Raw genomic sequence first — 64,009 nt, 5'->3', positions numbered from 1 at the left:
TATAACCTCTACAAAGGCATATCATGCACTCTTCGACATTGTTTACGTGAGGAATCCTAAAAGGGTGGAAGCTAATTTAATAGAAAGTCAAATACACCCTGTGGAAGTTGGTCCTATTAGCTGCTCTTTCCAATCAGTGGCATGCTACAGAGATTCTCCTGCCAACACCAGGGCTAACCTTTATCATATTTCACATCATGTTGTTATCATTCACCTCATTACACTTCCAATCAGACTTGCACAGCAATGCCAAACGGTGTGAATCCAATTTCTCATTCTCTTTCCTCCTCTTTCACCAAGTGATTATGTTTTTTTTTTTTTTTTTTTCCATTTGTCTCATTCTCATCCTTGATGCTTGTGTTCCTCCCTCTCGTCTTCTCTCTCGGCTGTCTCTCTAGAGCTGCTCTAATTAAACACACGGTCGGTGGTGGTACAGAGTCTTCCAGCCGAGCAGAGGAGAAAGGCTCTAATTCCAGCTCTCAGGATGGAACTCGAACACACAATGGCCTCGCCATCCTCGCTGCACCCCCATAGATTCTCCGCTGAAAGCCCTCTCCTCAGGCAGCTTTTTAATAGGCCTCCTCTAACTCAACACACACATACCAAATGTACATACAAGCACACATGCACAAGTACACGCAAACACACGTGCACCTATACGCCATCACACACGCACGCAGACACACACAACCCATTGACCCCCTGTGTGTGAGTCTGTCACTTGTGCCGCAGCTCACACTGCTTTGGGCTTTTTGAAGTGCTCCTAAGGCCAGACGACAGCCTTTTTACTTTCCACATCATGCAGAGGCGCAACTGCTAAACCAAGCCTACTACTCTGACTAGCCGGTATTGTAAGAGCAGTACTCAAGGGCAGACTGTCGGGGACTAAAGGTTCTTGGCCATTTTCCCCACATGATGTAGATTTTAAAAGCCCTTCATGCATGACGATTTACCATGAAAAAGTATTGTGAAAGCAGGTAGTTCCAACCGGGTGCAGTTGCCCTCTGCTGAAATTGGGTCTAGGTCTAATTTCTGTAAGAAAAGTTGATCTGAGGCTGGATTGTACACTGTTATTTTATACTTAGCAAAAATCATATTTGTAAATCAAATTCAGACACATATATTTGGATTAGTTATTCAAAACAAAGTTTATTAACACTTAACAACTAATCAACAATGAATGATTATTACTCCTTCATCATCCCAGCAAACATGTACTAATCCACAGCTGAATGCACTATTTACTCCTTGGAGTGACATTATTATTATTCAGATATTAAATATAACTTTGCTCTGCTATATTTAGACAGATGAAAATGACTGAAGAGCTTCATTTAGGTTATGTGTGGGTATGTGCTGCTGGTGATGGGGGTGGTGCTAAGCTGTATCCTGTGAGTCCTGGGTATTGGATCGATGTCGATGTGTTTTTGCCCTGAATGATAATTCTGCCTGTTGGAAAGACTAGGGCTTGTTGTGCAACATCTTGGCACTCGGCTCTTCCCTCCTTTCCGTGCCATCTTCTCCCCTCCGTCACTCTCTGTCCTCACTCCTCTTTTTCCTTCCAGCTATCCTCCTTCAATTCTTTGCTCTATCTGAGACTGGAGATGTGCCTTAACAACACAAAGAGACAGTGTTCAATCAGGATGCGAAGAGTGAGAAAGAGCTCATCTGCTCAGTGTGATGCCCATTATACATTGATCTGGACTCTGGGTGGAGGGCAGTGAGGGTGCATCTATGTTTGTACCTTTATAACAACAGGGGAAAGTTGCATTGGCCTCTGTGTGTAGATTTGATTTCCTTTTAGTGATAAACAATGTGGGTTGTGGGAATGACCGGAATAGAGGCGGAAAATTAGGCAGCTGATGCTGCAGCCTGCTTGTGAAACTTCTCTGTGCTGATGTGTATTGACTGTAAGCCCGTTGATCTGTAGGGAGAATTAATTTGCTCTGCCACTAAAGCAGGAGAGAGCTAACTTCATGTCGTTGGCCAACGTTAGATCCAAGCTATGTTCAATTATGAACAGCAACAGAGGCAGAGTGCAGTACTTAAACTGCCCTTCATATGATCCATGAGGTATTACACTTTATTATTTGTACAATGCATGACCTATCTCTAATTTATGTCCATCCACTTTCTAAGAGTTGGATATTGACTACACAACAGAGACAAGAAGGACAACTATTCACACGCACATTCACACCTATGGACAAAGAGGAAACCCACGCAGCCACGGGCACAACAAACTCTACACAGAAAGAACTCCTGCCAGCCGGCGGATTTGAACCCAGGACTGTCTGTGCCTTAATTTATGTCTAATTTTAAAATTCAGATCAGAACAGAAATGAAAAGGACCCTTTGTAATGTTGATGTTAAATACTGCTTTGCATGGTGTAAGCTTTTTATCATTATTACAGCATCCTGCTCTTTCAGCCAAAGTATTTGCCTGAGGGTAGGTCTACACTACTGTTTATGTGTGTTTGGATGTGTTTGTGCATCAGGGTCTTTCCCAGGCTCGGGGTTTTGCAGGTGATGCGGGTCCTTTTAGCTGTGATGTGTATGTACTTGTCACCCCTTGGGCACTGGATGGGTGTGTTGGGGTGTGTCTCAGGGTGCACGTCTGGGAAGATGTGATTTCCCAATGACAGAGCACCGTAATAGCAGGCTAGGCTTTAGTCATAAAGCAATTGGCATAATCCGCTGGTTTACCAACAAAGGTTCGAGAACACCCACATTGTAAAGGGCTTGAGTCAGACCTCAGAGAGGGTGGATAAAGACGGGGGAAAGAATTAGACAAGATAAAGAAAAAATAAGAAATTTAAAAAGAGAAATAAAGATGGTTATTTGCACCAAGCAAGAAATGATGGTCAGTTATCAGGTGGGTACTTTGTTGTCCACTGTCCCTAAATCCATAAAGTGAATACGTGATACCCTCGCAGCACGACAGAGACCCAGGTGTTTTAAAGTCTCAGCAAGTGAATGTGCGCTTGATATGCTTGCTGCAACTTGCCCAGCTCACCCGCCCCTTCTCTAAAACACACTTTTTACTCTCTCTCACGCACACACACACACACACAGCTTGGTGAGCAGATGAAATCTGACAGATAAGCACCTTTACTTGCAGGTGTTGGAGCAAGGTCTGTGCATCTTAAAGAACCACATTGGATAGATATTCATCTCACTCTCTCCTCCTGCTCTTAGCACTGTTCTATATCTGTGTCTCCTCTCTGAGACTGACCTTTATTGATAGGTTGATCCTATGCAAGGTAGTACTGAATGGCACAAGTCTAGATTCAATATCATGTCACTATCTTTTTTCAGACAACGCTAAGATGGTACTAGCTTCTCTGTGGATTCTATACAATTCACATCCACCTGCTGATTTCGTAGTAAATATTTCTACCTCTTATTCAAGTAATCTGTGAGTGGGCGTATTTACACATTTTCAGTGCCGACTTGTGTTAACAGCCACATTAATGCGTGTGTAAACATTAGGTTTGCATTAGGCTTACATCAGTTTTCTGGTGGCTTTCTTGGACAGTCACAGTGAATATAACAAATTATTTGGGCGCACCAGCTCGAGTGACTCTTAAGTTCTGAAAGTCTTGTTGGCGCAAACTAAGTGGCCGTCCACCAATCGCAGGGTTAGTGGTTTGATCCCCAGCTCCCGGTGTCAAAGTGTCCTTGGGCACACTGAACTGCAAATTGCTTACAGCTGCCTGGCAACACCGCCATCAGTGTATGTCTCTGTGTTTGGGAATGGCTGAATGAGAAGCAGCGTGAGACGCTTTGGAAACAGATTAGATAGATAAATGTGCAGACCATTTCCCATTTCGAGCTCAGCATACAGCTCATTGGGATAGCATCTTCCCAATTTTATCTGATGCTAAGTGTCCTGATGGATGTTTAAATCTCAAATACCATACAGGCCTTCATAATACCATGTGATGGTAGAAGATGAATCCTGAATAAAAGTCAGTGAGTGGTGCTGGGTTTTATGTACTCTCTGGTGAAAACAGGTAAGATAACACCTTTATCTGAACACACACAGACGATGATTGTTGATAAAGCAAGAACTAATTACATACTGATGTGATATCAATAAGATGTTTTTTTATTTTGCTCTGAATCAGGACCTTCAAATGATTCAGAAGAACTCATGTTTAATTAACCATGGCATACTGAATTCAGGTTAGATAAAATGCTACGGTTTCAACCCTAATTTTAAAAGTTTAAAAAGACCTGATTGAGATTTCATAGAGTCTGTGCCATTTGAAAAGGGATGCAGTCATCAAATACATTGTAGTACATGTAGATAGGTTGATAATGGACATGTCTCTTGTTTGGTTTACTACGATTTCATGTATCTTTCCTGACCGTCTTAGGGATCCTACCAGACGGTCCTATGTTTCTGAATGTTTTTATTGTCTCTTCAGTTTGTGAATAAAACTTGCAATAAAATCCATCACAGTCAATTTGAAGGTTGATTATATCATCAGGGTGGGATTTGATTTATGTCCCACCATGGAGATAGAGTGGTTGCTGCTGCCACCTCACAGTCAGAGCCTTTCCGTGGAGAGTTAGCAGGTTCTTTTTGTAATGCTCGGTGAAAACTACTGTGTTTGCAAGAGAACACGCAATAATACCATCTGTGTTATATTTTTGTCGCACTAATTTAGAGACTTCATAGCACAATATGATGATTATTTTTGTGGCATGATTATTTCCGTATATATTCCTCCCTAATAATTACGCCTCATGATAAAACACAGGTGGCGGTGCAGATGCAACTATAAAAGGTGGTTTTCTTGTTGTTGTTTTTTTTTTTTGAGGTTATCTGGCAATGCAGCAGCCATTCACTGCAGGGACATTTTAGCAGCCATTATATAATATACCAGTGAATTAAAATCTGTGTAGCCTAGTTCTCTCCCTTCTGCCGTCTCTCTCACTGTCTCTCTCTCTCTCTCTGTGGTGTCAATGCAGCTGATTGTAAAGCTTTGCTGAAACACAAACTCTTTGTATGTGCTGTGCCTTGTTCCCTTCATTAAGCTGTTTTGTTTATAGTTTATCCTACATCCAAACATCAATACCCACTCGTAAAAGCATAGGAAATACTAGTCCTTTCCTTTTTGAACTTCCATTGCTTATAATTCTACAATTCGTCCTTCCTTTTTTTCTTTCGCTTGCTTTTTAAGTCACTTTTCAAAGCTATGTGTGCCATTAACCAACTGTCAGTGTAAGAGTGCTTGGCACATGGATTAGATTTTGATGGCTTTTCCTGACTGTGGAGGCTGTACTCCAAAAGCGTCAAAACTTTTATTCAATCCAACTTGATGAAATTCCTGCTTCTTCCATGTCATTTAATTCCACTGTCAAATGAAGCATTAACCGGACACTGTCATATTTTAATGCATCAGAGAGAGAGAGAGAGAGCACACGTACTTGGCCAAAACCTACAAAGAAACCCTCTAAGCACCTTTCCATGACCGAGGCTTGTAAATGAAATTGCTGGTTTCACCTCTGGGCTTTTAAGAAAAGAGGACAGGAAGGAGCACAGATGGATGATTTTCAGTCTAATCACCATCCTTAAATGTCTAAAGAGAAGCTGCAGAGAAAGCCAAAAAGCAGAGAAATGTACCATATCACTCTGTTAGTATGTGCGCGGTGTGTGTGTGTGTGTGTGTGTGTTTCTGTTTCTGTCTGTACTTTCTGTTGCAAGTGTTGCAGTTTCAAAGCACATTTTAATCTGTGCTTTGAACTTAAGCAAATTACTTTCATCTTACGGCATCTAAATGAGTGACCTTGCTGTGTTCCACTTCCACTTAACTAAGAGATGTTTTTTTTTTTAACATCTGCTTCCTCTGTCCCTTGCGAAGTGGACACACACACAGACACACACGCACACACACACACACACACGCACACACAGACGTGTCTGTATGACAACAAGCACATGCTTTTTCGTGCAGGAACAGTCTGTGCTAGTAATGAGACTATGTGTGGCCAGGCAAACAGAGAAATGAATGGAACAGCTACAGATTCACTAGCTGTGTTTGATTTGCCCCGGCTAATTCAAAGAGACCATCTGATAAATTGAGAGGATGGGCTGTACATCACAACAGCGAGAGGCGCGTCTTTGCTGTTCCCCATTCCCAACCAAATCACACCCCGAGCCCCGTTATAACACCCAGAGGGGAGAATGTTTCCCTTGTTTGTGTGCGTGTGTGTGTGTGTGTGTGAGAGAGAGAGAGAGAGCCTAACAGAAAGAGAGCGCTGGGTTGCTAGGAGGTGTAAGTTTTCAGGAGGTCCTGCTGAAAGCAAATGAATGAGCACTTGTGTCAGCACTCTGACGGCAGTGATGAGCCCCACAGCCTCCTGGCTAGACATCCAAAGAGCTACATGACGTCTTTGAAAAAAAGCAGGAGTCACACTCACGGAGCACTCATGCACCTTTTTTTTTTTTCTTCTGTGCAGATCAGTGAGATGAAAAACCATTTCCTTTCATTTCCTAGATATTTACCTTTAAATGTCTCTGCGGTTGTTGACTTGTGCTTGATTTTTTTTTAAAGACAATGTTTTGACCATTTGTAGAGTGAAGAAAAAAAAGTGTGTGTGTGTGTGTGCGTGTAAAGCCACCACAACATCCTGTGTTTGGGATTTGAAGCATCTGTATACATCATACAGTGTGTACTTAGCATTTCATCTGCATTTGTGCGAACTTGAAAAGAATTCTTATCAGACACACATCTGACTGTACGTGCATGCTTATGCCTTTTTTTTTTTTGAAAGGGAATGAGTGCATGAGCGGCCATTCCTCAGAAAGCAATTTGTCAATTCTGCAAATGGCAAACACATGAACAGTGATTGTCCTTCATCCAACCATCACTGCCTTGTTCTTTGTTGTTGACAGTTAATCTTATCACAGCCCTATCTGTGCGGAACATTGTGAATGAATGTTTATGCTGCACACATCTAAATGTACGCAAGTGCTAATGTGTGTATATTCCTCCTCCTCATTGGTTGCTCGGATCTTATGCCCGAGTCGTTATTCCAGATGTTTGGTGTCTGCAGGAACATATTACTTTGGAAACTTTCCCACATGCTATCTGGTGTGGTCGACTCTGAGCTGGCCTCAAACTTCAAAACAATCCTGTTCTAAAAATAGTCCAAAGCTCTTAATCATTCTGCAGACTCTTAATGTCTCTGATAGTCAGCACACACAGCTCAGCTAGGACACATACAGCTTTACCAACACCCCTGTCATATTGTAAGAACCAAATATGTCTCATGGTTCTCATGTTGAATTCCCAAAGCACAAAGCATCAGGTTTTTAAAACTCTCTGTCTTGAAACACATGATGTAAAACAAATAACAGACTTATGAAAAAAACAGCTAAAGTCCTATATCCTTAACATGAAGAAACCAAAAAGACCCATTCTTTCTGTGCAGTACTGTTTTATTTCAACTCATGCCGTGTTAAAAAAAATCAACCCAAAAAAAAAAAAAAAAAAAATCATGAAGCAAAGACCATCATTATTATTTACACATTCACAGTACAGTACTTTACAATATATCTACACGCTCAAATAGATCTTATGCACAGCTGGCCTTGCATCGCCATGTTGCACAGTATTTAAATCAAAATGACATGACAAAATCTGGTTTATCTGCACATACACTGAGCTCAGACTGAAATATGAAGGCTTCAATTTAGATTGCAACAGAAAGACCCAGTTCGTATTGCAATGTACAAGGCAGTTGAGCAGTGTATGTTGAGTGTATGTTTGTGATGTCAGTGTGTATGTGTCAAGTAGAAAGTTGAGCCCAAATACTAGTGAGATGACAGGCAAAGTATCTTTACATACAATCATCACTTGTAAACAAAATGTGGCTTTGGGCTAAACAGGCATCTGACACTCAAATAAAATTGCAGATGTCACCCATTGTTAAGAAAAATGATCCCTCGGTTGTCCCTGCTGGCCAATAGAAACAATTCTGGTCACTGCAATTCTGGGCAATTACAGATTCTCTGTAACCGCCGCCCATGCCAACAAACGGCTATCATATGAACACTGTGCTAATACATTGGTTGTGGGAAGGATGTGCTACCTTGAGGCAACTGCTCCACAGTGCAAGGTCTAACCACCCTAGATCCCACTGTCAAGAAAATACATTCACTGCATGGCACCTCTATGTAACACCAATCTTTTCAACACTGACAGTAAAGAAGAAAAATTTGATTTAAATACCAAATGAATGTGTTTTACTGCCCTTTTGTATGACTACCATTCACATGCGGAATGTTTTTTAGTCAATTTGTTTTCCAAGACTTTGGTTTAGGTTAGGTAGTGATTTTCCAACACACCCACCTGCTGAATTTTAAATCACTCATATAAAAAAGTGTATATATTATATGACAATAACATACAGAGGACCAATTGACATTGCCAATGTTATATAGTGTAGTAGTTCATCTTGTGAATAAGGCACACAATGCACAGATTCAGGTTTACTTGCCTAAAAATATTTATAATCCTTATAGTATTTAAGTATATACAGGATCTTGTCATTCCCAGCATGACTCATTTGGACACATTGGTAAGTGTTGTGTTGATTGTACACTGGCCACTCACAGGGAAGCTGCACAGGGAACATGGGCTGCAGAACCAGTACATGAGATGAAAGAGGTGTTACATCCATGTATTGTTCAAGGGTCAGTTTAATATAGCTTTAATGGGATTAATGAAGAAGGAAAATTCCTAGTGTTCTTCCATTAGGGGACACAGAACAGAACAGATGTGTCCTAAAAACAAAGCTGTTGGTGCTGATTTAGTTTTATGTGTTTTATAATGAAACAGTAAAACTATATAAGGATAAGGAGTTTTTTTTTTGTTCATAATGCATTTGTAAAATGAGATGAGAAATGTTTTTTGTCTTAATACAATTGCTACATAAAGAGAGAAGTATATTGAACCATCAGTATAATGGAGGCAGTGGAGATTATAGGAGGTTTCAGTTTTGGAAAGAAGCATTTCTTCCCACAAATCAGTTTTAACAGTGTGTTTGGTTGCTGAAAACTAGACATCTTGGCCTGTGCCTGCAATACAATTCTCACACTCACACACATACATACACACACACACACACACACACAAACACAGATGTACCCACCAATATCAGGGGTTATCCTGGTCTAGTAGAGATAATAGAAGAAAATGCATCAAAGACAAAAAACAATAGCAGCATATGTACTAAGTAAAAAATCCCAGTGAGTTACAAAGTCCCTGTACCAGTATTCACTTAGCATCGACCACCTTAACCTCAGCCTAACCTAATTACCAGAAACACTACAGAGTGACACAAAAATATGGTCTATGCATGGTTGAGATGAATTCAGACCAAAGAATAGATAATAATGTTGAAAATCAAAGGCAGTGACTTAGGTCTTAGACAGGTTTTAAGGTGCATCCTCTGACATGTGGCTCTACTCTTGACTACTATGTGTGCTGTTTGTACACCCAGCTCATTTCTAGTCAACCAACGAAGACACACAAACACATTCATTCCCACTCTCTCTGTTCACTTGCTGCCTGATTCAGCTGTTTGCGGCCATATGTATCTTAAGCAACATGCACACTGTGACTATTGATTTTCCTCTCCTCTGCCGCCAGCCATCTTACTAGCAAAAGCATGGCTTACCCCTCCTTTCTGTTCAGTTCACATTAGTGGGAAGACAGTGCTCAAGGGCAGTGACAAATGAGACCATTCTTCAAGTATTCCACTGTTTTTGACCTGGTAACACACGTGCAGAAGCCATAGCGGCTTTTGCTGGTGTCCTAATCCTTGTACCTAATACGGGAATGGGTGACACCCAAGCACAGATACAATGGGGAGCAGCAGATTCAACACTCTCCACTGTTTATATCTTGTGGCTACCGTGACAAGGAAGGGAGATGGAGAAGAAAGGACCAAAAAAGCCCCAGGTGTATCTTTGGCCACATGTGTGATTTTCCCTTTTTAGTGTGAGTAATTGTGCATATCATTTAAAGTGGGAACACACCTCAAGTCAATACACAAACACACACTAGGCCCTACCCCATCTGTAGCCCCAAGCCCTGGGGGCTAAACGCTCTACAGTCAAGGCCAAGAGCTCACTCAGAAGTGTCCATGCTCTTTTAATAACTGTACTTATTGACTACTCGCATCTGTGGAGTCTGTGGTGAAAACCCATTGGGTTTAGGGGGCACATCTGGCTTTAGCGATGGGGTCCGTTTAAGCCCTGTGCGAGGGAGTGAGCCATGCCCACTGTAGCTGCTCTGTCGGGATCCAGAGGATGGGTGGGCTGAATGCATTCCTGCCCCCATCACTCCACCATGGGAGTCAAGTCTAGAGGGGGGTGTTGGGGGAATGTAACCCCCTCTGTTCATACTGTGTTGGCGAGACACAGACACCCCCATCGTTACCCCATTTGGTGAGGTGGATAAGGACTGCCTGTGAGAGGCACTCCGGTGGAGTTGGTACCCCCCTCTTTGCCTCTCAAGGGTGCCCCCCATGCTCAGGCTACCTGTTGGTGTGGTGGGAGTGGTGGGCATTGGCACATCAACCCTCTTGGTGGGGCTGTGCCTCGGCAGGGAGGAGGAGGGAGAGTACAGAGAGGCCTCACGGCTGGGCACCTTGGGGGGTAGTTCAGTCAGTTCCTCCATGGGCTCCAGTGTGAGCTGTGGCCTTGGGCGGGGCCCTGATCCCTCTTGAAGAATGGCCTTAGGGTTGGCCACAGAGTCATTGAGGTGTTTCAAAAGATCGTTTAGGGTATTTCTGGCATCCACAGACCTCTTCTGGTCTTTTCTACTTCCTTTAGAATCTGGGTTCTTCAGCTTCTTTTCAGATGAATGTGGCAGCGTATCATCTCCATTGTCAAAGTTAGGGTGGTCATGTGTGGCATTGGGCAGGACAACTGCACTAGGAATGTGGGAGTGTCCCAGAGCAGGGTGAGGGTGGTTAGAGCTGGAGTTAGCCGGAGCAGGAGAAGAAGGAAGGAACTGAGGACCCTTGGCTGACGAGTTGGACTCTTTACGGGGCCCACTGGCCTTCCCATGAGCCCTCTCCCATTGATTTGTGATGGGTTGCAGGCCTTTCTGCTGAAGCACAGGAGTAGACTCAGGAGTAGGCAGCGCAGCAAGCTCAGGGGGCTCACAACCATCCCGCAGGATCATGGTCTTGGTGTCACCGTTGGGTGTATTCAGGTCTTTGCCGTTGCTTAGCAGATTGGTGTACAGTTTGGGAGAATCATTGTTGGTTTGGTACTCCTAAAGATGGGATAAAATGAAAAGAGTCAGATTAGACACCGTTTCTCATCTTGTTCAGTAACTTCTCTCCACAAAATAATGCATCACTTGAGATGTCTTAATGGCTGTACCTTTACAGGGCTGTCAAAGAGACCATTGAGCTTAACAAAGCTTCCAGTGGAGTCGGAGCAGGACGGTGCTGACTCTGCATCCTTGTGGACATTTCTTGGCTTACGAAGGAATGAGTCTCGGTAGCAGAAAACGATCAAACCAGCCAGGAGAGCCCCCATAAGAAAAGCAGCGAACACGCAGGTTATGAGGATGTTCATGTGGACCATCTGATTGGTCTCACCTGCTTGGATATCCCACACACCTACAAAACATTAAGGCTTTGGTTAACTCCTGGGTGAAAAGAGCCCAAGTGCTCAGTGAAGAACCCCCCACCCCCCAAACAGCAGAAATGTGCATGTTTGTATATGATCATAACCATGCATGAGTTTCTGCTTTTACAACTCCCCCACACAAGGTAATTAGTCATCCACAACCAGATTCCATAATATTGACAGATTCCTATTTATCAAAACCAAGATGAAGAAGGAACGTGGTGAAAGTTGGCAGAAGTTGTTAGGTACCCACATCCATTTCACCATCTGTAAAAAGCAATGTCAGTAACGCTACGTCAGTTCAGAACACTCAAAGTGTAGCCTTGATCCTCATTCCACTAGAGGCTTTTGTCATGCGTTTAAACTGTAACAAAGGTTAGGAGTGCACTCTTAGCCGAGATAGAGAGCCAAGTCAATCTTTTTGCAGAAGAGAGCAACTAGCTCTAGGGAAGCTAGTCAGCAGAAGGAGAGGCAGTGTTTGCTCCTGGTGATGAGATAGCTACTGATCTACCGGAAGTTTGTTAGTAACCACAGACATTGAAAGAGTTAGTCATCCACCATGCGGCCACGACAGGTATGTGGCAGAGCAGGTCCAGTCACTGTTCTACCAGCCAAGGTAAACTGTTACTAGAGCTAGAGTTAAAAAACTGTACAGGTAGAGAGATAAGCTACCTAACAAAAGATTGTACAGTGAGAGAAATGTTTAATGATTAGAAAACTTTAAAGGAAGAAAGAAAGAAAGAAGGAACGTAAGGAAGTTACAATTTAAACAAAAGAAAACAATGGAAACATTAACATGTAATACGCATAGCAACATAAATTATGAAAATGTCTATTTGAAGAAGAAAGAGAATAAATAAAAATCTATCATGTAACCTAATGAAAACCCTAAACAGCTGCCATAATTTGCATATGTGAGTTTATGTGTGACTAATTTGTGTGGCTGAGTGAGAGTAACTGCCAGCTATCAGTTAAGGCTCAGTGCAGCATGCTGGCTGCCTCCCTGCGGGCCTTACCCTCACGGCCCCCTGGGATTGAGTCTAAAGAATGGGAGGTGGCTGGGTCATCCTGCAGCACAAAGCCTGAGCCGTAGAGCTCTGGACCATGCCCAGAGCTGGGGCTCTGAGTGGGTATGAGTACTGGGGGGTGTATGGGCCCACTGGGCTGGACAGTGACTGGCGCTGATGAAAACTCCATGTCTGTGGTAACAAACAAATTGTTAACAAAATGTGCAGAAAGTGGGTAAAGCATACTGTTATCATCTCCAGTAGCAAGCATGGGCAATGGATAAGTTTTAAGATTAGTGTCGGAAAAATCATTTTCACAGTTAACCTTTGGCAAAAATGTTGTTTTCACATTCACAAACCAATAGATGTTCATTTCAACTACATATTTTGTTTTCTAATTTGGAAAGAAAAAAAGAGGATACAGAGGAGCAAAGTGGAGTTGGTACACAACAGTAAGGATGCTAATGAATGGTGGGCATGCAAGAGGAAAGAAGGAACTGGAACACAAGGTAATAGGCGAAAAAGAGGAATTGAATCTGTGCTGAGATAGAGCACCAATGTCCCTGGTGGATTTGTTGTTTGTGATGATGAAAATGAAGCAGGTGACATTAGCATTCAGGAGGTGTTTGATAAAAGATGAATGGTGGCAGAGTTGAGAAGACAGGGCTGAAGATGCTGAACTCAAGGAAAGAAACCATTTGAGTAAAAGATCAAACTAACCAGAGGTAGGGTCGCCAAATGATTTGTAATCTGGCGCTGAAGTAGTGCCCAAAAACGCTAAAAGAATTAAAAGGACAAGAAATCAGTATAAGGGAATTCAGAAGTAAAGCCTAAAAAATAAATCTCTAAGAGACACCAAGAGTGCAGTTGCAGGTAGTTTAACAACATAAAGATATCAAGCACTCGCTAGCAGTGTCCTTTTCTCACTGGAGGCCCTCTGGTTCGGATCAATACTGAGGTTCAGCCTGGGTCATGTTTAGTGGGTACAAATGAAGGGATAAAGATTTTAAAGTAAAATTAGGGAGGCGCATTTTTCTGGCCATCAGATATCTTAAGACCTCTACAATTTGCACCAGCTCAACATGACCCTTAATTGTACATGTCCATGTTTGTGCCTGGCAGGCAGCATTAGTTGCAGGTGGCCATGTACTGTATGTAGATGTGTGTGTTAATACTGCACATAGACTTATGTAGGGGCAAGTTACTGGAGTGGTTACTGGTGTGAGTGTGCAGACTCATGGTGTGTGAGATGAGTTTGAGTTCCATTTGAGTACACGTGTGCCACTGAGTTGTCACTGTGTTGTCACTGTGTGTATGTGTAGGTGTCTTGAGGATAAATGGCATGGCATGAGATTCATACCGTGACAGTCTCCCAAGTGGGCAGTGTTTCCAAACTCAACGTCCTGCTCATATCCAGTCCTGAAAAGATTGAGAAGTTAATAAAAAACTTTGCAAAAATCGTTAATACTTGTACTATGTATTGCAGCTGGGTCTTAAACTCACAAAGCACCAGGCTGTATCCTCTCACAGGCTCCATGAGACCTCCAGCCACAATAAGGATCTCTCGATGCAATGCAGGACCTGGTGCCACACAAACACACACACAGCATTAGAACACCAGGTGTAATTATTGTGGTAAGTGCAAATAATAACAGAATAATAATCATCTGTGACTGAACATTAACCAGAGGGCATAAGGTTATCATGCCCTTTATGACAATCACTGCAATAGAAAACAACAGACCTATTACCGACTAGATCAACATTTTAACCCCTTACGTCTGCATTACCACTTACTTTTGGCAGGAAGAATGCCTTTCACAACGACTCAGGGGAATGCGGATGACACAGCTTGAGAAGGCAACATACAGGCTGTGTGTTTCTTTGTCCACATGCAGCGAGAGGACACGCTTGTCATCCTCACGGTTAGACAGACACCTGGAAAAGGAAGAAACCTGATCAGAGGTTTATCAGGTCACTTTGTCTACTGTTTCAGTCTCAGTAGATTTAATCACTTTTTAGGTGAAGTTCTCTTTAGCTTTTCTCCCTCACAGTTCAACAGTGTTTTCACCTCTGAAACATGGTAACATCTGTGCTTGTGTCCACAAAGAGGTACAGAAAAAGGAAATCAATCAAACGTACACTGTGCATGCACAGAAAGCAGACAGACAACATCTGTGCTGATTTTAGGAGTTCCTGAATCCTCAGCTAGAAAAGGAAGAGAAAAAGAGAACAGAGAAAAGCATGTGGATCCCTACTTGGCTCTGTTGAAGACGTCTATCTCTTCTAGAAGCAGGCTGTCATTTAGGGACAAAGAGGTGGTCTTGGCCAGCACCTTGAGAACAACCCCTGACTCAGCCCCAATGAACACCACTGTGTAGTTCTTGAGGGGTCCTGCTTCATTGTCCACTGCCAGTGCTGTCAGTCTGTACCTTTTTCACACAGCAAAGAGGGATGTGTTACTCACAGCAGGGGGTCAAAATAATCCGAATAAGAGAGGTCATTTGAATACATAAGTCACTTTTATGCTTCAGTAAAGGTCAAACATGTTTTTTACTTCTACTCCGCTTCTATTGCATTTCATTCTAACTACATATTAATCAGTTCATGTTTTACCAATGCCAGTAAATCATTATACACTATATGATTAATGGTTAAGCCATAATGTGGCACTGGATATTGAACATTAATACTTTTTGAGTGCTGAATGTGTCTATACAACTGAATATTGGAAGTGTGGTTTAACAGTTTGGTCACATTCTTAGTTTTGTACTTCTTTTTGTCAGATTATAATTTTTAAATAGTTTAAATTCAGTAAAGTTCTTGTAGATTTGCTATCAATTAAACACCAATGGAACTGGAGACGTTTGTCATGTATTATAGAAAAAACTATTCCTCAATTTAAGGTATTTAAATATAATCAGTTACAAAAATGGCATTATCACCAGGAAAGATCTCCAGTCCTCATCCGCTTTGTCATTTACCTGACACGTGTCTTGGTGAACCAAGGTTCATCGCCGATGGAGGGCACAGCTGTGTCCATGAGAGGGTGGGACTTGATGAACTGCAGGGTATCATCCGGGAACTCGACAGAGCTCTTAAAGGATGCAGCTGGTCCATGACCTGCACAGCACCCAGGTCTAGAGGGCAAAAGGTCAAAGATCAACCTATACGATCACACACCAGGGAGTAATAATAATGGGCAGTGAAATGGTTAGTGAGTGCAGTGAGAGGGTGGGGGAAGAGGAGCAGGTGCTTATTAGGATCACAAAAAGGGCCTCAGGTGGAAACATAAAATATACATATGAGTGGTTATCCTCCATCAATGATTTACTGAGGTAATGAAGTGCTGCGTGGACTTTGTGTTTTGGACAAAGGGCGGGGCTACAAATATACATGCTGATTCTAAACACGTTAAATATGCAACACAGGTAATTATGCCAAATTAATAATTAATAAATCATAAACAGATGGTGCATGTGTGTGCTGGGTCAAAGCTAACAACCTGGTCTTTTAATGGAGAAAAAGATTTGATTTCATTGGGTTTAACAAGGACAGAGACAGGTTAAGAAAAGGGGGAAATTGACAGGTGGTAAACAGCTGCAACGCCAAGTTCAACCTGCTCAAATAAAAGCCTTGTTTAAAAACAGAATTTGAACACATGCTAGTTGCTATTCTGGTATTTTCTCTTCCCTCCCTGGTTATGTGTTGTTTGAAAGGTTTCGAATTAATGCATTTTCTTAAAACCTTACCGAGGTTTGGGCAGCTTCTCCTCTGGGAATGGAGTCCACACAGAGTCGGGAGTCTTCTGCTCTTTGAAACGGCCCCAGAATACTTTCTCGATGTCGGCCATGGAGAAAGCACACACTGCTGAACCTGGGATACTGTGGAGAGATATAGCAATGCAATGTCCACTTGTGACTTCTGAATTTCTGAACTGAACTTCTGACCTCTGAACTGATTCAATTCAACAAGTGAGTGAAGCCACTTCTCACCTATTCATCTGCGTGGTAAAAACACCCACCACAGAGGGAACCCCGTTGATGTTGATGATGTCAGTGATAGACTGCAGAACGTCAAAGTAAAAGAACGACTCTCCTGGCACTGAGCAGTTCAGCCTCGCCTTCACGAAAGATGTCCAGTGCTTTTCCAGAACTCGCTGTGACCCACCGACGTCATTCTTACAGATGCGGGCCACGCGAGAATACACAACCTACGAGGAACAGGGGTTTAAGAGAGGACAGGAATGGGTGAAAGAGGAAGGCAGTTGAGTGAACGTCGCTAAAACACTTCAACATGCTGAATAATACATCTCTCCATCCTGTGGCAACTCGGCACAGGCAGCTTAACAAACAGACACTCTCATCTTTGACTGCGTGTATGGAGGCCGCTCCGCCCGACAGGAGCAAACATTTAAAAAAGAACACATCCATTGGCCTTGACTGGCCTCATGCAGCACCTTGTTTGTTTGATTGCACATAATACGAAGGCTTAGAGTATAAATGAAGTGTGTGAAGCAGTTGGCTTAGACAGTCTTAATAATTTAGAAGTGCAAACCTTCATCAGAGGCCAGGTGTCACCCCAGCATTAGTAGGGTTGAAATATTTATCAGCTGGTGGCTGATGGAAAATGCTGGCTTCCTTTGGCATGGCCAAACCAGCTCGGGGATAAGGCATGGGTCAAATCTGAGGTTGGCTTCAAACAGTGAACATCCTAATGCTCTGTACATGTGTGTGTCATAAGGAGAAACAGTCACAGAGAGTGCAATCTCCGGGAGACAAATCCTCTCGCTGTGTAATGGTTTTACATTAGTAGAACGTTCCCAGCAAACACTGGCTGTTGACATTTTTTGTGTTTTCTAATGCAATGTACTGCCGTCGTGTGAATGAGCCCCATTACCTCTGAGGCCATTTGTGTCTGAAACGTATGCACCGAGGGGGGTGTAACCCTTTTTCGGATAAATGCCTGAATCCTGGGTGGAATATGTTTTGCATTAAAAGCGGCAGGTGCACTGTCTTACCTTGCCCAGATTGCTGTGCTCCACTGCGATCTCTCGATAGAAAAAGTACACATAATTCCCATACTCTGCTGCGTGCAGGAAATGAGGTTCTGAGGGAGACACAGAGGCAGAGAGTTGAAGTGTATTTCTGCATCGTCACCACCACTGTGCATGTTGAATATTTCAGGGATTTGTACAAGGCTGTATATGACTGGGGGTGACCTAGATTGCCGGGGAGAGAACAGGCCATATCCCCACGGATCTTGGCAAAGCAGGAGAGCTCTCTATCACTCCAAAAACAGCTCTGACAGCCACATACATGCTGTCAACGTGGAAAGGCACAACGGGCGTTTAGCTAGGTGGCAGGCAGACGCATGTACCTCCAGGAAACCAAGGTGGGAGAGAAATAAGGTTTGAGAATGATGAAGAGGCATTCGCTTACCTTTAAGCCATTTGGAGTCATACTTGATAGTCCTCAAGGCTGATCCATCACCCATACTACGATAGATGACAGAATCACTGGCCTGGAAGTCAGCTACAGTTGCAGAATACAGCTTCCCCTCTAATAAAAAAGCAGAGAACACAGAGCACAATGACCAAAAACTGGGATACAATGCTCTTCAATGCTTTGTTGTCTCTCGTCTTTCTATGCACTAATTGGTTGAGTTGTTAGCGCTCCAGGCACAGTTTAACTGTGGTAAAGACACAGAGGTGATAATGAGAGCATAAGTAGGAACACATTAGTTTTTCTTCAACAAGATTAACTATGTGAGTGGGTGGGTGTGTGTTTGACCCCTACCAGCAAAAAGGGCAACGTTGGTTTGCTTGGAGTCAAATGGGCACCGTGCCAGTCCATTGATCTCCTCCCCGTCTAACTCTAGGTTATCCAGCTGAAGGGAACACAACAATCACCCACACGTTAGAGGTTTGCCAAGGGACACAGTTAAAAAACAAAAACCTCACAGCAAAACAGCAGCATGTAGAATCAGTTGAGTTAAATTTATAGAAAAAAAGTGAAATAGTGACTGAAATTACTTATGGAAAGATTTCAGTGTGTGTGTGTGTGTGCCTTTGTGCAAATTTCAACATGCCAGTTTTAATTAATGAACGCTCCATGGCAGGTTCTGGCACTGGATACTCACCCTGTAGTATCTGCACATGGGGTTGAAGCCGTTGGTACCACAGATGAACACAAGGTCATCACTTCTAGGAACCAGTACTTTGATGAAGTTATGGCACTCGTCCTGAAAACACAAGGCAAACCATGCTCAGCGTTATTAGAGACAGTTTGCTTCTCTGCACACAGTTTAAACCTTTGCTGAAACCTTAAAACATGCAAAGTTTTTTTTTTTAAATACATACTCTATGTTTTCCCTTGACGGCACACATCTCTCTGTCGGCTTGACCCGATCGCCATGTTAGTTTCTGTAAAAATGAACACGAAACGTTAGACATTAAACACACACACACACACACACACACACACACACACACACACACACTCATACACACAATCTTTGCTTTTCCACTCTCTCATTTTACAACCTGTCCAGTTTGTGATGAATGGCTCAGTGTTTTCTATGAAGCCCTTTTAATGGCTGTGGATTGAGAGAGCAGCTTGTGGCAAGAATCTTACCCGGTAAGGAATGATCTCATTCCTGTAGGATTCTCTCAGACTGACTAGGTACACCTGATCTCTGTGGACAGACAGCAACAAAACACAAAGCTCAGTGACAAAGCACAACCAGGAATATGTGTAGTGAAATATATTTACTACTGATTTTAATGAAATGTAACACATCCACTATGTGATTTAGCCATTTTTTACTATAGGTAAAGTGCACTGGTCAAAAATCAGCAGCTCATTTGTGTTGTTGTTATGAGAGTATTTTTCTGCACTGCACTGGATCTCAGTGGACTATGGGTTCAGCCTCTTCAGCATGAAAAATATGCTATCTGCTTAATGATTTTATATGGTAACAATGTAGTGTTTTAATTATATATCAGTTTTACAAATGTAATAAAGCCAATTGGAATTAAAAGGTATCAACCCTCAGGGATAACGTTTTGCTTCGCTTCAAGTAAAAACCTGTTAATACCCCAAACCTGCAACAGGAGGATCCACCTGACAACGGTGATACATGTGGAGGCTCCAAAGGTGGGAGTGTTATACTGTAGATGTTGAGGTGATTTCCTCCTACAATATTAGTGCTAGTGGTCAGATTAATCCCAGTGCCCATAAATACTAAACAAGGCATGTAAAGATGCCAAGAAATTCCTGACAGAGCGTCAGGCGGGGATGATAGACGCCTTTCTTGGATCAATACTGGCCATATATATCAGATGCAAGCCTAGAAGCCACAGATCCAATAACACTAAGAGCTTACCCCTCCTTATGCCACTGTTTACCTGCCAAGTAGTGACTGAGTGTGGGGGAAGTGTGAAAGGGAGAGAGACCGTGTGTGTGTTGAGTTTACCTGCCAGCAATGAACAGAGTGTCCTGTATCTTGGTCATCAGCTGAAAGTCAAGTCGATGCTGTGATTCATTGCCAGAGGGCCTGCCTCTGAACACAGGGTACCTGCGTGAAACTGTAAAGACATCACACATGCACACATGCTATTAATGGGAAGCTCACGGTAACAGCAGTCACCTGTGCACAGATAAACCACAGTTCTTCCCGCATTTGATCCGACTGTAGTGATTAAATATGCTGTGTATGTGCTTTATAGAAGGTCCCCCTACAATTAGGATAATGGCACTCTACAAATATGTACTGCATATTCTATATAATTATATCTGTGTCACTGTGTTGTGTTTGTGCACTAGGTAATGGCTGCATGTGGCTGCACATCTCTCTGTTCTTACCGTGCATCACATGGATGAAAATATAATCCACTTAAAGCCTACAACTGGCCATAGAGCAGATTGATTTTATTACCATGGATATGGCATGATACTGCCTGAACTGCTGACACGTGTAGAAGAAGAGGCTGCTGTTATTTGTCTTTATTTTCTTTGTATTATACCTAACAACAGTAACAGGACTGAGTAAAAAAGTGCATGTAAAGGAGAGTTGCTAACTTTGTCAGTGAATTTGCAGTAATTATAATTTCTTCTTTATCTCTTCTGAGTTCATTTGCGCGCGTGTGTGTGTACTCACAGTGTGCGTCAACGACATCGAGGGGTACATTATCCTCAGGGAAGCTGACTGCGAGGAGAGTGCGTGAGGCTGTCAGCAACAGCAGCAGCAGCTCACTGAGCAGAAGCACAGCTCTCTGGCCCATGGCTGCTTACAGACGACACTTCCTGTTTCACACTAGTGGAGATGTTACCTGGAAAAACCCACAAAATGCATGCTGTTGTTGCTTAACACGTAACACACTTCATCTGATGTTTAACCGACTGCTACAGTAGTTACTGTAGATTTATGAGACATATCAAACCTTTTGTTAAAATCAGACCAATGAAAAAAGTCAAACACAAATACAGTATAACACCCTCTCTGGCTTATTGATGACTGAGCTCTGAGTGGCTGTGCTTGGCATTTCCCCTCTACCTCTTCCTGCATCTGCTGTCTAAGGGAAGGTCAGCCAACTGACCAGTAGGGTGTCATGGTGTGTGTGTGTGTGTGTGTGTGTGTGCAGCGGAAGTCCACTCCGTTAGAAACGTGGCAGGCCTGCTGTGTCTGTACATCTGTGCTTCAATTGGTTTGTCCTGGGCCAGACTCGATACTAATCAGCACATTGTAGCTTCACCACCTTCACTAAAGCAGCCTCTGCTCTGACCTTAGTTGACTTCTATTAGCGTTCTCTCGACTGTTATTGCTTCAGCCTTTCCTCGGAGCTGGTGCGCTTTATTGCAGTGCAGTGATTCACTCGCATTTGTGTTATGAGCATCTAGTATTGGACGGTTTTAGTCATTTTTGTGGGTAATACTTTGTACAGTGTCTGATTAAGGACACGATACATCAGCAACTACACTGGCAATAATTTATTATTGTGGGAGTGGCAGGGGTTTAGTATGTATGTTAGTGCATTGAGGAGTGTTTTAGAGACAGACTGTGTCTGTGCATATTAATGATCGGTGTACATTCAAATATTTATAAGGCAAACAAATTATTCATGCAGGCAAAGCCTGAACGGATATAAACAATTTACCGGGAGACGTCACACAGGCAGAGGGATGGATTAGCTGAGAGCGCACTGTGATGCTCGCACGCACGCACGCGCACACACACACACACACACACACGGCTGCACATATATAATCACCCCTTCAAATGGTGTAACGCGAAGACGGACAATAGTATGTGTGCACGAACACGCACACACTAACAGTATTGACTCATTTTTCAATTAGCCCCAAAGCACACCTGCTCCAGTGCTGTCTGCGAGCCCTGTCTGCCAAGCCATAAGTGCTTTGATTGATCCACACAGGAAGCACGGGAGATCAGCAGCCAGCAAAAGCAATCTATGGACTTTACCATATCACTGTAGCCATGTAAGAACTTTGTAATTCTACGTCTGGTCACTTTCATCTTGTAATAAGCAAAAACATTTTTGAGGAAATTAACCTTAATACACATGGATGTAATGTAATTGAACACAGAAAATTAGGTGGCTAGAGATTATATATATCAGCCTTTTGTCAGGTGTCGTTTGTATGTGAATTATATAGCATCTAAATCTATCAGACATAAAAAAATCTATTTTTTGTCTCATTGGTTATTGTTTGAGTGATGCCAGCCGTGTGTAATCATGGCTATTCAGTGCTCTGTGGGATACTGAGATCCTGTGACAGAGCATTGTCATTACAAATGAGAGCAGGACGAGACAAGCTTCGTCTCAATTAGTCCACTTCAAAGTTAAATTACACGTTTGATGTTTTGACTAAATAGGAGGATTGTATGGAGACAAAAACAACTCTTCCTATAAAATCAATAATGCTGAAGAAGTCGCTATGATCTAGTTACAAATTGATATCCAGACTCAAAGGATGCACAGATCTGTGCACACAGGCTCCTGGACCTATTCAGCAGAGCAACTGTCAGCATCTTAATCTAAATGAGACGAGATGATACTGCTCCATAAAGACAGAGGTGTTCCTTAAAAGCATCGCGGCTGTATTTTTTTACTACCTGGTGCCTCTCGCAACAAGAAACGCGCTGCGTTAAAACCCAGGCAATAAATTTGCCGAGTTTCTAGGAGAAGTCTGGGACAGGATTAGAAACCAAAGACATAACAATAGAAGAAAAAAAAAGGGGGAGCTATGAAAGGTAAATAAACCAAGCTCTGCATTTCAATTCTATAGTGCTATCATACAAGCTGAAGGATGAGCTTCTGGCCCAAACTTGGCTGTGTTCACAGGTAAATCATTGCCTCGGTTGTCAGAATTTAGCGCCCTGCACTATATCGCCTCTTTGTAACCACGCACACACACACACACACACACATACACACACAAATACACACACACACACTCCACTTTTTTCCCTGCCAATCTCCCTCACTAAACAATTCAGGAGAAAAACACTCTAACCAGAGGCAGAAGCTCAGGTCCAATCTCCCATGATTCCTTGCATGGTAATAGCCATGCTGCAGAGAGGTAGAGGCTTTCCTCAGAAACTTTGATGTAAAACAGAAACAGAAGACATCCAGAGGTCAGCGCTCTAAAATTACTTCTCAATCTCTAGTGAGCCCGGCATGTTTTCTACTGACTATTCCTTTGCGTTCTCTGGTTCCTGCCCTCCAGTGTGTGGAACTGTTTGTGTGGGTGTGGGTGCATGCACATATAGGCCTCAACAAGCCTAGAGATGCGAGCCTTGTCACGCAACTCAGGGCCATTCAGTCTTGCCTCACTCTGCCTCTGTTATTACACACTTTTCAATGTCCTACAAGCACACACTTTCCCTGCTGATGTTGTTGGCTCAGGCCCATGGTGTTAAACACAGGAGGAGGAGAGGGGGAGGAAGTCTGCTGGATTACTATTTCCACTGATGGTGGGTGTAGGGGTCTGTAGCCCCATTCTGGTAGTTACAGCTCATGATTTAGAGTTCCGAGCTTAAAATGACAGATTAACACATATTCTCCTCTTAGCCGTGCTTTCGCTGGCATATGTCAGCCATAACCTCTCCTCCACTGCAACACAGAATAGATGTGCTTTGCACGGAAGTCCCACTAGGAGGAATTGTACCCAATAAAAGAAGAGCAAACAACATCGGTGCGTGAGGTTTCGTAAGTGAATGTGATGTGTGGATGTAATCCCAACAGAACAATGGCTGCTGCTGCAGCTTGACTTGTCACCTCGCGCCACGCTGAGCTGTAAAATTAGGAAATCAGATAGCTCAAGTTCAGTTTCGCTTTTCACACTTGATGTGTGTGTGTCTAAATGCAAACTGCGTGCATCCTGGAATGCAGTTGTCTGAACTCTCAATTGTGGCTCTGAGAAAGTAATCAACATGCAGCCACACAGGACAGTGAGCCAGTCAGGTGATTAGAAGAGCCACCACAAAGGCCCAGAAACCATTACCGCTCCCTCTCCAACTTCAGTAATAACCACTACCCCTAATCGCGTTGCTGTTTACCTAAGGATCACTTCAGAGGGGCTTGGTTTGACTTGTTGCTTCACAGATTTGGCAGATGGAGAGGGCTGTGCCACCCAAAACAGTGCTTCCCTCCCTTTCTTCTCTACCTTGGCAAGAGGAGGGGTGAAACAGGAGAAAGGCTGTTCTCAGCAGTAGTTCTACAATATAGTAGAGCACAAAGGAGCTGAGCTGCAGGTGTGATCAAGAAACAAAAGGGGCTTTGGGCATGTCAACACAATAGAGCCCCACCCCCGTCAGTGGGCATACACTTGAGAGAGCTGTCCTGGGGTTCCTAAAAGGAGGTTCAGGGGACACAAAGCAAACTGTAAACATCTTGACTCCAAATGCTGCACACTGAGTCAAAGTTTTATCACTCAAATAATTAAGACCCTGGCAATCAGACTTTCAAAACAGCATTTTAGGGCAACCATAAGGCTGCAAAGGGTTAACACTGATCACTGTGCGGTTTAATGGCGACTGTTCCGGGGTTACAGCTGGCTGAAGCAGAGGTTAACGGTGGTCGTTCTGGTCAATGAGTTCTGCCCCCGTGGCCAGTGAGGCAGAGTGAGACACACCAGCCAGCTGTGCTGTCAACAAAACCCAGGGCTGGTTCTTATCTTCCACTGGGCTTGAGTGTGGCACTTCTCCCAATATAAAGTGTGTAGTTTGAGTAACTAAGCTGCGCTCTTCCTGTCTCGGTGACAGAGCACAGGATGTCCACATTTCCAGGGAAATGTACATGTTTTGAAACAACTTTGTTCTGTAAAGGAACTGCACTGGTTTGAGGGGATAACATCAGATATTTAGATTTGACCACAGAGAAACTAAAACTTAATATGAGTGAACATTCAATTCCTTTTTTTTTAATTGCACACAAATTTAAATTGACTTGATTTGCCCAATATTCTCTTATATATTTAACAGGTCTCCTTGTGGAACAAACGAACCATGATCCTTACTTCTCCTTCTTCACTCTTCTTCTGTTTCTTTTCCTTCATTCCCAGCTCATTTTTAAAGTTTGAGTCGAGAGCCTCTGCTCCTCTTTTTGCGCACACAATCCACGCAGCAGCCCAGGTTCTGACGCTTTGCATTGTGCGGACCGTGGCGTAAAGGCATTCAAGTTCCACCCGTGGTAAATCTTTTCAGACCGCTTTAGTCCACATGTAGGACTCATACAAAAGACAACAAAGACGCGAGGGGACAGCGGTGAAGTGCCAACAGTGATGGGGCTGCGTTTAACTGCCTTTAACGCACGAACAGGGATGGGTCGTGCTGCTCCGGCTCCAGTAACATCTCGGGCGCTTTTTCAATTTATAATTCAATATAAAAAAAAATATCACAATTAAGTCAGGATTACATTAAAGTGGTTAAAGCATCGGAGGATGCGCAGTCAACAACCATTAAGTCGAGGTGTTCGTCCTACTCGCCTTGTATTGTTTAATATTATGTGGCAGCATGGTGCGTTCACACATGTGCAGGCTGCTTTTATTCCAAGTTGATTTGGATGAAGCCGAAAAGGTTTGGAGACTTTAAGACACCCCGAGAGCCGTTTAACACAACAATACACAATGAAATAGACGAGCTATTGTGACTGAAATGGTAGCGAGTGAGGACCTTTCTCTGGTTTCTCCACAGTGCTGTGGTTTTGGTTTTTACTGTCGAGCCTCTGCGCATATCTGCCTTTTAAAATTAGGATCATTTTATTTGTTAATCTAACTGCCCTGCGTATATGTGGCTCATAAAGTAGTTCTCCGGAGAGGACAATGGCTAATAGTGCTGTGTAATTTATTAATAATATAACTCAGGGAGTGTATCGCAACATACACTTTGTGTTTTGCTGATTAAAAATTGACGACACCTACCTTGAGTATCCCAATTGTGTCATGAATTGAGTAATCCGACTAAAGCTCATGTTCCTTGGGTAATCCATTTAAGAGAAAACACCCATCATGTCATATTCCTGTCCTTTTCTGCTCCATGCGGACTCCACTTCTCTCTCTTTTATCCAGTTACGCACAGATTTGTGCTCCGCTCGCCACATACGAGCATTTCCGACTCTGCCTGTTCCTGTTCTGTCTCCGTCCCCGGGCCCCTGAGCTCTGATGACTGATCTTCAAAGCTCTGCCACGACCACACAGCCCCCCCCCCCCCCCCCCCCCCCCCCTCGTATAGCAATACACCAACCCCTTTCCACTACTATTAACTTCGTCAACCAGAGAGAAAAGACATAAACATTAACGACGCGATGCCCCTCACTACTTCATGTGCAATCATCGAGTTAAGACTGATTGGAAATAGCAGAGGACGCGGGGGCTGACGGAGACTAGGATGTTGCACACACTGCTTATAAACAAAAACCTTTTCCTGCACTTGTTTATCCTGGACAATGATCATAACTTTGGATTTACAATTGTGATCCACGTTTTAATTATGCGGCTGTAGAACTTAACGGCACCGATTCAATAAGGCTGCAAACTGTTTCACTCATAAATAACAACACATTTGATGTATTTCCTCTAATACGTTTTAGGAGCGTTGTAAAGGAGGGAGATACAACCAGTCCTAGGACAGATGGATGAACAGCACAGTAAAATTAGCCCGGACCTGAACTATTTCTGTCCTGCAACCATCAGTTTTTGCAGAGCTGCACAGCGACGTGGTCAGAAGAAACATTTAGTTGCCCAGCAAACACTTCAGCTCTCTAGTTTTTATCCCCCCCCCCGCCTCCACCTCGACTTTCGCTGCGTACTGCGTCGCTACAAAGTGTTTGTATCCGCGAAGCTGCAAACAACTCACCTCATTTGAATCGGTTAGTTTGTATCCGTTTGCGTTTCAGTAATCCCCCCGCAAAAAAAAAAAAATACTGCGCGCGTCGCGGGGAGCGAACTTCTGCTGGCTGCGAGAAAAACAAACTAACGCACGGCAAATGGTGTAATTCGACCCGTGCTAAGTCAATCCATCCACAGAGAGAGATCCGCAGCCTACCAATAAGCAGCGCTCTCGCTCCAGTCCCTCCCCCACCATCCATTTCTCCTCAGTTAGTTTGGACTTCTCTGCTCTGCTCTGGCTCCCTTCCTTTCTTTCCTGGAGCCTGAAGAGAAAGAAAACGCGACCCCCCCCCCCCCCTCCCAGTTCTCCTCTTGTGTGACCCCTGTACACCCCCCCCCCCCCCCACACACACACACACACACCTCCCTCAGTTAAATCCCATCCCCCAGCTCCAAGTCAGCAAGAGCGCCTAGTTAAAATCATTTCAGCAATGGTGACAAACTGCTTTGTAAAGCTGAGCGTTGATGTGGTTTAAGCACAAAACTCCTGCTACTGCAGAACAGTGCCGTGCAACAGACTCTTCTTCTGGAAGCGGAGTCATCTGCAGTCAGGACACTTGAAAATGATTCTTATATCTTCAATTACAGCTATTTAACAAAAAGTCATCCTACTGAAAATGCTATTTTCTGCAAACCTTCTGATTTTGCTTTGCTACAAACAGAACCCCTCTTCACAGGAATATACCCCCGTAGTCTGCTGTGCTTTGTCTGAGGTGGAAGTATCCACAGACTTTAGGCATTCTGCACGTGTATGTAAACATCAACGTGGGGACATGTTCTCGTATGCATGCGAAGCTCAAGCCCTCCTCGAACGTGTTTAGGCCCTTCCAACCAGGTCTGCAAGGACGGACAATGGAATCCATTTGCACTCCATTAGAGGAGCAGGTTAGCAGATGTGTGAGAATCTCTCCCACATGAACATCCTCACCCACTCACACACATTGCTGACAGCCCCCATTATGAGCTGAGCAAGTGGGATCTGCATCTCAATACTTGAACAGGAAACACTAGTTTGCACTGCTGATATGCCTGATCTCAGTTTGGCACTTAATGCATGTCTTTGTCCTCACTTGTGGCTCATTTGTCTCACCCCCTTTTTTCAGAGTTGCTACTTCTTGATACGGTGTCTCTTCATTTGATTTTCTTTCACCCAAAGTTTAAAAATTTCCCCCCAACCACACCAGGATTAGCTCTACTGATAGACCTTAGTCAGACATTTATGTGACTTTCATTACCTTCTTATCCTCCTGTCATGCCATCAGTGTTTCTGCCAGTCCTGGGTTCCTTCTGTGCTCTCTCTGTATCCTAGGGGGACTGAATTAGCATGAGCATCTATTATTGTGGGAGAGAGGGGAGATAGATAGATCGATGTGTCGAAGGTTTGCTGAGACGCAGTTCTGAGTGTCAGGTTGGATGGATAGATATATGGATTTGTGGATGTGTGGTGATTGGTGGGTGTATTGATTGTTCTTTTTTTCTAGTGAACTGCCAGTTTTAGTGGGAGTATAATGGCTATATGACACAATTTCAGTAGGTTTTAATGGGTTTTGGCACATGAATGTTGGCTGTATCAATTCTTAATCTGCTTGCAGCCTATAAACTTAAAATGAATTGTCACCAACCTAAAAAGATTAATAAAAGGATGACTCATGCACTCTATGATTTTCCAGTCTTTCTATTCGCATGGCAACAAAAACGTCCCATTTTCAATGCAATGCTGATTATTTAAGATATAATAACTAAAAATAGCTGTTTCGGTCAAACTGCAAAATTCGTCATCTTTCTTTTCTATTACTGGATTTATTAAATGACACTCACCTATTTGAGTCATGGGATATTAGCTAATTAAAAGAAAAAAACATTTACGAACAGAACCGAAGGGGAAGTGATGGAAGTGAAGCAGATGGCTGAATGACAGAGGTCTTTGAGTCTGAACCTATGTCTGAATGGGGACGGACACATGCATGTATTGATGTTGGGAGATGGAGAGGTGGATACTGGGATATATGGGAAGAGTGCGTGTGTGTTTATTCGAGGGTGGGGGTGGGTGGGTTCAGGACAGAAGGCCTGTGCCACTCCTTTTGCTTGATATGCTCCCTTGGGGACCCAACCTTGTGTAGGTCAACCCTAGGGGGTGTGTGAGGTTGGGCCTTGGGGTGCAGAGGAGAATGTGAGGATTTGGCCTTATGTTGGATCTACCAGAGAGTGCACTACTCTGTACTCCCTTATTTACTGCCTGAAATGTCAGTGCAGATGGTCAAGTGTCAGGATGGGGGCTGCAGGTTTGAAGCAGGGCTGAGACCAGCTATATTTTTTTCACCAGCTTATCTGTGGACCTGACGATGTAAAATCCCAACAGAGAAAATTAAGCAGACGCAGCTAAAAATAATAAACGGCTCCAAATTAAAAGTCGTCAAGTTAGTTGATTATGTGTGTCAAAGACAGCTCAATTGACTTACTGTCATAATGAGCAAGCAAAAGAAAGATAAAGGCAAGTCTGCTGTGACTGGTCCAGTTTTCAGAACTGATGAGATGACAGTACCAACGGCAGTGGAGTGCTAACTAGGAGAAAAGGTTGTGTGCTTTGTGGCTTGGCATCAAGTGTTCTATCAGATGGCTGCTTCTCATGGTGGAGGCAGTCGGGACTGAGCCTGCACGGTGACCTCTGATTGATTAAGAGGTCGTTTCTGGCACTCGGGGCACCATTTGTCACCTGACTGTGCAGTCCTGTTGAGAGGCTTCCAGTCCTCCAATCTAAGCACACGCAGGCCCTCTCTCTAAATCCCTTCAGATGGATCCACTAAGGCCACCCATGTCAAAAATCTGTTCACTCACCCCGGTGTCAGCTGGCTGGATTAGAGTAAACACAAAAAAAGATATGTGAAAACATGACAAAATATACTACACATGAAACAATATATCTGCATTTATCTCAAATCTAATTTCATAATGGAATAGATTTTTTTCCTTTCAAGATATTAATGTAAAGGTTCGATACTTGTTTTTAACTATGTATGATTATGTGCTAAACATTGTAATTACAAATTAGGAATACAATTCCCCTCCTTGTTCTCTGATAGTAAGTGATTCTAGGGGTTAGTTACTCTATTCTGTTGGGATCTGAATAACAGGTGAACATACTGGGGCTACAGAACCACTCCTTTTGACAGTTTGGACATTTGGCATCACTTCAACTGGACCCCTGAAGACATAAAAGAGACACAAAAGGTAAGATAGATAACAGTATATGTCCTAATATAAACTGAGTCAAACTCCAATTTCATTTTGACTTTTGTTTAAGAACAGTTTATATCTGTTTGGATTAAAATGTCACAGTTCTATTTGTACCGCTCTCTAGTTGAGCTACGTGTCACACATTGACAATTTTACGATCATGCCATCGAATTTATGTCATCAGCTGCTTTTATGGGAATTCATCTTAACCAAAGGTCAGAGAGAGGTGAGAAGTTTTATAGAAGTAACAGTTTAATGCACCGACTGACGTTAGGACTCAAACTTATATCTGTAATTTGCAGTGAAATGACCTGTGTGCTGTTTGCACATATTGCTCCTCTAGCTTCCTTTTGATGAGATTATTTTCTGGATGAAGGAAAAAGGTAGCAAATCTCCTTTGTCAGAACTTGTCTTCTGCTCCAAATTTAAGGAAATTACAGAATCTAGTTTGATTTGATGCCACCCTGATGACTGTCACATTTACTCAAGGAAATGCGCAGAAAGGTATGAAATCAATTCTGATTTAATGTAATTGTGTTTATTAGAGTTTTCTTGGGGAAAATGAGAATGCAAATCATATTCATAGCCAGAGCTGTGGGTAATTCGCTGCCTACGATAAGCTGCTGTATCATGGTGAACTGCTGATGACTGAGTGACACACGTGGCATTTTTGACTCAGTTATCGATCCTCTTTCAGTTCCCATTTAAATGTTTTAATCTGCTTGACTGTGGAAGTGCTCACGTAGGAACGCTGTATGAAATATTCCTGAATCCAAGCTGATGATTACACAAAAAATGAATGATGATGTGCGTATAATCCAATGCCACCTTGACAATATTTACACAATGTTTTCACCAGTTAAGGATAGTGCTCCTGGTGACATTGATTTGGTGTGTGAGGGAGGCCATTGTTAGGGGGCAAAAGTTTTATTACTTCTGATAATGATAATAAATTCTTCCTCCCTCACACTGCGCCCTTAATTACAACATTGATCCCAGTACATGTCTGTTAAAATCCATCACTGTATCTCTCTTAATGAATGCTCCGAACATAGCAGTCAACTGCGCAGATGATCCATAACCTTGTCACATCCTCCAGTGTTGAAGTTAATGAGCTAACAGAGAAGTCGACATTTTCAGGAAGGGAGGCTATGACTTTTTTTTTTTTTTTAGGGTGGAAGAGGATAGAAGCAGGATTTAGCAGGCTGAGGCTGAAGTGCGAATAAGAAAGGAAGAGCCACAGAGGTTGCTCCATTCACACGCTCTGAAGTATGTGTCTGTTCTTATATATATATGTGTGTGTGTGTATGAGCTGACTGGCACACGTACATACACAGACATGCACTCAGAAACACACATGCAGACAGGTGCTGTGTGTGTGGTACTCACTGTATGGCGAGCAGCTGTGTGTAGGAGCTAACTGTTGCATGCTCTGACCTTACCACCGGATACTGCAGTTGAAACAGAGACACAAGCAGACACACAGAGGGCAGCTGCAAGGTGCCACTGAGGGGCCCGAAAGCCAACTGCACCCACCCACAGATAACTCACTGTCTTTAGCATGCTATCATGCCTTTCAGCTTCTAACAAGATGACCCCCGCTTTTGCTGCACATCCCAAAAACTGGAGTAATATTGCGCAACCATATATCTGTGACTGCTCTGTCAAAATCAGCCCCACAACCTGCCAGAGGCAGCACTTAAACCCCAACCGCTGTCCCAAATGTTTACCTACCCCTTTACCCAACCCCAGCAGCAGTCATAAGCCCCAGCATCACAACCCTGTTCCACCTCCCATCCTGGCTGTCAGTCGCCAGCTAAGTCCTCCTTGGAGCTTGGAGGCTATCAGGGATTTAAGGGAAAAGCCCTTTATCCAAGGACTTTCTCAACAGGCTGGGGCGAGCAAATGTCTCATGTCAGCAAAACACCATAAATGCTGCAAATGGCATCTTTTCTGCCTCTCAAAGGTGGCTAACAAACTTTTCTAGGGCAGACAACACATGGCGTGTAGTTCATAAGTCAAATAAATCATTGGAATCAGGGACAAGAGCAACTGAACTGTGAACCAAGTCATTAACATTGTCTTTATAGAGGTTTTTATATATATTGAATCAGACATCATGTTCCAGACATTTTCTACTTATGTGGGTTTATGTGGGAGATCGGGCTTGTAGGATGTGACGGCACATGCTGATTAACCCTTAGGTGGATTGTTTAGGCTAATCTGGGGACTTAAGCTTCCAGCCCAGAGGAATTCCATCAGCTTCTAGATCCAGACCAGGTGTCTACGCAGGGCTGGGGTTGGCCAACGTGTGCGAGTGTTTGTGTCTTACGGGGAAAATGACGAGAATGGCCTCGCCTTCATGACAATATCAAATTCTGGGTTTTACAAGTGGGACCAGTATGCTGGAATTCACTGGACCATACTGAGCTCTTATCATATTTACATCAACTGCTCATAAGCATGCAGATACTCTCAACTGCAGAGCAAATGTTTATGCTCACACCCACATGTTGCCTGCTTATGTTCTCTCATACCAAACACACAATCCCTGGCTATGGACTCTGCCCACTCTATCAGCTCCATTTGCTGTTTGTCAGTTTCACTTTTACTCTTTTCCTCATCCAACATGTACAGACAGAGTCCATGAAATTTGTGGATTACAGGTATATTGCATAAAATGCTCAGTGACCCTTACTCTCTCTTGGATCCTCTCTTATGTGCACTTGGATGTGACACATCTTAGTCCAACCCCACGATGGAATAAAAGCGAGCCAGCGTCCCCTGTCTCTATAATAAAAGTAACATTAGGAGAGGTAGCAAGGGGGAGAGCAGCTGGAGAAGGTAATCCCGTCTCTCCAGGTCAGCCATCAGACAAGCTGTAGCAGGCCCCACTAACTCTAACCTAATTAACTCACACCAACAGGGAAATCTTTCCTTCTCACACTGTATTGCAGCACACACCTAGATCTCCAGTCGTTTCAGGGTTAATACGCTCCAGCATCCACACTTGGGGGTTTGACCGGCTCCAACATGCTTCGGCTCCTGCTTCCAAGATTCTGTGTGACACCACCTCAGGGGGTCAAGAGGTAGATGAGTGGATTGGATTATTTAGGATGCAGACAAGATTGAGTTTTATTGTGAAATTCGGTTGTTTATGTGTCAGCATTTCACATCAGTCTAGTTTTGTCAGTGCCGGGTCCTGAATCTGTACATGTAGCCTGTAAACACAGTATTACAGATTTAAAAAAAGGCAGTTCACTCAATTCCTAAAAAGCATTAAAAAATATATTTAAATAATGCAACAGCATCTCTGTACAGAAACAGCGTATTTGTTACTGTGGATAACCCACAAAACAATCATTTTTAAAAAAGACTTTTTCTTCAGTAGTAAGTTCCAGTGAAAACTCTTCACAGACGCCAGATTAATCAGGATAATGGTTCTGGAAGTGGATGCTGTCACGGTTTTATTTTTTTTTTTGAATGTAATTTTACATTTAAAGTCTCTGCTAAATAAAATATACAGTCTGGCAAAGACAGCATTCTTCAGTGTTATAAACTACTTACCTAACCTAGAAGGCTGTGTGCAAAATGAACTGCTGATTACTAAATAGGTATCAGAAGTGAAACTATGATTTCTTACAACTTTGATGTGATTGCTAATAGTTTTTTTGTGCGTGGTTAGATGAACATGCTGTATACAACAGTTCAGCCAAATAGTTCCAACCATTTTCTGCTGAGTTAAATCAGGAGGACAGTCTGAAAACTGATGAATATTTACAACAGACAGTCTGATTTTACTGTTTGCCTTCAGCATTATCTCATCTAAAATTGATTTCTTTAGACTCAGTGTCTTCTTGTCTTTCCCTCCGCACTAAAATATATATATATTTTGCAATTCTGCTGCATTCCCAGATGTCAGCATTTAGCTTACATGCTGAGATCAGTACAGAGTTATTGAAATGACAGCTGTAGCTGTATAAATATGACTCAGTAAAAGTGAATTATCTTTTAGGGTTTGTGAAAACAATTTTATGAAGTCTGTCAGTGATGCTATCGCTCCTGCTTCACTTCACTGAGTCTATAGCACAAGGTCCATGGAAATGTATGTGACTGTTAGTCTGACTGTCGCCGACCAGGTGGAATGTGAAACACATACTGCCACGAACACTTGAACGCAGTCACGTGGGGTGACGGGACAGAGATGTGCAACCCTGGCGTCTGACCCCTCACACACTCCTCCACAGCAGCACTCATCCATTTTTCATCTCCGTCCCACGCATGCCCTTCTTCAAGTGAGTCTCCAGCTGAATGGTGGCAGGGAGGGGGGGGGGGGGGGGGGCATCGGGGCCGCGAAGGTATCAGGTGTCATTTAAAAAAGCAGTTGTCAGGACTGGCTGAAAATGGAGCATGACTTTATTCAGTCTAAATTGTAGCCTGGTGAAAACAGTGTGGCCTCTCAGTGCCCTCCCTGCAGTGGAGTGGCCATTTCTGTACGCCTCTAAGAGACGGTTTAATGGAACTCTATTAAGTGCTCTGTTTTTATGGGATTGATTTCTCCTTCCTGTTGTGCCAAATGAATATTTCCATAGATTTTTCTTCTCCTGCTGGATGCCAGCTGTCGTTGAATAAAAATAGTGTCTTATGTCTCCCACAGGTAGATTATATTTAAATGAAGTAAACTAAACTCGTTCCTCTTGTAAGTCATGTGGCTCTGGCAACATCACACGTCTCTGCACGGAGTTATACACACACCCACACAATCCAGAGGGACACCAGAGCAACTTTTTTTTTTTCTTTCTATTAGCCTCATGCACGCAAATGCATGTCCGCACACACAGCTGGTGGGAATTAGAGGAGAGGAAACAAAGTTAACACACAGGGTTTCGAGACTCAAAACAAAGGGGCTGGACTTGACTTTTGACCCACATGACCATTCATCTATTGATAACATCAGTCAGATCCATAAGACAGCTGCAGAGAGCACTCCGAACAGACAGGCAGACTCTTTACAGAAAAGGAAAACGCTATCTTTGACAACGCACTGCCGCCTAAACGATTTAACTCAAGATAGTGATGGCTGCAAAATATAAGGGTATATGGTAATTAATGGCTTCCATTAGAGGGAAACACCTTTCTCTGCACTTTTCCTGGTGGATAGAGTGCTGAAGAAGCTTAGCTCTGTGTTTTGGTCCTACCTGGGGCTATAGACTAGTGGTACCCTGCATGTTAAATAAAGTCTTTCCCTCCTCCAAGCCCCTCATCAGTGGTCCCTATTCCTCAAGTTAAATTACATGTTCCACTGCTTCACAGCTCTGCTTTGCCCTCTTTCTCCATCTAGGCATTGTTAATGGGATCATCTCTTCAATTATATTGTCCCAGTATTCTACATCATATTACATTTCCTCCCAGTTTGTTGAGTACGGTGACAGAAAGTGGTTATTTTACTGTGACAAAACAGATGAATGAATACATTCTGTATTACTGTTTACCCTGTACGTTATATTTGTGACTTTATCCCTTTAGAGACACTTTGGTGTACGTTTGCGTGTCAGTGAACTGTTTCAGTGGGATGTTATTTTCATCTCCCGTCGTGCTGGTGGCCGTGTCGTGGACTAAGTGGAGTCATTTACCAAAGGTTACAACTGCAGTCATGGATACCAGCGGACGATAAGTCATACCAATGAGCCCTATCCTAGGTATTCACACTTTATATTCATGGCTTCTCTCAGTTTCTATGTCTTTGTCTCTGATGTCCTTCTTTCTTCGTGTTTGCATTTTTACCTCTTCATTTTTGAGTCTCATCACCTGTCTTTTTTCATTTCTTTTATCTTTCTGAAATCCTCCTAATTCCCACATCCCACTTTGATAGACGTGAGCTAACCAGCATGTAGCTGTCAGAGGCTTATGATACAGTCTGCAATTTTCAGTGGATCATGGTATTCACACAGCTATGTCATATCCACCACCATGGAGATATGGAAATGGGACACACAGCACCTCTCAACAGGGGCTCTCAAAACAATTATCTATACTTTATAGGCAGGGATGTTGCTGGGCGAGTGGCCAGTGCCCTGGGCTTTCTCATTTCTCTAAGAGGTAAATGTTGCTGACTTGCTGCTTGTTCACAGCACTAACCTTGCCCTTGTTACAAGTAAAGCTGAATAGAAGCCTTTTTTTGTTATATGTCCTTGTGTTTGCAGCCAAATGGCAGAAACAACGGGTATTGTGTGACAGCGAGGTTAGGGGGGGGTTAGAGCTGGTTTAGCAGAACAGCACAGCACAGTGGAAAACGTGGATGAGAACAGAACTAAGAGCTCAGGATGAGAAAATGAATTAAACTGTTTGTGTTTAAAAAATATATATATGAATTTTGTACATAGTCAATTACAACTTAAAAGCACCAGTCAGACTCACTACAGTGTCTCTGAGTAGGAATGCATTTCGTAAACTTGTTTTGATGCTGATAGGTGTCTCCATAGATGCCTGTCTTATCCATGTTATTCTAATAAATCATTTTAACTACTATCCAGGAGATCCAGTGGATAAAAGTTTAATGATTTGGACAGCTAAGAAGCATTTGATTTACTAAGATAAGTTTAATAACTTTAAAAATATAAATAAAATAAAATGCCTGTCACTATGTGTAATACTTTAATAAATATCTAATCTAGAAACTACTGTGGCACACAACTGTACACATTGACGTCATTACACATTTGTGTAGTGATTTCTTAGATTATCTCAACTCGACATTGTAGCACAACCCCCCCAAATTGTTAATGTTTTCTGATTCTTAATTTGAACTGCTATATTTAAAGATCTTATGTGAGCTCATGCCAGCTTTATTACTGCAGCCTCTTTGATCTCTGTGCCAGAGTTTTGAAAAGCAAAAGCACTTTCAAATACGTTTTCTTTGTAGTAGTGTACTAGTATGAGGCCGCATAGGCAAACATGCCCTCTTCGATTCATTTCTAAGATCTCGGGTGTATCCCTGAAGGACCTGCGGGGTCCTGGTAAGTTAATGCATGACGTGGATGTGTATTGCTCAGCCCATGTGAACATGAAGTCAGCAGTAATTCTATAATGAGCCGTTAGTGCGTTTCTGTTTTGTGTTTCTCTGTTTGCCCGCCGGTCTGAGCCTGTGTCTACACGCAGGCCCATGACTGATGCACGGCCAATCCCTAGACTTGGGGAAGGTATACGTGGGTGAAACGTAAACTCAGTAATGAGCACTCTGAGCGTGTGTATGAGAAAGGCTCTGACTGTATGCTTGAGAATCAGTCTCTTGCCTAAGGGGGTCTGGGCTGTGGTTTCAAGCTTTTGAACAGAAGGAGTGATTAGACAGGAGAGGCGGTCTGAGCTGTGTGTCAGTAGCATGACTAGCCATGTGTGCGTATAGGATAAATGTTCTGTGGTGGCTGGAGTTCCCCCTCAGATCAAGCATACACTGTTTTTCTGATGACTGTTTTTAGCAGCTGTCAGCCTGTGCTCTGGACATGAAAGGCAAAGAAAGTCGGCAAGAAGGGCAAGATCTAAAGACCAACAATCCCAACAAAAAAAGGAATACAAAGATACTTCAGGTCATTTCAACCTTTTTTATTTTGGAAGAGACACTTTTGATTGCGTGGGTCGAGTTGAGAATATTGCCCAAGCATGCCGCTTTACACCGTAACACACTGACACACCTGCCTGAGTCAGCTGAGTCAGGGCATGCTTGGCTGGAGACATGTGGGTGTGCACATCTTTATTTATGAGAGTTTGGATTGAACATGGGCTCAAAAGATTTTCCTTTTGATTGCTCTCACTCTCTTTCTTTCTCCCCCAGCTTGTTGTTGTGCTCCCTCCTCAGGTTGTCATATGCTGCTGGAGGCTCTGTGTGAGGAGAGCAGCCCTCCTGTCCTCCCGTTTCATGTCCTTACAGTCCCATCCTGCTCCACACAACTTTCTGGCTACGGGCACTGAAGGGAGGGCAGCATTAATTGTGCAGGTCATTGAGGTTACACAGCCTCTCTGAGCCTTTCTACTCTTTCTGCCCCCGCCTCCATCACTTTGATGTGGTTTACTTTCTGCTCTCTACTCATTTATGGTATAATAATGAGTGACGTCAGAGTTTTCATCGCTGTAACAAATAATTGATGTTTGAACTTGGAAACACAAAATGCACCACCGCTGTAGACATTTCCTTTTTTTGTTCTTCGGAGAGGTTAATCATGTGGCGAATCCTCGAAAGCTTCCACAGTTTTCAGCGCAACCTCTGCTCATCTAAAATCGTTTAGAGCTTGTTTTGTTTCCTCTCTATTTCCCACTGTGTGTGATGTAGGAAATGTAGGAGATGTTTGTCTTTTCAGGCGAGTTCCGTTGTCTTTTGTGTGTCTTGTCTGAAACAGCATGTCAGCCAGGCGGGGCGGCTCTGGGAGGATGTGTGTGTGAGAAAAAGAGAGTGTGTGTGCTGAATGAAATGTAAAAAGCAGTACGCCTGCCTGCACACACACACAACAGCCTTTGGCCTAATGGGAGCTGACACTCTGACAGGCTCTCTGAGCTCTTTATCTGGGCCTCTCGCCTCACAATTTGTGTGTGCGTGCATGTTTGTGCCTGCATGTTTGTGTATTTCTGCTTGCCTGTGTGTGTGTGTGTGTGTGTGTGTGTGTGCATGGATGTCTCTGTGTGTGTGTGACCCCAGTGGTGGTAGTCACCAGCCTCTAGAGAGTTCTTTAACCCCCTGACAGAGTCAGAGTCATTTACATTGAAATGGGAGAGTGGCAGGGCCTCTTTATGGACTGTTTGCTTTCGCTCTAAAGGCCTCAACTGCGCCTCTTGTTCTCACACACAAGTGCATGAATGCGAACATGCACATACACACACACACATGCAGAGTCGAACCAGATACATAGGAATTACTTCTGCTCATGCTCACACACTTGATTTTCCAAACTGTTGTGCCCTCTTTTTGGTATCAACATTGTTTGTGTGTGAGTGTATGGGTGTGTATGCGCATAAACGAGTTCTAAGCGGTCACAAAGAGCTGGATCAGGTCTGTGCGACTGAGGGCATGAAGATGTGAGCTGTGAGTGTTTTTCCAACTCATACTACAGCTCCTCTACCTTCCTAATGACTGCTGCCAAGAGCTGATCTGGAGTCCCCCAGGTTCCCATCAACTAGCTGGTCCCACACTCTAGATAAATGCTGCCCGAGGCATGAAATGCTCGATCAGGGCTCCCTCCTCAAAGAACTTTCTCATCCTTTAGAAGGGAAGCTCTAAATTTGACCTCGGTCTGTGCCAGCTCAACGCAGAGAGGGTTCCCAGTGTTGGTGGTGGCCGTCAGCGAGAGCACAGGTCTAATTATAGCAAGCAGGAAGTGAGTGGGAAGGAAACCTTTGATGATTCATACAATTATATTTCTGTCAGGGAAGTACTGTGGCTGAGGACGGGAGCATCTCTCCGCCTCTTCCTTCTCAATTTTTTTCTCTATTGCCATATGTAGATATGTGCTGTACACATAGCATGGGTTTCTGCCTTCTCTGTCAGCCTAATGTTAAGTTTTCCCCTCTGTCTTTCATCTTATCTTTCTTGAGGGGCTTTCTATAAAAAAGGAGCAAAGAGTGAGCCATTTAAAGTCATACGGCTGGATAAAGAGCAAAAAGAGGCAATGTTTTCCACCTGTGTTGGTCTCTTTTCTCTAATTCCCTAATTGATGTTCACTTCTGTCCACTCTGTGGCTGAAAACAGTCCCACTGAGTAGGGACAAATGTTCCTGTTAAAGATCAAAGAGGTCACAGTGGAATCTATATATAGCTTATTTCAGTATGTGTTGTGCAGGCACATTTACATGAGAGTACCATAGGTTTTACATACTAGAGTAAAATTGTCTAGGATTTATTGTGATTACAACATCACATTGTGTACATTTTAGAAAAGCATAGCATAATGAGCCTGATCTCTGATGAATGTGAAGCACTTCTTTGTGTCTGTTGAATGTTATCAGTGAGAGGGCCAGACAGCGTTGTCAGCTGTGGCCAGGTTCAAGCCTACAGGAGAAGATTAGGGCTAGTCTAGAAGATTTATTTATTATTTTTTGTAGTGGCCATAATCCTCAACTGTAAAGGCCTAGTATTCACTTGCTGCTTCTTCTCTGCTTTGCAGCCTCCTCCATACCACCAGCTGATACTGACTAATACAGACACACTGAAAAGCTCGTATCAAACTATCAAAATAAAGTGTTACTAATATTTCCTGTTGCTGCTCCTTCAAATTAAAAGCCTTGTCATAACAACAGTGGGCTAATTTTGTGAGGCAGTCTCAGTAATTATAACATATATATAAATACTAGACACCAACATAAATGCTGTGATTATTTGAGTAAAATTCATAAAAGAAAGACCTCAATACAATAAGCATTTTAAATGTCTATCAGGTTTAGTGATTGTAGAAAAAAATATTAGGACATTAGTTAGTTTCATATAAAACTAATTGTGCTGTGTATAAAAACATCCTGTCCACCTCAAGGCCACCTGTGGATGCATGTTGTTCAATGTCACCAGTGCCACAGTATTTATCAGTGGGTCCTTGCCCTACAGAAGAATGTCCATGCCTGCTTGGCTGAACTTGTAAACTGTGTTTTTTAGGGTGCAGTTGCAGCAATTAATTTTAGGTACTGCTATACATGCTTTAGCTGCACGCCACTTCCCTTTCCTGTTGAGGATGAATCATTGTGTGTGTGTGTGTGTGTGTTTCTGTGGGGAGTTCAGTGACCACAGTAAGAGTAAGCCACTCTCTGCCTCTCTGTGATGAGATCCAGATGGAAAATCTCAGTGAACAGCCTCCTCTGCTAACCATTATGGTTCCTAAAACGTTCCCAAAATGTTTTTTTCTCTTGCGTTCTAAGTTCAGCAATGGGAACTTTTAAAGTAGAAAGTAGACTTACTTTCATACTGCACTTACTACTGCAGTGAGTAATCTATTACATCAAAGGGTTATTTCACTTCACTGAATATTTATTTGCACTTTGCCTGAATTATCAAGAGCATGCCAACATTACCTGCAGTCATTCACATCAAGACAGGAAAAAAACTGTTTCTGTTCCTTTCCAGGCTCGCCCCCAGATGTCTCATTTGCATTGCCATAAACCAGATCAAAAGGATTTCTCTATATCCCCAATCTTTGGTTGTAAGAGAAGTCATGAAAGGCTCTTAGCATGCACACAAACATCCATTCACACAGAAACACACTCATACTGTACATCCAAACACATTTAAACAGTGTTCTGAGCTGTGACAAACAGACTCACCAGGGTCCAAGCAAGAGGCCTTTCAACTTTGGCCAAATGGCCCACCACTCATCCCATCCATCAGCTCCCCTCTGGGTATGGGACACGGATGCAGGATCAGCTTACTGCTCCCAAAAACAAAAACTACAAAAACACATTCTCTAACCCATTCTACCACTAGATCAAGTTGTGGTTTCTGGCTATTAAGTGACTACAGTAGATAGGTTAAGCTGTGTCATGTACACAGTAAACGTACACTGATGTCAGCTTTGTCTGAGATAGTCTGACATAGGAGCAATCAGGTCAATCTCTAACTGCAGATGACTAAAAAGTATAACAAAACAAGAACAAGGTATGAGAAAGGGAGGGATCTTCTTGCCTATTTGCCTGTATGTGTTAAAATGTGCATGTCTGTATGAGGCAGAAATTGTGACGGATGACACAGTTGTCTCTTGCAGGGTTCATATGCTCAGTTAAGTATGTGACTGTGATGATATATTTCCAGTATGTGCACGTGTGCGTCTATGAGCCGATGTGGTGGCCTTTGGGCACGGCTTCAAGTTTGCTAAGAAAATGTCAGCAGCTGATGAATTTGTGCCCAGCGCAGCTAAGGTCAAGCAGTTACTTTGAGAACATGCATCTCTGTTTGCTGTTGCCCATTCATTTATGATTTTATTTTTAATTTAACAAGTATACTTCGGTATTTCCCGACAACACGGGAGTCATGAAGTGGGTTGCAGAGGGTTTTCCTATCAGCTGCATCACAGAGAACCACAACAGTTAACTTTACAGAGAGCAAAGTGAACCAAACGGAAAAATGCAAACAAAACCTGAATCTGTCTTTTATCTCTCTTTTGCAGCCACTTTACAGCTTATCTCTAGTTCTGTTTCACCTCTCACTGCCTTTTACTGCCTACTAAAAAATACAGCTGCAAACTTTGCTCAAATCACTTTGCTGTGGTGACCTCAAATCTCAGCAGGCTGGCAGGTAGGGTACTTGAGTTGAGTTGTTGCGTAAATGTGTGTATTTTTTGTCAGACTTCACTTGTATTGAATAATTCACTGGCAGACCTATATATAGGGTTAAGACCACTAGCTTCTGTATTTTTAGCTAGCTACAGGATTTATGTAAGACTCTTTATATAATCACAAGGATTAATGGTACATTTTGCTATTAGATGTCACACCCGATGAGCTGATAGGGGGTCAGAGGACTCATTAACCATCCCTTTAGGCACACACACGTACATATACACACAGTTTGGCCCTCTTGTGCACATAAAACAGTGCAGTCTTTTGCATAGCTGCGTAATTTTGTGCCAAATGTGTCGCACTTAAAAAATGTCACAAAAACCTCCCATCACCATCTTTTAATAGAAGCTATATATACCAATCTACACACCACTGTAATATTGCACCTCTGCCTGTCCAGAGGCAGAATGAGAATGAGTCACCAGCCAGCAGGCATTCAACAGCCTGAATAGAGGCTGTGAAAGAGTTATTAGTAAACACATTTATCTTCCTGATGTGCCCTCTGTGGAAAGGGACTTAAGTCTGCATGTACCAGCATCCAGTGGTTTCTTATCTGGAGCTAAATGGAAGTCGTGGTGACAACCACAATTAGGCAGGACAGCATAAGATGTTACAGGGTCACACACATAGTAATTACTCTGTCCCTGCAGTGAGGCCAGTGACACTAAAATACTGGCTACAGATCAATGAACACACAACTGAGACAAATATAAGCATTATTAAGACAAAGATGAAATACATAGTTTCAGATATGTCATCACTGTGAGGACGTCGTAGTTTGTGTCAGGATTTATTATATTTATGTGTTATTCACTCTTAAAAGTGTGCAACATACCTATACTCTATTAGAATTCTATTGAGCTGCCGAGCGGAGCGTACTGCCCGACTTTAGAAGCAAATTACAAATGACTTAAATGACCTAAAGCAGTGTCTAAATGTTTTGCTTCCAGAGGAGCTAAAGTAAGCTCGGTATACGCCGTGATAACTTACACTTGGTTCTCACATTTGTTTGCTGTTCTGGAGATGGAGATGAAAATATTGAAAGTTATCTCAAGAGTGAATTATTTTTGCAGCATGAGTCCGTGCAGGTCCATAGAGCCAAAACAACAGCTCAGGATGGAGAGTCCTTTGAAAAGAAAACCTGAACTCTCAAGCGCAGGACGTTTATTTATCTCACAAATACAGACACTATTGCTTCAGGCTGCCTGACATAACCATGCTTCATACTTTAGATATTCACTCTGGATAACCAACACTGGCTCTGACAGTTCCACTCAAGTTGTGTCTGTGGGAGGGTACAGGCTCTACATGAAGCTCACTGTAAAATATGTAACAGACGACTAGTTAGGACTCGTTACTCGTTTCACCGTTTTAGTTTGTATCATCTTGTATTTGTCTTTTTTTTTTGCCCCCCACCTCCTATTTCCTGTACCAATCCTTTGCAGCAAAGTTTGAATTTCTTTTATCTATTCTTTTATCAGTCTTCCTTTTATTTGTCTTAGATCTGGTGACATGCTCCCTTAAATAAAAGGTACAGTAATGATATAGTATTGAATCAGATGGCAGAATTAGATTGTGACTGATGGAGTGAATGCGTTTGACAGAGCTTGTGACTGGCTGTGTGTGTTTTTGTGATGTGTGCATGTTTCCAACTGGGTCCAATATGTTCTCTGGTATATTTACACCCAGAGTTGACTGATAACATAATTAAGGTCGCGTAGTGATCTGTGGCGACTGCGTTCCCTCTACGCACACCAAATGTGGTCAGTAAATAAAGCCTTGGCCTGGGAGGCAATTCTGTGACACAACATATATTCAGCAGTGCTCACCCCCCTCCAACCCCCAATCTCATCTCATCCGAGAGCTCTACAGTCATATCGCAGAGCATAAAGGTAGCTGTTATCGGGGTTAAGTACAATGTTGCAATGATGCAAAACACACCTGATAAATAATGTTTACTGATGGTTGCTCATCCTTTTTATAGCAGGAGAAATCACGAAATCATAGTTTGCGACAGTTGTTCAATTATTCCAACACATTCAGCAACATTAGCATCGCATGTTTCACTCTGACAACCGACACATTATAGAGCAAAGAGCATGAATGAAGATCTCTATAGTAATTCAGACCAGTCAGTGAGGTGAGGTAGCTGTGAATCTGGTGGTAAACAGATCTTGTCAGACAATAACTCTATACAATAAGATGTGGTGTAGTCAGTGTTGGACTCATTTTCTGTATGATTTGCTCTTCTGAAAGTCAAAACTTACTGTAATTTGCAACTTGACACAAAAACTGACGCACTATATCTATTCCTCTTTGCCATCTTTCCATTCAACTTATACTGTAGCTTGAAAGTCTTTGTGATAAATAGGCAGTGTCCATAAGCCCCAGGAACATAGATCCTGTTACCTTAGAAGCAACGTTAGTTCAGTTACTTTTGTTCAGGCTTTGAGTGCAAACTTTGAGTTTTCATTTACATAAATAACTAATGATATATTGATTTATTGAGACTAAATCTGACCAATCTAAGTTTATTTCTCATGTATCTCTCATATCTCTAGTTGCAAAAGACGAGAATTGCTCTTCTTAACTTGTGTTGCGTGTTTACAGCAGTGAATTCATGTGTGTGTGTGTATGTGTGGCTTCTCTAAAGACAGAAAGTCCTCCCTCGCAGCATTTTACAGACTGACAGCTCCATTCACTGCGATGTTAATGGTACAGGCCACTACAACACCTAATTGGGTTATGTGTGTGTGTGTGTGTGTGTGAGCACATGTATGTTAGAAAGAACAAATACATGAAAACACTGAAACTGAGTCTTCATTCAATCAGTTTAAATTAGATCCTGAACTTTGAGAGAGAATTAAGAAATGCAAAGCACATCTACAGGTCAGAGTTGTGTACCTGTATGATCTGTATTGAGACATATCCTTTCTTCAGAATAGTCTCTTTACATATACTGCATTTGATTACCAAGCCCCTTATGGCACGCTTACCATTTATCCACATCTATATCTTCAAAGAGGGACAAAAAGACCCTACGTCACACGGTCAAGTCAGTCCAGCCAACTGCTTTCAAACTTGGGAGAGGATTAAAGACACTTTCCACATCTCAGCCAGGTGACAGGCAAGTAGAATGGAAGCGTGGACAGAGCTCTTTGGAGAACTCTTGGCTGGGAACACAAAGTGAAACTAGGTCACCAAGGCCAGAGGGGTTGTGTGGTCCACTTTGTTATGCAAAGACATGATTTTGTTTATGTGGACATTGACTGGTCCAGACTAGATTTGTCTGCACCACAGAGGTGTGGATGGACACTGGGCTGCCACATAGCTGCAGTTACATTAGCACTCACTGAAAGATAATGTATGGCTCACCAGCTTTAATTATACAGTAGGTGGAAAAATATGAAAATGTTGTTTACAGAATAACACACTAATGTTTTCAACGTGTTTACATAAAGATTTGTTTACTTTATCTGTGTAAACAGTCTATTTTTCTCTGAGTGGAAAACAACAAAATCGTTCATTAAAACAATCACTAGGTTGTGTTTGAGCTCACACCCACGTTTAATAAAATAACCAAGAGGAGTGAACTCAATTGTGCGGACTGACAGGAGGCTCACTGATTTGACTGCTCTGGTGTTGTCATATTGCATTATCAGCATATTATCAGTGGAAAAAACTAATTTGGGTGACTGACAGCAAGTTAGTTTCCAGTGTAATGCTCTGTCTGAACTGCTTTGTCAGACGGTTGGATCTCACTCTTTTCCAATGTCAAATTAGGGAAACTGTGTCTGTATCATATCCTGCAAATCTCCTAAACCAACAATCTGATGTTCACACGCACTTCACACCATGATTGGTCAACTTTGGAGGTGAGAACAGAGTTTCTCAGTTTTCTTTTTTCATTGCTAACAGAACTTTTTCTCTCACTCTTTATGAGACTTTGCAACACCATGAATGCCTTTCAGGAATGACCGTCTGCATTACTATTCCCTTGTTTAAATGATGTCACTTCTCCACTGGCAATATACAGCACAGAGTAGAGTAATAACAGTTGAGATCAGTCTTGAACTTCATCCCTGTCGCACTGAACCTAATCACTGAGCAGAAAGTGCTGTGGTGGTTTTTAAAAGAATCGTGTTTTTATTATAGTGATATACTGAATTAAAATTAATTTGTAAAGTCTGAATCATTCTTTGGTTCCACCAGTTTCATTTAATGCAAAACATCTAGCATGCAAAGAGCTAGACGCTGAATTTGTAATCTCATTACTACTTTAAACAAATGAAGCCTTCAACTAAGCCACAACAATACCACAAATCCACTGCATTGTTGCCTATCAGAAGTCAAACCGTGGCTTTCTAAGGAAAGACAATAGGCCTGCCAATTGAAAGCAGTCATTCTGTGGTCTTGAAGGAGGCCCACTGTTACCACATCTAGTTTTGTGAGATCTGTCTGGAGCTCAATTCACAGAGCCTGAGAGTCTTTCATCTCCCTGGGCCTATCACTCTAAGCTGGGAAACAGGAGCTAAGGAACCCACAACTCACAGGACCCGGGCCCAGCTTCTCTGTCGTCAAACCCCTCCTGCTCCAGCCTGCTGTACGGGCCCTCTCAAAGGAGTCTTTCAGTATTGTGTTGAGGCCCAGTTACAGGTCAATAGGAGCCCAGGGATTTAGAACTCGAGTGTGAGTGGGAACAAATGGTTTGTTTGGTGAGTCTGAAGCAGCTTTAGAACTTCCATCAGAGTGAAGGTACTGCTGACTTAAGTATTTAGTATTACAGCAGAACTAATATGACTGTGATGACGGCGGTAGCGGCTCTCGCTTTAAATCCTATTGCTGGGTTACAGGCAGAGGTTGGGTCTAGGTCCTCAAATAAAACTTCACATACTCTTTTACTTCATTTAGTTTTTTTCATCCAGATCGCAAAACTTTTTTCAGCACGTCTCAACAAAATGCCACAGAATGTCCAAGATAAATTAAAGTTGGTGACACCTGCTGTGGTATTTTCAGAAACACAATTACACTGACCTGCGAGGGACTGACATTTAAAAGAAAACACATTTGCACCCATCAGAGGAATTACTGCAACAAATCTGATTTAAGAGACATATGAATATAACGGGCACTGAGTAAAGATTTAATTGCCACAGGCACCATCGCTCCAGCTGAATCAGTACGTGTTAAACAGTCTGCTATTGTTTTGATATGTGCCACTGGGGGAATGCTTCTGCATGTGGAAGGTCGTATCCCTGTACAGGGTGTGCTTTGTCTTGTCTCCCATCTGTCCTGAGTGGCAGCTCAGCCTCATTTGGGATACGTCACCTCTGTGCTCTATCTCTAGCTGCCTCTGCTTAGACCCTTGTGTGAGTTTCAGCCACTGATTGGACAGTATAATGTGACTGATGTCCTCTGGGCAATCTGCTATGGGGACAAGGACATGCTCAGGTGATCCAGAGGCTGATTGGCGCCTGGCTAATGGAGAGGACATCATGACCTCTGAGCTGTCAGGTGCCAAACCAGCCTGTTAATTATGCATCTGGACATTCGCCTGCCGCTGGAACCAGCCTGCCACCACCTGTGTGGCGTCTAGACATGCAAACCCCTGCAACTTCACTAGCATCACAGGCTCACCAGTCATTGGAAATGAGTGTGTGTGTGTGTCTGTGGGTGTGAATGCATATATGTGTGTGAGAATTTTCAACCATCTGGTCTCAAGCCGAGCTGTTTCTCGGTGCTTTGTCTGAACATCAGAGCAGGAGATCCTTCACTACTGCTCATAGGTGTGTGAAATGCCCATATTTGATGGTTGAGCTCTGTTGGTTAGCTGATCGCAATTGTTTTTCCTCTGCAACTACCCACACACACTGTTTCTTTCTTTCTTTCTTTCTTTCTTTCTTTCTTTCTTTCTTTCTTTCTTTCTTTCTTTCTTTCTTTCTGCTGACCTGTATGCCTTTCACCATGTCACCATTGTATGGATAAGTAAGCAAATATTGATGTTTTTACGACTTACCCCACTCTCCTCCTCCTCATCATTCACCACCTTCTCCTCATAATCCGCCCTCATCTCTCTTTAATTGGTCTTCTTTGTGCTTGATCTTCTCCCTCCCCCTACGTCTCTTTCCTACATGTCCTTGTTTGTTTTAGCTCAGATGATCTTGTTGATAGCTGCTTTCTTCCTTCTTTATTACCTACTGTAATCAGACAGACAGGCCATCAGATGTTGTACAGTACCTCTCAATACAATTTCTTTTTAGACTGACAAAAGCCTTGTTTTGGATGAGCCACGTTTCTTGTTCATGCTGACTCTGTTTTTATGAGAGCATGACTAATTAATACACTTTAGTATGTGTGTGTGTGTTTAATGTGTGTCAAAGCACTATCAAAAGCAATTGGTAGCCTTCTAAAATCCTGCCAAAGTGAAATTTATGATTTGAAATGAGTGTGATATGCCTGTGAATGAAGATATGCCTGTGAATGAAGATATGCCTGTGAATGAAGGGTAAGTGAAGGGCATTGGCTAGCACAAAGTCTTTCCTGAAAGTGTTCTCTGTTTTAGTGCAAGGGCAAATTAATATGAGCACAAAGCACCATGTGTTGATAATACAAAGCCTTGTGTAATCTTAATGCATAATAAACATAAAAAATGAAGCAACTCTTCATCTTTAAAAAAAGAAAAAGGAAAACTGTTATCAAAAACAAAATCCAGTCTTTTCATGATGACATCACTGTCACTCTGTCATAAAGGTTGTTGTTGTACATTTATGTGTTATGTGAACTGAAAAATGCTTTTCCCAACACTGCAAACAATATATATATATATATATATATATATATATATATATATATATATATATATATATATATGTGTGTGTGTGTGCATAGGTCAAAATCACACCTTTCATATAATATTATACAGTAAATATGTTCCTTTGGCTTTGGCTTGAATAGTGTTTATTTGTTATAAACCGCATCTAGGAATCAAGCCAAATATACACAGAACAAGATAAAACAACAAAATCAGTAACAGATAGAACCAATAATTGGCAGTAGCCTTTGCAGTGATAGCAGTAGATTGGACATGTCTCTTTAGTTCTGAGTAGAAAGGGAAGGTCAGTCAAATAATGTACTGTAGATTCAAGGGTGATTCAAGGTCAGGTGGACTGAAAATCATATTGCTGCAAGGAAGAAAGAGATAAGCACGTGTGGCTGTGTGCATACATAGTGCAAATGAACGTGTCACATACATATACAAACAAATTCAATTAATTTGAATTATTATGTTTGCTACTGGTTATGTATAGGATGTACTGGAGGAGCAGGAAGGGGTATGTTGTAATGTCTGAAGACATTTGAAGGTCAATCACGTACCAGACAGGATGATGTCATACAGGAGGAGGAGGGTTAACAGGCTCTGGCATCAGACGGGAACAGAAACATGGTTCAGTTTCCTTCTAGTTTTTTTTTTTTATACACAACAGTCTCAGGTACAGGATAATATTTGATTACAGTTTTACATCACACATTTATTCTATTGACCTATTGATAAACTATTGAAAATATTATCAAGACTGTGGGGGAGAACTGAGTCTTGATATCTGCTCTTCTGAAAGTTCATACGTAATCTCCTAACCTCCCTGACTCAAATTTCTAATCTTAACCCAAAGCCATGAGCTCACAAAGAGAAGTAGGAAGACAACCATCTGAAGACAGTGCTATACTAACAAGAGGTTTTACCTGCACAAAAATAATGCCCATAAAAATAGTCAAAAACAGCAGCTCACACAAAGCATTTGTGTGCAGCCACTGTTGCTTCATGTTGTTTCCAAATCTGCACTGAGGGCGCACTGGGGGTGCGCAAAGATTAGAAGGCGACTGCAACCCAGGAAAAGTAGAAATGGCTACATTAACGACAACAACGTTGAGGGTGCTAAAGGAGAAGAGCAGAAAAATGCCTCCAAGTCATTGAGAAGGAGTTAAATCACACACAGGCTTAAAGAACTGTCAGAACTATTTCAACTAGGGATAATTGTTCCTGCTGAAAAAACTAAAGTCATAGTCTGTTTAGTATTGTTTCTTATGCTGAACTTTCATTTTCCAACCTGTATGATGAAATTTATACTCTGAAGGTACATTTTATATTCTTATAACTTTAAATTCAGTTATGAAGGGTGGATGACTTAATCCCTCTAACTGTGACTTTTTTTAAATACTATAATTTTTCACTATTTATGTGTGCTCCTCTTTCAATGGAAGATATGTGCAGACACAGCTTCATCTTAGTGAGCAGAGACTGGGTGGGAAAACCTTATGGTGAAACAAAGTTAAGTTGTTTAGTGGAAGACAATTGGGACAGGGAGGCAGACTGAAAAAAGAATTTGATGTCCTGCATGCTGCTACCTCTGTCATATTCATTTTCTGCCAATTCATTTTAACAAAATTTTAAAAAATCTAAATTAAAACGTTGTCATTGCCATCAAAGAACATAATGTGGAGATTTCTCGCGTGGTATAGATAGTTGGAAACACTATGACTAATTCATGACTGCGTCCATTTATTGTAAAAGAAAACATTTTAACAACAGAACCATAACAAGGTGGTTGTTCTGTTCAGAAGGCCACTGTTTAAAGTAAACTGTAATTCCAATGTTAACTAACAGATTTGTTTTCTCACTTCACAACATCCTAAATTACAGAGTTCAATATCCGGTTCATGCTTTGCACTCAGTTTAAGAGTCGGCCCTTGATTTATTTTGTTTAACTGGTTCAGTGAAACAAAGAACTCAGCACTGAAGTCATTTAAAAGTTCCACTGGCCATCTGTTGATGGTGTGGAGTTATTGCTTGGGTCTGACATTTGTACCCGATGGAGCTCTGCATCCACTTAGGAAAATAGAGATAAGCAAACTCCCACACTGTGAGAAAGACTAAGCATGTCACATATGGCTTTGTTTAGTGGGATGACAGTATTTTTGACTCCACGTTCAAAAAGATTTAGGAGACAGTGTTACATTACTCTTATGTGCACTTATCTCATAGCTTCTTGGGTTTTTGGCCTTTACTTTGTTGGTTCATATTTCACTGAGATGGATATACATATACAACAACGGTCAGGGTTAGCAAATATAATTAAATTATTGTTTTGAAAAAGATAAATAAATTGGTGAAAAGGGAGCTATACAGTACATGGCTTCCATTACAGAACACCTTACTACTTGTTAATGGCCAACCCATGCACCATGCATTTGTCCAACCATGCATTTGTCCATCCATGCATTTGTCCATCCAAGCGCTATTACCATCCATTCACTAACTATATTCACTATATATTCACAGTAGTGTTGACTGTAATTCAAGCATGCATTAGGTGAAAAGGAGGTGAATTGAATTTCTTTTGAAATGCTCACAGTGTTAAAAGTAGTAGTTAAAAATTCAACAGCAGCATCTCTTTCCAGAAACACTGGCCCAGTTTTTTAGGATAATCCAAGGAGCACACTCAAAGCAGTTTTGTGAGCAGGGACTGTGTCTTCATGGAGGATAGTTTCATATTCCCAACAGGAACAAACTCCATTTACAAAAAAATATGTTGTTTTTATGTGAGGTTTTTAAAATCCATTTGGTAAATACTGATTAGTTTAGAGAGTAACACTTTATTTGATACACAAGGATGAGCTTTCTTCACATGTAACTATTGCAGTCTTATTTCACTTACTGGTAACAATCTAAAAGGGTTTGATGAGACTAAAAATACCAATCCTATATAATTTGTGAACCAAAATATGAGAACAAACTGAGGGTTTTGGGCTTTAGTTTTCTCTGATTTACTAAGTACAGAAAGCTAAATTAATTTTCAATATGGTTTGGTCAATAATGCTGTCAAACCAAAGGTGAGTGCTTATTAGCTAGCTGTCTAAAGTTGATCGATAGATCATTAGTATTAGTTCTCAGGCTGTAGCAACAAAGTAGTAATGTTTTAGTCAGGTCATCACTATATCTTGTGACATAAATTTTTTTTTTTTTACAAATGTCAGGTAAACCTTTCCTAAGCTTTAATGGCCTAGCATTGACAGTCTGGGTTGCTGCAGACAGAGACTGGGGCTACTTAGTGTACTTGAAAGGCAGGGTTAGGAAAAGTAGTGTGCTCACGTGTTGGTCCCGTACATTTGCTTTGCTGCAAGCTGAGTGGCACTGCATGCTCTGATAAGTATGAAAAGCCTCCTTTTACTCAGTCCCATAAGGGTGTGACATCTCATGAAAAGTATGCATTAGTTATTTAGTTATTCCCTACAGCACACCTCCGATAGGCCTTTTTTCAGATCACATTACATTGTGCTTCAACACATTCCTGTCATGATAATCATATTTGGTTCAAAATACAGCATGTATTGTGTAACAACACATTGTCAAATGCTTTAATACATGATTACTATTGCTGTTTTGAGATACACACTTGTACGTGAAGGCATTTCCTTTGACGCCGAGAGTCAACGTCACAGGTGGAGACAGAAATAACGCAGATAATCTAAATCAAATTTGATCCTAAGGGGGCAAACGAGGCAGTGCTGCACTGTTCTCTGGCACCGTCAGAGCCCTGAAGATACCACTACCCTATTCCTCTCAAAGTCACAAGTCAACAAGTCAATACTATCTCGGCCATTCCAGATTTGTCAAATACACTTGAAACGTAATTTTAATGGTGCTGGTAAGCTTTTCATGGCAGATATCTGGGGGTTTCCTGCTACAACTAAATACAGTCCTACCTGCAAATCAGTTTTAGATGAATGAAGCCTGAAAGTACAGCTGATAACTCAATGAGAAGTAACATGAAAAATCTGAGGAAAATCTTTTGCATTTGCAAAGGTTTGCATTTGCAAGTGCCTGCAAACAGGGGTGTTGTTTATTTTCCAGGTGTGTGTGTCTCTGTCTCTCTTTTCTCTCTCACACTCACACTCACAGAGTGCACCTCTTCTGTAAAACCAGGCCAATCTCCTCCTGTCTGTGGAGATTGAGCTGCTCATCAGAGCCTGTTAATTACATTGTTCTCTAAAGGGATGACAAGTTAAGCCACTCTCTTCCCCTGGTTGGGTCTGAGGCATGGAGGCGGGCCTAAAAGCTAATCTCAATAATCCATAGGGTGGTGGAAGGACACGTCTCTGCTGTCATCAGTTATCAATGAGTCCTGCCATCAGTTAGCGAAAGATAACTGTCTCCATCATCTGCCAGCTTCCACAGTTACATTCTAGAACATAACTGAGTCCCTACACAGCACTTCACTTCGTGGTCTTCAGTGTCCACCCCCCACACTCCCCTATGCCCTGCTCTATTACAGCATGAACAAGGACATAATTTCAATTTAACACAGCTACAGACACAGAGGAAATATGAGTGTCGTGGCCTCCGAGGCCTCCTCCCCTGGTGAGTACAGTAGAGCTGATCTCTGTATCACTGGACTACCACATCTTTTTTGTGATGGCTTTTCACAATATGCTTTGCAAGTGTTTATTCTGCAAAAAGGTACATATGTTACATATTCTATTCTTGTTAGCAAATTTGACATCAGCAGTGCCCCACCTCTGCTTACCCTAACCTTTCACCAAGAGCTTTTAATTAGTGCCAGCATCACTCAGCATATGGCTTTGTTTGTGTGAATGGGTTTTGTCTGTGCATGTGCAGATGGATGATAAATTAAAAGAAAAAAACAAACAACATGGGCCCTTTTAAACTGCCAGAGCAGCTTCACTGTTACTTGGTATTAGTATCTTCTAAATGAAAACATTCTTTCATGATCTATTTTGTTTGTTATCCGCTCTTGCAACAGAGTGTCCGCTCATACAGCAAATAAAGCATGATCAGTGGTTTTACAAGCATGTTTTAGCACTCAGTTAGGCTTGAGAAACACATGTATGTATGCTACGCAGGCAGCCCACCTCCTCCTGAACTGCCTGCAGGACACAAATGTTGCACTTCAATCACTGGAAAAACTGTGCTGTCAATAAACATAACATGCAGCAGTTACTCCTCATTTACTCTTGCAAAACATAATGGACTGAACAAATTAGAAGTGTAAACACGTGTGACAGGGTTGCCTGAATGTATTGTACAGATGCATCTGTTTTTTCTTTTTATGTTTTTTTTAAAATTTGTCATCTTCTTTTATAGGAATGGTGCTGCTGATCAAAACATAGGAGTTGTTCTGGTTAGTAACACAGTCAGCATACTGCCATGCGGTTACTCTGTGGGTGGAAACCTGAGGGTCAATTCCCCAACTCAACCCTTACTGCCTGGTATTTTAGTGAGCTGATAACACTGAGCCCTATTTACAACTGGTTGGATATTAATTGGTCTGATAAGTGCAACAGCAGATACTAACTCCCTGAGCAAACAGCCCAGCCCAGGTCACTCCTCCTTACTCATACACTCGTCTGGTACTGAGATTTATGTTTGACTTAAACAAACCAAATCTGCACATTGGTATTTTTTGGGTACTCCTATTTTACTTAAATTCAATTGTAAATCTTCCTTCTATCTAAGCCAACATTAGTTTTATCCCATTCTTTACTTCCTCAAACATTGCCATACATGATGAAGTCTGTCCACTCCAGCCGCTTTCTCTATAGGCCAGTAAATATCAATAGCATCTGGGTGATATTTACTGGTGTGGAGAAGATGAATTCCCTTTTCTAAATGCTTCAACCTCATTGCCTCTTGGAGTATTAGTCATGTAAACAACGTCTGCTTATTAATGGTAAAAGCTTTCCCTAATGATCCACACCTCACATGAATCTGAAATATCAAGTCAGGGCATAAAGAGCAGCCGTAGATCATCATGATGAATGACGGGAGGCTGGCGGAAGGCTGGGGGAGGAGACCTGTCCCGATGCTAATTCACTCTCTATTTCCCTGCCTGATTCATATGCTGTTTGGTCATAATACATCAAGGCTATATGAGTTTTATATTAAAGCACCTAGTTTTTTCTTGACTTGCCAGGAAGTTATTTCTCAGCATGATAGGACACTTATGAATCTGGTAGTCATGCCAATGTTCCTAAAAGTCAACAGTAAGGAGATACACAAGTCATTATAATTGAATGCAAAGAAGAATTCACAATCTGACTTTCATTTGCACGCCAAGTTGTTCTTTATCCTGAAGGCAACTCCACCAGGAATGCAAGTAATTTACAAACCTAATCAAATGTGTTCAAGAGAAGCGGTATGTGTCTTTTAACAAGTGTTCTGTTATCTGGCTGACATGATCAGTCCCCTGAGAGAATCCATCAAAGCCCTGTTGTCTTTATCACGCTGGATGGTTCAGAAGAAAATTGGCATGACTGTGAATTTGTTCTTGTCAAATGTTGAGTAATCAAAAACCAGCCAGCCGTAAATAAACAAATTCACTTCACGACACTGCGGCATACTAACTAGCTTCAACACAATATTGCTCATAATGGAGTGTGATTATTTTTATGGCGCAGCTGAACGGTCAATGACATTGATAATTTCATAATGAATCAGAAGTGTACCTGTGAATTTGCTCTAATTTCCTCGGTCACTTTATTCAACACATCCACAAGCATGTTGGTTTTAATATGTCCAATTTGTGTGAAACACCAACCTGTTCACATCACATCAATAGCCTAATGAAAGTGCCTCAGGGAAAAATGGTTAGGGGTCAGGATCATGGAGTGGTGCATTAATGTTGCTGTAGGAGTGTAACAATATCCTCAATACAGGTGGATGTGTCTTCAAAGGCTCTTAACTCTGATTATTTCATTCATCAATTAGCTCTGAAGATTTGGATGGAGAGGCTAATGGATGAATGCCTTAAGTGGTGCTAAAGCCATCTGTTGTTAGTCTCTTTTTAGCTGATGCCCCACTTGACATTGTGGTGAATGTGGTGGATGTAACACATAACAAATGATTAATGTTTTAAAGATACCAGTGAGGTGATTTAGTGTTGCTACAGTTTCTATTGCATCTGTGCATGAAAGAGAACAAGTAAGTGTCTTGAATCACACGGAGTGGCATGACATCAAGGGATTATTCTTGGTTAATGTGCGCACAATACGTTGCAAGAAGTCGCCTAATGCCATAAAGTGCTAAAGGGACTAAATTGAACATTACTGTCAGCACAGGAACCTTTAGCAAAGTAGGGGCATAGATGTTTGCAATGCATGCACTTTAGAAGGAGATGGATTAGATGGAGAGGGTCTCATAAAAGACCATTGTAGGAAGTGTGGGATCCAGTAGAGAGTTAAAAGTGAAGCTCACTCTTCCACTGCCTTACACATTTCTAATATTGTGCAAGCCCAACTTTATAGAAGTGCAATAGGAATATAACTTTAAGTATTGTGCTCATATATGAAGACAAACATAGTGTTAATAGTAGGGCATTTTAATGTATGGAAGTGTGCTTATGACAAGGGTAGTGCTACATGGACAAAAAAATAGTCGTCAGACATTAATTATCTGTCCAATACATTTACCTTGTTGGTCCAAAACATTTCGGTTGACTGAGCGCAAATCTTTCAATTTACATAACCATCAGCAATTCAGTGGGCTGGAGAGCTGTAGTGAAAATGAACTGATGTCTCTGAAAATCATTATGTATATTTGCAGTGTCATTTTAAAAACGAGGCAAATGTGAGAAGTCACCAAGATGAAAAGTAAACAGTGGTGCTGGCTTGATCATGTTGTGCATGAAATCTGGTACACAAAAACATAAAAGATCTTTAGTAAGACATTCTCCAGTGTGGTTTGGATGAGTTAATAGTAGTCTAGTTCTGTTTTTATCATTGTGAAACATTCTCAAACAGCCACTCAAAGCAATCTATTCGAACAAGTCAAGATGACAAGTGACCGAGGTGACTGAGTTTTTCCTGCTTATGCAAATACTTCCATTCCCGATGACCATAACTCTGTAAGAGATCAATCGCCACTTCCACTTCCACGAAGCCCAGAATTCTGTCCAGAAAGGGAGATCACTCCCAAGAGCCCGGATCAAATCACGCAGTCTCACACAGTCCATTACTTAAGACCAGAGAGCCACTTGACACAGGAGTGGTCAAGATTATTGCTTTATTGGGGTGAGAGGATGTCATTTGAGATGCAGCACAAGTAGCCAAGCTTTAAAAGCACTGTGGTTCTCAAATTCCCTCTTGTAAAACTGCTATCAGACCTGTCCAGCCAGCTTCGGCGCCTTCGCGAGCCTTGGCACTGGCACCAGCTTGGAACTGGGCCGGGCCTGGGGCGGCTTGCATGTAAAAACACGGGGACCATATCCTGAGTTTAAATACAATCTCTTGTTTCTTCCACTACTCCATCCGCCACTGTCTGCTTTTTTTGGGCAAGGCCTGGATCTTCTCTAGTGGGAAGTGTGTTTGGACATGTGCATATAAGTGCTGGTGTATATGTGACTGTTTATGCTACACGAGGGCTGTGGATATTTGGGGGTCACTGTGTAAGTGTTGTTGAAGAAGGGGGTTGTGTGTCTGCATGCCTTCTGCCTATTTTGATAAGAAGTTTCTTTGCTCCTAGATCATCTTGTCAAAGTGGATTTTGTGTTGCTCTTGATGTAAACGTGTCTCCACCATGTCCTTACAGTATGCTGCTGTATGGAAAAGCAGAGCTGAAAATGATGACACAGGGTTACTTTGTATCGCCCTGGAGCCCCGGCCTGACCCATGGCGGTGTCATAATAATAGATCTGTGTGACATCCATACTGCTCCACTCAGAACAAATGCTAGCTGACAGTTGTCCCTGTGTAAGGACCAGTGAGTTCTAGCTGCTGCTGATGGCCTCTATCCAACCCCATTCTTCTGTATGTAACAATATCACTGAATGGTACTGAGCCAGAGCTGTTGTACATGTGCTATCAATAATGTAGCTAGGTCAAGGCATTGGGGAAAGGATGAGTGGTGGAGTAGTGTATTTCAAGGTTGACTTCACATCAGTGAATGTACAGTATAACGTGCAGAACTGGAATAGCAAGATCCATAAAATATTTCTAGGTGTTTTTTTTGTTTAATTCCCAAGAATGTTCCCGGTCTAATCACAGCCGAAAACCTGCCTCACTAGTCACATGACATGTTGTGCCAGGTGTCTGGATGCACTACTAGTCCTATATCCATGCACCCCCTTCACAACGACGGGAAACCCCAAGCTTCAAAAGGGTGATCTGGTTCACTACAGACTGGCCAGCGTTGTTGGCTTTGATGGGGTCATTGTTTGTCATTTTGTGGTTACAGGGGACGTAGGAGGGTCGAGTATCAAGCCGCCCGGGCAAACAGTCACCCCACTGTTCTCCACCAGAGAACACACAGAATAGCCTCAATTAGTTTCTCCTGTAATCTCCCTCCTGTCACATGATCTGGTCTGTTTGTAATAACACACAGGGGGCCTGGGCTGGCCTGGTCAGGAAATGAGATGATCCGTGGATGACAGCTTAGACACACAGCAGCCACTTATCTGTTATTACTATGCTGCAAAAACAATCTCACTCTCCCCTTTGTGTGGGTATGTGTGTGAGCATCTATGCGTGTGTTGTTGCATGGTTGCAGAGGAAAAAAATCAGAGATCAGAGGAATAAAATATAGTAAAGATAACCATAACTTTGTTTATGTCCGTGCATACTGCCTCTGAGCACCAGGCTGGCACATAAACACATCTTCTACTCACAACTTGTTGATACCACTCATGGGTCAACTGTGATTTGGTAGCCCATACAGGCTTTATAAGGACCCTGCTTTTAAAGCTTCAACAATCCTTCTACTACAATAGGCCTCTGTCAGCCCAGCAGAGGCCCAGTCTCTCAAATAATCGGCATCACCATCACCTGTGTCGTGTTCCCTGTCAGTGATGTGGATTTGTTGCTCCACCCTGTGCTGTATCCATCCCCTGACTGTCTTACTGAATATGTAGGCACTATCAGTTGTGAAACAGGAATCAAAATGATAGCTATATACAGTGTGCACACAGATATCCATAAAAGAGAGAGAGAGAGAGACCTCCTCAGAAAAGCTCCAGTTCAAAGGCTGAGTTCTGCTTCTCTCTTTGGCTCTTGGCAGAGTCGGAGATCAAAGCTAAACGCTGAGCAACAAATGTGTGTTTCTGTCACTGGCGATTTGTCTGTGTGTTTGATCAGCAGCCTCCCTTATCTTCCTGACTCACCCTGCTGCTAATATGCAGTAATGGACTGCCTTTCATGAGACAAGAGACGAGGGCTTGATGTGAAGGAAGTGACTCAGGTGAATGAAGCAAATGGGAAGACTCTGCAGACAAATCACACAGGTTCCTGAAAACCTGACAGTTACATCTACTCAAATACAGTATTCATGTCCATTTGTAATTTTTCTGTCATTACTAGGAACAGCATATGCACTTATATTTCATAAAGATTGATTTCACTGAAGTAGAGATACACCCACTTGCACTTTACTGCTCCTTGCGTTGCCCAAATAACATTCCTTAAACTGATGTCAATGCCCGTTTTCCTCCCACATTCTCCATCCTATTGAAGGTTTTGCATATATTTAGACATCAGTCAAACAACCTCCCTTCTCTTAGTTATTTGGATAAAAGAAAACCCTAGGTTCTACCTATTTATGCTAAAATCCATGTGGTTGGTAAAAGGAAAACAATTCCCACAGGATGGGCTGAAAGGCCTGTTTATTCTGTCCTGGCTGCCTTTGGTCTGGCAAAGGAGGAAATAGCTTGGCTTTTCCAGTTGCTGTGTAAATACAAGAAGACGTGTGCCACTGTGCTGAAACAAAACACATCATGGTGTTTTTATAGTGCATGCCTAATTTCACAAGCATATACAGTTAATTCATGCATAGGTTGTATTGAATGAAATACTTTCTGCAGGTCAGTATTAGTATAAAAGTTTCCCCGGTGTTGGATGCAGTGTTTGTTACCACTTGGCGCAGGAGCTTTCACGCTTTTGGAAGAGTGCTGTTTGAAAAGTGTCTGGTGGCCAAAGCTATACAGGCATAATAGCTTCCTGCCCCTTGTCCTCCCAAAAGTGAGAATGTGATACCATCAGCCTCTCAGCTGAATTACTCTCCTCATCGACCCCTAACACTGGCGTGATTGGTCTAATTAGATAGGTCAGATATAGCTTTAGATAGGTGCAGTTTTATGTCTGCTTTGTGCTTTTGGAGAACTGCTCCCATAACAAGGTGCTCAATGTTCCTGAAAGCACCCTGCTGATAAAAATGATGCCAATAAAGAGCTGTGTTTAAGATATTGAACTATTATTCCAATCCCCCTCCCTCCCCACTGAGCCGTTGCCTTAGTGGTCCAAGTCTCGGGAGCTCCAATGCTACCAGCTGGCTGGCTGGAGTGCAGACTGCAGAGGATTGGGACTGTCTGAGCCCACCTCCCTCTTCTCCTGCCAGCGCTTCCTCACACTGTGCACAGCTGGACAGGAACTAGATTAATGTTGTTTGTGGGGCCAGCGCTAAACGACAGTTCAATGATGCTATAACAAGGATGGGTTTGTTGTTGTTGAACCAAAGTGGCAATGAAAGGCCAGATCTGAATGTGACTGTTGATTTGTGTCCTGTATCCAGGGTCATTGCTGGTTAATTAGAAATCATCACCCTCCCACAGATACTTCCTTTGTGCTTCTTCTCTGGCAACCATTGAGGACCTTATCAGTATGTTACACCATATAATCTTTGGTATCACAAGATAATTTTACAAATAAGTTTGAATTAGTTTATTATATTCACATAATTGGGGTGTCTAACATAAATTCATAGGTTTTTAATAAACTCAAAATAAAGCATGACTTGGCTGTGAGCCATCTGTAAAACATCATCATCACAAAGATATCATTTAACATTCAAGGTGCTTAACCCTCGCTTAGGATGCTGATGCATTATAGGATTTTACCCTTAAGTGGTCTCAACTTGTTTTTTTTTACCTACCATTTCATTCATGCTTAGTTTTCTTCGCCCCTTTAAAATGGATTTTTCTTTTCCAAAGTGTTTTAATAATGCAATTACAACTTAATGCTGCATTTTATGTACAAAAGGTATGTTATTACTATGTGATTTTTACAGTAATGTACATAGAGCATTGTGTTTTCCTATTCTAACTAAAATCACATAGTTTCTTCTTTGTTTGCAGTTTTGTTTTAAAGTATTAAATGCTCTGAGTGTTTTTGTATTAGAGCATAAAAGTTGGTGAAAAAAAATTAAAAGACTAAGATGTGAAACACAGGGTAAGTATTGCAGAGCAGATTACAAATGTAATGACAGCAGCCTAATGGCAAATCTGGCACACAGACTGGTGAGCTGAGTTAAAAGCATGGGTAAAAGCATGGGATTTTTTTTTTTCTTGACATAGCCTCACTCTTCAACTTACAGAAATAACACTAAGACTTAAATATGTCTGTTGGGAAAGAAGATGAACAATTCCCCCGTGAATAATCACCTCTATTTAGTTCCTACAAAGACAGGATTAAATATTTATCTGTAGATGCTTTGCAAGGATATGATCTGCTGCAGACCTCTGCAACAGTAACTGCTGTGATCAAATGGGGCAGTTTGCTCCATCGTACAATGTATTTGTGCCTCTGTGCCAGATGTCTTTCATGGCTGGATTTCACTGTGCAGGGTCTTTATCAGATTTTGTAGCAAACCAAGTGTCTAGTTCCAGGATTCGAGGGGACAGAGTCAGTGAGCGTCTCAAGGGGGATAAGGTAAAAGGTGGGCTGAATGCCATTCACAAGGGTCAGATTCACAATACTACCATCTCCCTTTGATGCTGATACCATCTTCTGTATGTCTGCTCAGCCTTGCTTTCTATTTCACTGCTCAGCGGCTTTACGTCCAGTTGCTTCTGATTGTGTCTGCAGAACTGCCCCTGGATCCAATAACATGGCACCACTGTAAGACAATTACCCATTTTAATAACGGGCATCATTACATGCCCAGTGGATAGAATATGAAATATGTATTCTGAATGCAAGTGTGTGTGTGTGTGTGTATTTGTATGTATGAGTGTATGTGAGCGACATCAAATCTCATCTGCAACATCACTGATCATTACAGGAAGTCTTTATGAGTTTAGCTTCATTAGAGGCTTTAAAGTTCTCCTTAATGATGATGTTTGGGTGAGAATAATTTTCATTATGTGAGTGATGACTAGTTTGTCATACCCCGAATCCCCCCTGTTTTATTATGTGTACAGAATACACATTAGCTGACTCTTTTAAATGTGGCTTCACATAAAATCCAGGTGTTTTGACCATACTCTCATCAGCATTTAACACCACCCAGCCCCACCTGATGGTGAAGAAACTCAGTCTAATGACAATGTTCTACAGAGCTTTCATTAAAAGTGTCACATTACATTTTCTTGTATCTGTTGGTTTGGTTTATTCAGTGTTAAAAAGAAAATGTTCATTAAACGGGATGGTTAAAGTTTGTAGCTATATTATTGGAACTCCATTAAGCAGCCTGTCTGATCTCCATAGGAAGCAGCTGCAGAACAAAGTACAGTCAATCCTGTCTGACAGCTTTTATAGCCTTAGAACCGTCCTGCAGCCACTAGACAAATGTTAGCTATCCATAGCATGTGCAGAACCATAACATAGAAGGAAACTGTGAGAAAAAATGAGTGGAGAAAGAGCTGCTAAGTAATTTATGAGACATAAATTATTAATAAGCATCATGATGGCAGAACAGAGACCGAAAACACACAATGCCATCTGGACTATGGAGATGGTTTGTCAAAACAAAATGGATAAATGAAATTTTGATTAACTTTATTAGTAGGTCTAGATGTAATATCCACAGCCGTTCATTGACATTTCCCCAATAGTGCCTAGGTTCGAGATGATGATTAGCATGTCGAGCGTATGGCACAGGCACGGGCATCCTTAGATTCTGCACTGTTCAGTTCAGAGTGCAGTCATTAGGATGTTATGGTAATATGCTTCACTTTTATTATATTGTAAAGATTGAATAGAGTTAGGTGCATTTTACGAGAACAGTGAAAAAAGTGAGTACTGGCTTTACTTTATCCTTTGTGGTGAGACAGCAACAGTGCTGTCCACTGAGCCTCCATTTCATTCCTCCAGTTCATTTCAACATGGTGTACTTTGTATACACCACAGGGTATTTCTACAGTATTCACGGTGGATGTGAAAAATGTTGGAGTACCCAGTTTAGTTAGAAATGAATTAAATAACAGAAATCAATCATGCAATATTACAAGTTGTTGTGACACTGAAATTTGTAAATGTATTGTCTGTGCAGTACCAGCTCTGATAGACTGAGTAAACAGTACACAGCTTTCAACCAGATATTTAGCAAGCACATGATAGTGGACAAATAACAGCTGAAGAACCTAAATAAAAAGAGAATTTAAAATATTACAT

General features: G+C 42.1%; 1 protein-coding gene across 4 annotated transcripts; it reads right to left on the bottom strand.

Annotated features, from left to right (window-relative positions):
• Nucleotides 1-7,491: 7,491 nt before the first annotated feature.
• On the bottom strand, nt 7,492-27,188 carry sema6dl (sema domain, transmembrane domain (TM), and cytoplasmic domain, (semaphorin) 6D, like). 4 transcript variants are annotated; one of them, XM_026377969.1, is made up of 20 exons: nt 27,052-27,188; nt 20,833-21,004; nt 20,149-20,260; nt 19,308-19,368; nt 19,034-19,096; nt 18,814-18,915; nt 18,471-18,561; nt 18,114-18,233; nt 17,693-17,781; nt 16,668-16,885; nt 16,425-16,556; nt 15,657-15,812; nt 14,931-15,104; nt 14,470-14,610; nt 14,176-14,253; nt 14,033-14,091; nt 13,393-13,449; nt 12,682-12,864; nt 11,414-11,655; nt 7,492-11,303 (listed from the first exon to the last, which is right to left on the bottom strand). In XM_026377969.1, exons 2-20 carry the CDS (start codon nt 20,954-20,956, stop codon nt 10,173-10,175), a joined length of 3,333 nt encoding a protein of 1,110 aa, XP_026233754.1. In that variant the 5' UTR covers nt 20,957-21,004; nt 27,052-27,188; the 3' UTR covers nt 7,492-10,172. The 4 variants fall into 4 exon arrangements, with proteins under 4 accessions (XP_026233754.1, XP_026233757.1, XP_026233756.1 ...); XM_026377972.1 differs by lacking the exon at nt 12,682-12,864; XM_026377971.1 differs by lacking the exon at nt 13,393-13,449.
• Nucleotides 27,189-64,009: the final 36,821 nt, after the last annotated feature.

The sequence above is a fragment of the Anabas testudineus genome, chromosome 3 (assembly GCF_900324465.2).
Source record: "Anabas testudineus chromosome 3, fAnaTes1.2, whole genome shotgun sequence".
In the NCBI taxonomy this organism is placed as follows: domain Eukaryota; kingdom Metazoa; phylum Chordata; class Actinopteri; order Anabantiformes; family Anabantidae; genus Anabas; species Anabas testudineus.
This window is presented reverse-complemented; position numbering and strand designations above follow the sequence as displayed.

Bases quoted from the DNA above. Each gene is read 5' to 3' on its own strand.
- sema6dl (XM_026377969.1), bottom strand. From the start codon at position 20,956: ATGGGCCAGAGAGCTGTGCTTCTGCTCAGTGAGCTGCTGCTGCTGTTG. The intron at 16,886-17,692 runs GTAAGACAGTGC...TGTTCCTCGTAG, and splicing joins AGCACAGCAATCTGGGCAAG to GTTGTGTATTCTCGCGTGGC. The intron at 11,304-11,413 runs GTACAGCCATTA...TCCCATCTTTAG, and splicing joins TCTTTGACAGCCCTGTAAAG to GAGTACCAAACCAACAATGA.